The 71249-nt window shown below is 39.2% G+C and overlaps 6 protein-coding genes and 1 long non-coding RNA gene across 9 annotated transcripts in view; 4 read left to right on the forward strand and 3 right to left on the reverse strand.

Moving 5' to 3' along the window:
• Positions 1 to 4078: 4078 nt before the first annotated feature.
• On the forward strand, positions 4079 to 6192 carry LOC118209411. Its single transcript, XR_004761715.1, has 2 exons — positions 4079 to 4477; positions 5423 to 6192. It is a non-coding gene; the product is annotated as an uncharacterized LOC118209411 (long non-coding RNA).
• A 1203-nt stretch (positions 6193 to 7395) lies between these two features.
• Positions 7396 to 18119, forward strand: LOC118209398 (protein rapunzel-like). 3 transcript variants are annotated; one of them, XM_035384680.1, is made up of 3 exons: positions 7396 to 7681; positions 16318 to 16411; positions 16708 to 18119. In XM_035384680.1, the coding sequence occupies exon 3, from the start codon at positions 16749 to 16751 to the stop codon at positions 17919 to 17921; it is 1173 nt and encodes a 390-aa protein (XP_035240571.1). In that variant the 5' UTR covers positions 7396 to 7681; positions 16318 to 16411; positions 16708 to 16748; the 3' UTR covers positions 17922 to 18119. The 3 variants fall into 3 exon arrangements, with proteins under 3 accessions (XP_035240571.1, XP_035240563.1, XP_035240554.1); XM_035384672.1 differs by lacking the exons at positions 16318 to 16411; positions 16708 to 18119 and adding an exon at positions 9441 to 11350 and having other exon boundaries at positions 7491 to 7681; XM_035384663.1 differs by lacking the exons at positions 16318 to 16411; positions 16708 to 18119 and adding an exon at positions 9438 to 11350 and having other exon boundaries at positions 7493 to 7681.
• A 10866-nt stretch (positions 18120 to 28985) lies between these two features.
• On the reverse strand, positions 28986 to 36154 carry LOC118212356 (membrane-spanning 4-domains subfamily A member 8-like). The gene is made up of 7 exons (XM_035390146.1): positions 35999 to 36154; positions 33117 to 33330; positions 32513 to 32626; positions 32319 to 32375; positions 30955 to 31206; positions 30385 to 30504; positions 28986 to 29872 (listed from the first exon to the last, which is right to left on the reverse strand). The coding sequence occupies exons 2-7, from the start codon at positions 33288 to 33290 to the stop codon at positions 29807 to 29809; spliced, it is 783 nt and encodes a 260-aa protein (XP_035246037.1). The 5' UTR covers positions 33291 to 33330; positions 35999 to 36154; the 3' UTR covers positions 28986 to 29806.
• A 263-nt stretch (positions 36155 to 36417) lies between these two features.
• Positions 36418 to 38702, reverse strand: LOC118212346 (1-phosphatidylinositol phosphodiesterase-like). Its single transcript, XM_035390133.1, has 3 exons — positions 38596 to 38702; positions 38146 to 38202; positions 36418 to 37438 (listed from the first exon to the last, which is right to left on the reverse strand). The coding sequence occupies exons 2-3, from the start codon at positions 38178 to 38180 to the stop codon at positions 36568 to 36570; spliced, it is 906 nt and encodes a 301-aa protein (XP_035246024.1). The 5' UTR covers positions 38181 to 38202; positions 38596 to 38702; the 3' UTR covers positions 36418 to 36567.
• A 5523-nt stretch (positions 38703 to 44225) lies between these two features.
• Positions 44226 to 48217, forward strand: lamtor2 (late endosomal/lysosomal adaptor, MAPK and MTOR activator 2). The gene is made up of 4 exons (XM_035390861.1): positions 44226 to 44437; positions 44935 to 45097; positions 45733 to 45822; positions 47302 to 48217. The coding sequence occupies exons 1-4, from the start codon at positions 44370 to 44372 to the stop codon at positions 47356 to 47358; spliced, it is 378 nt and encodes a 125-aa protein (XP_035246752.1). The 5' UTR covers positions 44226 to 44369; the 3' UTR covers positions 47359 to 48217.
• Positions 48218 to 48316: 99 nt separating this feature from the next.
• On the forward strand, positions 48317 to 55161 carry LOC118212680 (ras-related protein Rab-25-like). The gene is made up of 5 exons (XM_035390847.1): positions 48317 to 49197; positions 52073 to 52268; positions 52739 to 52932; positions 53119 to 53199; positions 54257 to 55161. The coding sequence occupies exons 1-5, from the start codon at positions 49161 to 49163 to the stop codon at positions 54373 to 54375; spliced, it is 627 nt and encodes a 208-aa protein (XP_035246738.1). The 5' UTR covers positions 48317 to 49160; the 3' UTR covers positions 54376 to 55161.
• A 4921-nt stretch (positions 55162 to 60082) lies between these two features.
• mex3a (mex-3 RNA binding family member A) overlaps positions 60083 to 71249 on the reverse strand; it is a 14027-nt gene continuing 2860 nt past the window's right edge. Inside the window, exon 2 of the mRNA XM_035417763.1 lies at positions 60083 to 68620. Within this exon, the coding sequence (XP_035273654.1) occupies positions 67518 to 68620 (1103 nt within the window). The 3' untranslated portion in view covers positions 60083 to 67517. The remainder of the gene's footprint in view (positions 68621 to 71249) is intronic.

Here is a 71249-nt window from a genome sequence, read left to right on the forward strand (position 1 = left end):
CATTGCTGTCCTCAGGAGGGGAAGATTAATGCCTGGTCTTTCCCTTGGGGATCGATATTCCAGTTAAGCTTCACTGAACAATAAGGAAATTGAATGGTGTGGGTGGATCTGGGAAGGAACAGAAGCCAACTATGCAGCCAAGAGGCCATTATGGGGCCTTGGGAAGAGAAACTGGAGATGGCACCCTACCAGTGCTGATCTAATCAGTGACGGAGATGGCGGCTTCGGGGTGTCTGCTCTTATTAGCTGTTTATTCATCCTGTGCCAAGCTTCATGAAGTGGATTTGAAGGGCTGGAACAAAACTGAGTTGTCCTCCTTTAAAGGGTACAAAACTACCTGCCCCAGGAAAAGATATCAGCCAACATCAATATTTAATAAACAAATGACTGATTTCATGGAGGCCGGCATTAGAGTGCCCCTGGAGGCGTGCGATCAATCGCAGCGTGGCTCTGCCTGTCTGCTTCTGCCAATCAAGAGCCGAAAGTAATGCTATTATCTGTCGGTCCGAGTGGACCATCGACCAGTCTGCCCCTCTTTAAATGGGCTAATCTGATAAAAAGCATTAAAACATTTGTTCACTGACACAGGGGCAATCACATTTACCAAAGCCTTCTAGGTCACTTTTCAAAGTTATTCCCTAACATTTAGGGGAGACATTCATATGCACACTAGTTCAGTATCCTGAACAGTGACCTAGCTGCTGTGCCATACTGTTGTCTGAATTCTAATTATTTTAGGCATTGTAAATTGAACAAGTGCTATACTCTGCTATATCTATTCTAATGCATCCTGTGTCTTCCTGTTTCCCATCAAGCACTCAAGGCCATCTGTAGTATGTCTCTCTCCCTCTCTTCCTATGTCTCTCTCCCTGAGTGCACCTTCCCTACCAACCTAGTTACTCCCTTCCCACTCACTCAAAGATACACACATACCACATACTCCCTCCTTCTGCTTGATAGAGCAGTTCATAGACACGTCAGCATTTAGGTATTTTCCCCCCCAAATACACTCTCACCCCCCCCCCCCCCCATATTGCATTACATCAGTCTGTCAGAGAGGGGCTCATTCACGGGGTCCCTGTTTTCATCCAGTCTGTCAGTTCACATAACATTGCTGTTGGGGGGACTGACACTGAGTGCTTTGTTACTGATCATAGGAGGACTTTCTTCATCTCCCCTAATAATTAGGCACAAATATGATTCACACAGGACAGGATGTAGAACATAACATTGACGATGGAAAACGTTCATTAAAAAAGAAATTAAACATTCGGATGGATGCATGTTTGTAACTATATATGTGCCATAACAGCATTACCACAACAGTGCAGTTCCAGAATTTTCACATCGAAACCTCGAATTAATAACAGCAGCTGACCTCTGAGCTGTAGATGTGAACAGTTAGTGGTCATTTTCTGCTAGGGGCACAGGGACAGCAATGCTAACCCCCAACCCCCCTTCCTCAAGGAATGAGGAGTGAGCCTGAGAAACTGAAGGCGATGAATGTGACTTAAGAAACCCAGCACCACCATTCACCACTACTGAAACAGGAAGCAACAGCAATGATTCCATACTTAACCCCCCAATGAAACACACAGAGTAAGGCCTTTAGTCCCAAATGAATCATTTATTGCATCAGTCCTGTGGGAACAGGATTACAAAGCAGAAGTGGCCTAACTGCCGGAAAACAGGCTTTTAGAGGCAGGAGGCTTTTTACAAAAAACTATAAATAGTCTTAGAGTTTTCTCTTGTTGGTCTGTCCGCATATGCATTAGTGAATTAAAGTTGGAATCAATATATTGATCTGTGCTCTGATTCTCCATGAGATACTGGGTAATTGTATTCTCTCTCTGTTCTTCTTTCTGTGCCTTGTTTAATTTCAATGCTGCATTATTTTATTGATATTGATCTAAGAATAGGTCTAATTGCAAATGCAAATTCATATAATATTCAGACACATACAATTCAGGTAAAATAGAAAGTTATGATATTATATTTATTACTGATGCTCATGTCTGCAATAGAAATGAATAGTTATAATCAGAAGAATGTAATTAATCTTGTAATTAATATCTCTCTCTCTCTCTCTCTCTCTCTCACACACACACACACACACACACACTCACTCTGTCTCTCCACTCCCCTTCTCAAAAGGATCAGTTGTTTGTCAGTAAATGGACTTTCTGTGGGAGGCTGTGTCTGACTGGAAGAATGCATAGCCAATTGTGTTCGAACAGTGGGGCGTGTTAAATGACCATGTGAGGGCCAAGCTGGTGCCTTCGTGAAATACAAATGAGACTATATTCTAGTGTAACGGAGTGTGAAAGGTTTAAGTATGAAATTCTATTTTACTGATGAAGAGAGGTAGACTTTAATAGCAGCTTTATATATGTGATGAATAGCCTAATAAACAAAGAAATGTAATAATTTGTTCTCTCTCTCTCTCTCTCTCTCTCTCTCACACACACACACACACACACACTCTCACATACTCTTTCCCTCTCTCTCTAATATGATATATGTAGCTGGACATAAGGTATGATATAACAAGGCATACTCCGATACAGTGAATCAATTAACATTTAAGCATGTTTGCTTGTTTAAACCGAGGGCACAAAAACAGTCAAAGGTGACTTTGTTTGCGATCGATACCCAGCTCTGTACAAGCTGCCATGCCCTTATCTATTTCCTCTGATCTGCTCTGGAGACTATATTGATCCAATGAGAATGATAGATGGAGTCGAGTGAGTTGTCTGCATTCAGGTTGAGTTACGCCAGCATCTCTGAGGAGGGCAATGCCCCGATGTGCATACAGATCAGTACAGATCATAACTCTTCCGCTTTCTCTATCAAAGATCATAACTCAGTAAGAGCATCACTGTGAATAACAGTAGCCACGGACAGGGAAAACAGGCCTTATCTATTATGGGGCGACATAGCTCAGGAGGTAAGAGCGGTTGTCTGGCAGTCGGAGGGTTGCGGGTTCGAGCCCAGCCCTGGGTGTGTCTAAGTGTCCTTGAGCAAGACACCTAACCCCTAAATGCTCTGGTTAATGAGAGGCATCAATTATATAAATACAGTCCATTTATCATCTAAAGCCAGGTGATCAGGCTACTGTAAAAATTATGATAAAATATTTTTAGGATAGCATGTTTAATTTGGATTTAGCACATAAGACTGCTAGATCCAAAAAAAAGTGACCATTTTGGCTGTGAGTCATTGACATGATGGTAGCCTATTTGGCTTTTCAGGTTATCAATTCTTCATCATACCATTTAAAATGTGTGTATGTCAAATTAGTGCTGTAAATTTGTTTCATGTTTCTGGGGAACACATAACATACATTGTGAATGGCTTTTACAGGACAGATTCATGTTTGGTAGCACAAAACAAGCACCTTTCTTTAGAACCATTGAAAGTTGTTAAACATTTATTACAACGCAAATAACAAAGCGTACAATCATGCTGAAACTGAACTCCCGATGCCCCTTCCTTGCTAAGTGAACTCCTCGAACATTGGCATGAGCACCAGGCTGCATTTTTTCTAAGAGCTGTGCTCGCGCACACAACATACAACAATGTTGACAAAAATGGTGGTCAGCATTTCTGGCCAGAGCGTGTATCGTATTTCCTCTGATACCTCCCTCCACCAGCGGAAGCAGGGGAATTCTCATCTGTCAAGGACAGTCCCTTTCCTCTCCAGATAGATAAAGCGGAATGAGGAACGCCCCCTGTCTCTCACTGGGTCCTTATTACCCATGGCCTGGAAACACCTGCTGTGTGAGACCTGTGTTGTTCTGCCTCTAAAGAATGGCAGAGTGCTGGCAGCAGGACTTTGAAATCTAGGAGCGACATCCACAGGATTCCTGTTGCAAGCAGCAGGAAATGATGCTGTTGCCGCGGCGATGACAAAACATTATTTGCCCAGTTCCCATCCTTATCCACCCCAGGGGCAGACTCTGTGAATGGACCATGATAACCCTCCATCTGCCATTCTTCAACAGCATACAGAGCCCATGCCAAAACTCCACTCCAACACATAGCATATCGTTAGTATGAAGTGTTGACAGAGCTTTGATTTTCTTTTCTTTTTTTTTTGATTTTCTGACTTCCAAGGTATACCTCGCAATTATTAAACAAAACGTAGATGGAAGAATGTATTAATTATACTGTTATGCATACAACAACACAACTGGCATTCCGTCATACACTGATGCACCCAGTACTGGCACTCCTAAAGCTGAGTGTATGGTGTTCTGCAAGCTTTACAATGACACAACAGTGAGTTTACTGTTTGAAGCCTCTGGCAAGTTCTCACGTTTCTGCTTGGCTTATCATAATAACACTTTCGTTTCAGAGGCTCAGCCCATTCTGAGTAAAGCAGCCCAACCCACACTAGTTTTCCCATGGGAGAAACAGAAGGCTGGAGGAGGCAGCCGTTAACGCGTCCCTTCCCCCAAACGACATTCTACTTGTGGTAATATTTCCAGTGCTGCCATTTTAAAGAGACAATTGATATCATGCATATTCACACACATACGCACGCACACACACACCCACACATACACATGCATGCGCGCATGTACACACACAGAAACTGTCTGTCTGTGTACATACGCAATAACCTGCCATACATGTTATGTTTTAAAGGGCAACCATTTCCTGCTTTTAATTTCCAGAATCTCATTCAATTCACAGCACAATAAGGCTGAAATTGCCTCACATGAAATACACAAATACATCATGCTGTATACTGAGGTCAATTGAGAGGTAATATACTGCATACAAACATTAAGATATATATTATGCAGTCAACCTGTAATTAGTTATAAATACATTTTTAGGCCCCTTTAATCCTGCTGCAATGGTGTTTTCTCTGTCAGACATCTGGTTTTGTGGCCCAGGGTGGGCCTCTCCACCCTGCTGCTGACAACCACACCCAGTGTTGGTTACGCATTGAAAAGAGAGTCCCTCTGTGTGGAGGGTCACTATAGGATCAGTCCAACAATGCAGACAGTAGCATAAAAGATCAAGAGCAGTGTTCAAATACACTCTGCAAACACTAATGTGAACAGACCTAGGAGTAGGAGAAACAAGGAAGACTGTTAAGACGGGGTTGTATTAAGAGCCAATAGAAATAGCATCTCCTAAAAGGGGGCCACATTGTCTGCACTCACAAAACAGTAACAAGTTGTGTTCTTCTATTGTGGAAAGTCCCCAAGAAGGCCTGGAATCTGTAACCTTGAGGCTGTCAGCACAGGCCTTTAAGAGTGATTCATCCCCTTAAGACTTTTTTCTCCTGTTTTACACAATTTGGGACAGAAGACTATGGTTCCTGAATGGTGTAATTGCAGCCATGTGTCTGCCCAACTGTTAAAACTTTTCATTGTCTTGATTGAGTCATTTCTGCCTCCCTCCCCAGTTCAGAGAGTGTGAAACAATAGGAAGACGTCGCACTGTGGCCATCAAGACCTGGGTGAATAGCCCTGCTAAAGGGGTAACTCTCTGGGTCTTCTCTCAGAGCAAAGGTGACATCTTGTGGCAAGTGGACATCATGAGTAAAAAGTCAAGGTCAGACTAACATTACAGATATCTCATTAAAAAGAAGCAGAAGAGGCTGTTCTTTTGCCCAGTCCCGTCATCAAAGCCCCCCTCCCCCATTTGTTTTTTTTTTCTTGTCAAACTTCCCAATGATTGTGCGTGTTCCTTTTCTTGAAAAAGCTTTTTAAACAGCGCACAACTACTAAAGAACATATTCTTTATATATTCACATTTTCAAACAATCTACTGTGATGTACTACTGATATGCAGTTACAATATGCATAATTCTCCAGACATTGTTCATAAATAAAGCATGTTATTGAAAACTCTTGAAAGTTAAGTTAGAATTTAAAAAAAACAAACTACATCAGTGCCCTGTGTGTCACGTGATTTGATAATTGCAACAACAAAAAAAAAGATTTCCATTGCCTAATTATTCTTGTGGTGAACTACAATGTGAGGCATTGTTCTTTTGGTGTAACACCACCAGTATACACAGTATTCACATTGTCTGAATGCTTTGCAGATTTAAAGAATTAATGGCGGGAACAAAAGGATCAGAGCTGCTGCATTAAAAATCCCTTATTTTTTTTGTATATTTACCTAATTTATACTGAGGTTTGCAATAAATAAAGACGTTTTCAGAATGAATTTTTCTAGGGTTTTTCATTGAGTCTAGGGTGATATTTGACGCTCTTGAAAACGAGACTTTATTAAGGTGGTTGAACAGGAATATTCAGACAGTTATGGCAATTACTTCTCTAAACACAGACATAACAAATGGAGAGAGTGGAAAACAAAAAAAAAACTAAAAGAAAAAACACTGGCCTGTCTGGCATATCTTGTTCACCTGGTTGTTATTTTTTTGATAATACATTTTAATGAGTTACAGGATTGCTCCCTCAGTGCACAATCTGATTTTCACTATTGCTCCATGAAACTACCTACCTGCTACTAAGGGCATTAACATTTCAGTCCATCTCTTGGTCGAGTCATTGTAAATGAAATGTTTCTTGCTAGTCAGGGAACAAAAGATAACGTAGTGTGACCTGAATTTATGACCAATTTATGAACAAAGACAGAAACCAAAACTTTGGAACTCCACAATGTTGAGAAAATCCCTAATATCTTCAAGCTTCCTAGTAACTTACTTTTGTCACTGTGTGCACACCAGATGCCATTTGGATACTGTGAGATGTATTAGAGGCTTTGATTGTCACTAGTTTGCATAGTGCGAGATCTAACGGCACATAAAAAACGGTGGCACAGGCGTGCCAGCATGGCTGGCCACTGCATCGGGGCACAGGGGACGGCCGTGCCTCCATGCCACGCCTTTTTCGTTCTTCTCTGACCGTAACGGGCGCGGTGGGCATTCCCACGAATGGGCCACGCTGTGTCCTGTGAAGGCACGGATAAGTATTCCGGCCACAGCGTCATTCTAGAAACACTGGAGCCTTTCATTATTCGTCTGAGCTCACTGCGACAGGCTGGATCTCCAAGCTGTGCCTGCTCAAGGGCATTTTTCACCCCAATTTCTCAGTTTCCCTGAGAACGCCCCACCAAGTTCAAAGTGTCCACACAGTCTGAGACAAAGGATGAACATTCATTCCTCTCAGGATGCCGTGGCTGTCCTGTGCATAACATGTGCAATAACTTACATTCTGAGCATCTGTGAACTTAAAATATCAAGCTACACAGCAGATATTTTTATTTAGTGTTTTATTTATCTTAGTGCTGATAAAAGAACAGACCAGGATGTCAGAGTCATTATGTGTGACTCAAACGGCAAACTTCTTCAAAGCTGCTGTCCTTAGCAACTAAAAAAAAAAAAAAAAAAAAAAAAAAAACACTTTGTGGGCTATAACTGCTTGACTGCTTTTCTTGTCCCTCCATCTTATTTTTCACATTCTGTGTGTCACGTCCTTTAGGAGGAGTGTTTACAGGATGTTATCTGTCTCAGTGCCTGCCCCTTATCCCTCGGAGTGGGTTCTCCGGAATGCTCAGAGGGGATGGAGGAGCTCCAAGGGGGAGTGCCACGGGAACAAGTCTATATATACATCCCGACCCTGGGTGATTGCTGCTCAAAGACACAGCTGGTCTCTGGTTAGAAACAGGATTGCACCCCTCTGTTGAACTAGAGGTAAGTTCTCTTAATCCTGCTCTTAGAAAAAAAAAACTATTTTGTCCTTGTTTGTGGATTTAAAAAAAAAAGATTATTTTGCCTATGGAAGTGTTTCTTTTCCCCTGTTTAAAAGTTTTTTCTGTTCCATGCATGGCAGGAGACTAAAAATGGTTTGAAACTCAGAAGAGCAGTTGATTTTTGATGATGTGTTAAATAAAGAAGAGGCTTTGAAAGGGAACCCTGTGTACATATTTGTTTGGTTTACACAATACAGGTGAAACACAAGTGCACTTAGAGCTGTTAGAATGGTGTGGCTAAACCAATATTGAACGGTAGCTGAAGGTCTGTGGGAATATGGCTGAGTGGATTAAAAATAAAGGATGTGGTCTTGTGTTCTGGAGGATGTTTGCCATTCCAGTAAGGTGAAAAAGAGGGATCACAGGTTGGAATGCATGTGTCTTGAACAATTGCTCAGTTTGGTTTATATCACTTTTAAGCGTGGAGCAAGCTAACTATGCATTTTCTAGTAAACAGGGATTTTTTTCTTTAAATTTGAAACCTGAAGTCTAGAGTTCCAAGCTACCTAAATTTTTCCAAGTGAGGACTTGCAATAACAAAGCCAGAGTATTTTCTGGATATCAGGATCAATACTCTGTAAGTACTTTTCCCCTCTTTTTGCTTTTGTCTGGGTGTTGGAATAAAGTAATCAGTCTGGTTATTAATGCACATGTAATTCTTAATTATAGTGGAATTACATATTCTAATTCTGCATTGTGCAATTGAAGTGACTCAGACTGCCAGTAAACTGGTGACATTGCATATGGAAAAGAACATCTAAAACAAACCCCTAGCTTTGATGTGAGAGTGTTTGGTAAATTCAGGCTTGGGTCCAAAATATTGATTTGGATATGATTACTGTGTGACAACGATACGTTTCTCTTTTGAAGTTTACTGTATATTATTTTTTTTCTATATTTTTGTGCAACATCATATTACTTATTAGAGTAGAATGTTAGTGCAGGCAATCTGTTTCTGATTACAGAACAAGTGTAGTGGCAAAGGCTACAAGCTCTCTCAGTTCAGGGTGTGTCATTTTTTAGTGGATTTGGAATCTGGGGAGATGAGATATGTGAGTGAGATAATGCCCCTGTGCAGTGAAAAGACCTGCTGCCTTCACAAATGTTAATGTCTTTTTCATTTTCCCACCGTTGCCCATGTTGTGAACATCTGTGTTTGCTTAGGGTTTTTTGCTTTTGTCAGGATTTTATAAATTTCCCCCAAAAGTCCTGTATTTCATATTGCGTAATCATTCACGTCATACAGAAGAACATATGTTACTTTTGATGTATTTTTTTTAATAAAATGTCTTTTTTAAATACATTATGAAGCACTTTTATGTAAAAATATCTTTTAGAGTGACTCTATACCACCAAAATCCTGGTTGTGTCATGTTACTTGTCGCAGGGTGTGGCACAGCACTGGTTTGTTCCATACACCAGGAAGATTTCTCAATTTTTCTTGATGTTTATTCAATAGTTGTTGCTAAGATTATTAAATTTGTCCTATTAAACCTCCATTCTTTGTATTTCATCTTGTTGGATTGACTGAAATTCATACTGCTCCATCTTTGTATTGGCTATTGTGTAAGAAATATTGCAAAAAAAATGTGAAAAATGTAGACTTAATGGTTCTAAAAGTGAGCAGGGCAATAATCGTTTCAAAAAATGTTGCTCTTAAGTAAATCTCAAAATTATTCTTCCATTCTTTTTCACAGCAGGCACTCTTGAGCATTCTGAAGGGAAAGTGGTCGACACCCCGTGAGAGTGGGACAAAATGAACCGTGTAGAAGAATGGGTGCTGCAGAACAAGGACAAAATTGAGAAGGGGGTGGAGATAATGGGTCAAGGTTGTGAGGTGCTAGCTGCCACAGTGGGCCAACTCCACCCCATTTTAGAGGCTGTGTTTGTGGCCTCGGCAGAGCTCCTCAATAATCCAGAGGGCAAGGAGGCTAAGTACCTGACTGAGCAGTTTGAAAAAGTAAACCAGAAATTGGAGAGCATCCAGGATGAGGTTGATCGCATAGCATTGGAGATGCAGCGCACCTCCATGAACAAGCAGAACTTTGACCGTGAAGCACAGATGATCAGCCAGTATGAGAAGTTCCAGGAGTTTGTCAATGCCAAGCCCAAATTCAAGGATAAGAAGAAGGACAAGTTTCTCAGCCATTTTGAGAACACAGATGGAGACCTGAACCTGGATGCCCTGTACAACGCGGTCACTGGAGAAAACACCTGTGGGGACCCTATGCTAGAGACAGTGGTATCTACAGAGCAGAGGAGCCGTCGAGCTGTGGAAGAATTCTGTGCCCGACTGAAGAAGCTCTTTGTTGTGGGAATCATAGCAGTCATGGGCCACGCTGCCCTGAAAGACGGAAATGTTGGGGAAGACATGGCGAAGAAGTGGCAGTGGCGAATGGAGGATGTGGAGAAGCGCATGAAGGCAGCAGTGGATGACTGTACAGGGAATTTTGCTGTCCAGGCCAAGGAGGATATAGAACACCTCCTCCAAGAGAAGCAAGGAAGTATTGACCCAAACTTTACCCAGTCGCTTTTGGCCTTCCTCGTTAAGAAGTACGACTGGGTTTCCTGGTCTCTCCGGGTGTTTAGCCATGGGGGGCTGTTTTTCTGGAACTGGCTGGCTGGCAAGAAGTACCACGGCCGTGGTGGCGGTGGCAACTTTTTTGACCTCCTGACCAGGAACAACATCAGGGTCGTGATCTCTTTCAGTGCAGATCCCAAGCCCATCAATAAGAGTCATATCCAAGAGCAGATTGAGAGGCAAAAGCTTAAGGGAAACATGGTGTCTGTGGCTCAGACCCTCTGCAATGACCTACCAAATTGTGTGGTGCATGCGGTCAGTCGATACAAGGATGTAGTGGAGTCCAACAGCTTCCCTGAGGAGTGTTACTACTTCGGGAAACATAAAAGAGCATACCTATGCATCCACTCTGAATAGTCGTTTGATGTAGGATCCATAATCACAATAGTTATATAAATCCATGCAACCACAATGTTCCTTTTTTTTAAATCAGCATTTTAAGAAATGTCTGCCATTGCACATTAAAAGCTAGCCAGAAAACATAGCTGATAAGTGTGGACATTTTTTGACTGGATTTTACTGCTTGTCCTAGATTTTGTTAAGCACATTTTTACTGCAAGACTCATTCTGACCAGGATCCTTTTTTTTTTTTTTTTTTTTTCTTTTTTAATCAATATTCATAAAAATGGAACAGGTTTCTTATAAAAGACACTAAATTTAATTTTTTGCTGTTACAAGATGTTTGTGAACCTAAATGGTACTCCTGTAAACCAAAGAGAAAGTGAATCAACAATTGTTTTCTGTGTCTCTCAATGCTTTCAATTAAACTACAGATGTTTGGTATATCCATAATATAAATGGCATTTAAACATTTAGCATATATATATAAACATATATGAACCTGTCATGGCTCAAAATAGTGCTGGATTTTCAGAAGACAACCCTGCACATTGGAGTGTTGTAGAACCATTGCATGGAATATTTGTTTTATGTAGTTCAAGCTGGTTTAGTTTCACGTAGTATATCAACCTCTTTTTTAAATTTGTATATGCTGCCATTACCAACAATAAAGTCTCAATTTAAATATAACTGATTGTTTTTTTGTGGGAAATGTAAATATATATTTGAAAAAGCTTAACTATGGCATCTGTCTGAGTCATGCACTAAGCATAAATTATGATTTTGTTCCTAATACTCAAATGGTTGTGTTCTCGTTTGGCATATACAAAAAATCCAGGCAATAGGCCTAATGCAATAAGCTGTGAGTAAAAAGACTGCTTAAAATACAAGACATTCAGAATGAAAAGAAAAGCATCAATAAATATTTATTCCGTAATACAAACAATACAACAAATATGTGCTGTAAATAATCACAGCTAATTTTAGCTGTAGCTGATTCTTAGTGTAGCATAATTATTGATGAAAACATGACGTTAATTCAAAAAAATAAAACAGAAATTTACACACTATGGCCGTCATTTGGTAACATATTCTGGCACCTTTTAAGACACAATACATTTAATGTTCCCTAACTTAGCGATAACTTGCATAGCCTGACAGGCAGCTTTTTCAACAATTCCAACCTCAAAGTGCAAAGTGGGTGTGCCAGCTACTTCAACAGTAACCTGAACAACCCTGACAAAAAGGCGAACTGCACGCCAGGTTAGTTCAGTAAATTGTGTTTACAGCGCTTTTAAGGTGAGTTTATAACCCCATGTGGCTTTCATGAAATTATTTATTCAATTATTGTTTCCTTGGCTATATTACATTACAATCACTTAGCAGACGCTCTTAGAGCGACGAACAGTACAGTGGAGAACATCAGCGAGAAAGTGAAACTTTCCATTTCCAGATTATGAACGTGATTTGACATTGGATCAAAAGCTAGCCGTCTATCGTAGATAACTATAATACGTTTTTCACAGAAATGCATAGCATTTGTGCCAGAACTGCTGATTTTTAAATGTGTAGTCTTCGATTGTGTAGCCTCTTAGGCAGCAGAACAGTGCAAGCGCTTTTCCACTACACTACACTAAACTGAAAAGTAAGCTTTTGCGTTTACTACTTCCTCTAACATTGAAGCAGGCCTCTTTCAGGAAGTAGCGCAAGCAGTTGATAGGTGAAATCATATTGATGTTTTATATTTTGCACACATTCTATCCAAATATTTTCGAATTTTGTTCTTGCATTTAATAAAACAACGTGGAATTGTATAGAGACTGAAAAATCCCAGTTGGCTGCCACGGAATGGTCTTTAAAGTTCAGTGAACATTTACTTAAACAGATGTTTCAGCAGTGAAAAAGTAATTAAATTAGGTACTTTACCTCAGGACACAGCTTGGCGATTAATGTGCTTTCATTGCTTTGTGATTAGCAATAACGTCTGAATGGCCGAATCGATCATGACGGTACAATGTGATTTCCTCTTAAATGTGGCCACATAAATCGGAATGGAGTTTAACTGTGTGAAGTTCACTTTATACGGGCCAGTTTTTCTGTCAGGAAGCGAAGTTACCTGAAGTGTTCTTGTTTTTCTTGAGAAGGTGTTGTTTCAAGAAAACGGATGGCCTCGCCCTCGAAGTGTCAGGAATATCAAGTAGCAACAACTAACTATAAATACACACACCCGTATTGTCTTGGATTACATTATTGTGTTGACAGGAGAAAAGATATTCAGCCTACGACAGTATAAAATGTCATTTATTTTTCACAATTGTGAACAAGGAAGTTGAAGCCGTTGATTCGTAAAGAACACATGAGGCTAACAAAAATTCTATCAGCTTTGCTCCTTCTCCGGTAGATTTTTGTTCAGCAGTTAGATTTGAACTTGCAAACCCCAGAAGCCCAAAGCTGTAACCAGCACCCATTTTTCCTGTTCAGTACTTGTTTAAATGTTTTAGACAATATGGTATGATGTTTACTTATTCATTGACTCTTGTTGTGTATTGGGTCATTCTTTAAAATGAAAGCCCATGGAAAATCTTTTTACAATATGTGCAATAGCTATAATACATAGGACAATATGATATGCCATATAATACACATGACACAGGAAGAACCCAATGCAACCAACTTCAGAGAAACCAAATTGCCTTACTGCAGTGAAATGGTGACTATGATCTGCTGGTCTAAAATGCAAGTTTCTCTTGATTAAAAAAAGGAGTAAATCAGTAAGTCACATTGTTGCAGTAATAGAAAGTGTAAACATTTCAAAAATAAAAATAAGAGTTGCAGCTCCACGATATCCATTTGTAGATTGGCCCATCGCTGCGCTGAACATGTAAAACAGAAATGTTCAGTGGTTTCCCAGCACAGTCTGCCTGCATTAGTGGTGTGCTATATTACAATGTCTCAGTAGAACATTTGCTGAAGGCCAAACACCCTATTGGGAGGCCAGCTTATTGGAAGGCAGTAATAACTCAGATTGAGTGTAAGGGCGTGTGCATGTTTCCTAATCAAATGAGAAGAAAACCCTTTTCTAATGCCGGTCTTTTCATATCTCATTGATTGACTGTGCACTAAATAGAATGCATACTGTTGCTGGACATGTGTGGTAGCTTTCATTTTGACATCATACCATCTACAGTATTATTATGAAGACTGCCTCTATGCACTTTGATTGTGTGCACTTTGATGTATTTGGCTTGAAGCATGTTGCAGAAAGACTGAGCCATTTTGCCTTGGAATAGTTTTTCCTTCTTGTTGCCATATGTTATTCTATTACATCTAATTGCCATAACGTGGAGGTTTTTATTTTGGAATAGCTAGCATATTATTTTCATGTTCTTCAGGCACATTCTAGAGCTTTGCAAATTCTGGAAATGGATGTAATTATATTGTTTTATTCTAATTCAGGAGCAGTCCTTTATTTATAATACTGCTGTTAGAACACACCCACACCCCTGTGGACCACAATCTGACTTCCTCAGTATTGCTCCATGCTGTTGGTATTGCGAGAACGGATTCCTAAAACACGTATCACTCTACCTATAGTCACAGTGGAGACACCTGCACAGACCAAAAAAAAACAAAAAACGGATGAGAGCATAAGGGCTTGCAAATCAAATGAAGGTCTGCCCTGGTCTTCTGTCATTTAAAAAGCCCTTGGGAGCACGGAGCAGTGAAAGAAGCTGACAGAATAGTTTCCATTGTCTTGTTGCCATGGTTACCGGCTGGGTTTCTGTGGAAAATGTGTTCTTGTCCAGCTAGTTTTACTTCCTTTAATAAATCACAATCCCCTCCCATGGCGGCATAGGCTAGAGAGAGTGGGGCTGGCTAGCAGGAGTTTTGAGGTGTTTGGATGAGGTATGACGTCAGATGTGTGAGTTGGGTTTCACAGATCTGCAGGATTAGCAAGTGGTTTCTCATGACCAGTAGTAAGGGGTGCACCTGGCCCCTGTGATTAAAATTATACAATTTAGACTGTGTTAACTAACTTCAAACATCATAGGTGTATACTGTAAGTATCCAAACTATGTATTGTGTTGCTAAACTTCAATTGTAAGTGTGCTATGGTCAGATGAGACCAGAATTGAGCTTTTTAGCCGGGCACACCAGTGGGCTTGGTGTCAGAAGGAGGATGCTTATGTTGAAAATATTGTCATACCTACGGTGAAATATTGTGGTGGATCTTTGATGTTATAGAGTTGTTTTGCATCTGTGGGTCTTGGGGCTTCTTTTTAAAGTCATGTAGTCATGAACTTCAACAAGGACCAAGGAAAATGGGCCAATAACATAGTATCCCAACCAGGAAGATTAAATTTGACAGCACACATAGGTTGTTCTACAATAAATCTAATCCCAAGCAAACCTCATAATTAACAAAGAAATGTTTAATTGACTACCAAATTGTTCATCCCAGTCATCTGACTTGAATACAATAAAAAATGAGCTGTTTGAATTGAAGCTGGCAATCCACAAGTACAGGCCAAAATATCAAAACTTTTTGAAAGACTCTGTATGGAGAAATTGTCCAAGAACCCCCATACCAAATATGATCTCTCATCTCAAAAAACACAGTATAAAACCACTCAGTAGTGTTACCAGTAGTGAAAACAGGGGTAATAAACAAATCCAATGTGTTCTCTCTCAAAATGTTCCTAAGTGTATCTTCATTACTGCAGGAATGTCCACTCATTTATGTCTGTCCCGCACATGCCTGTTTTTTTGTTTTTTTTTCAAAATCTTTGAGCCACTGGAAATAGTTGGAGCAGTTATTTACACAATCAAATGAAATGGAGCTGAGCAGGACTAAGCCTCTTAAACATTTTATATGAAATTATATAAAAATGATCTCTTCAATTATGCCTTTGCTCTTGAACGTACTATTACTGGCTCAACGCCTGTCTGTAAAGTCGTTACCTACCTGTGTTTTCTCCCATGGTTGTGCCATGCTTCTCACCAAAATATTTATTGTTTAAATCAATTATGATATTTTCTTAAATAAGCTGCAGTAACTTTGACTTTCTCGACAGTTTTGCTTTTCTGTGTGTTGAATCTGAGGAACCATTTACAGTAGTAAGATTCTTTCCAAATTGCTGTTTCATTAACATACTGATTACCTTTATTGAGTGATTTGTGGATCAACAACAAAAAATAAAATAAAATTGGACTTTAACATTTATCAGATGTCCTTTCGCCAGTGGGCATGATTGTGATGTCCTATTCTTTGTAGGACTTTAGACTAGAGTATCAGTTACTAATGTGTTGTGTAATGTATCCATACATTGTGTTCATTATGCTCAATCATGCTGATAATTACAGTCAACTTAAAGTAATGACCTGCATCTTTTTATTCATCAACTAAGTTTTATTTAAAAAAATAGTTAATTTGTCAGTATCTTGGTCTTTTGCATAAAAATAGGACAATAATAACCTAGAAAAATGAAATTCAATTAATTTTCTCAGCAAGATTTTAGGCTTTATGACTTTTAACCATATATTCAACATACAGCTTTCTTGCATTGTTGATGCATTACTCATGTAGCATGTCAAATTACATCAATCCCATGGCTTTTCTTCAGCAGAATAGTTAACATTGCTTTCTCCTCCTACAGTATATCAGACTTTCTGTCCTGGTTCACTTGGTGAACTGGGACTTTGAGTAAGTGCAGACAGCCTACACCCTAGAAGTACCAGGCCTGTGTTACAGTAAGTAAATACTTGGACCTCAGTGATGTTCGTGGCTGCCTATTAAGAAGTGGTATTCTGTTTCCTGTTTTGTGCCATGCTTGATTTTCACATTTGTTTTGAAAATAAAAGCAAATACCTTTGGCTGAGTGTGATCTCATCTTAGCATAAGTCAAACAAGAAGGAAATCAAAACTGGAGTGTCATGAGAATACCAAATAATATACGATTTTAGATTTTTTACAAGGATTTTTGTTGGAATTATGACCATTTGTGGTAAAAAAGCAAAAAACTGTTCTTGTCTTCTTTCTTTTACAGAATTAATATCATTCAGATTGCTCCTGTGGTCCAAATCAAAGATGGCTAATCAACTACAGAGACTTGTATCTGAAAATAAGAGTGTGGTGGAATCTGTGATGGATGTATTTGAGCAAGGTGCAGAGGTTGTGGCCAGCATCGCTGGGGACCTTTTCCCTGTTTTTTCCATTGCAGCACCCATCGTGAGGCTGGCCCTGGGCAATGTGGAGAGCAAGGAGGCAACGTTCATGAAGGAGCAGTTTCAGAAGGTACGAGACCGCCTGGAGGTTGTCTCTGAGGAAGTCCAGCGCATCAACCAGGAAATTACGAAGAGTGTAAATGATGCCAGGTACTTCTCGGTGGAGGAGAATCTAACTAATCAGTTCCGCAAATACATGGACATCCTCAACGCCAAACCAAAGTTCAGAGAAGTCAAGAAGAAGCTCTTCTTGGAACACTTTGCCAAGACTGGAGGTGACAAGAACTTGCACACCCTGTACAATGCTGTGACAGGAGACAACTTCTCTGGGGAGTCAGTACTGGAGATCACTCTGAACTATGAAAAGAAGAGCCGTCGACCTATGGAGGACTTCTGTGCACGGCTGAAAAAACTCTTCTGTGTGGGTCTCATTGCTCTAATGGGATACACAGCCCTGAAAGAAGGTGGTGATGAAGATGAGCTGCTTCAGGAGTGGGGGGAGAAGATGAAGGCTGTCCAGTGGAAGATGAATGCTGTCATTGAAGACTGTATCAACAGCTTCCCCGAGCAGGCCAAAATAGATGCATACTGGGTGGTGAAGGACCAGGGGGAAAAGACCAAACAACAGCTAGCAGATGCTATACTGGAGACCCTAAAGAAGAAGTATGATTGGGTGCTGTGGTCTGTCAGAGTGTTCAGCTCCCCCGCTGGCTTGTTCAGAAGCAGAGGAGTATTCCAGTGCTCTACAGGAAAGAGCCGTTTCCAGGTGGAAGGATCAGATGAGAAACTGAATGTGATAGTGTCTTACAGCGCCTCCCCTGAACCTCTAGACAAAGCCCGGATCCAACAGCTGATCCAGGGGATGAAGAAGCTCACCGTGGTGACCGTGGCAGAGATGCTGTTTGACCAAATGCCTGTTTGTGTCGTCCATACAGTCAAGGCCTCGAAAGATCTGGCTTACTCCTGGAGCTTCTCGGATGAACTGCATTACTGGGACATTCACAAGAATTTCTATGTGTGTGTTCATTCAGCCTGAGGCTAGGTCTCAGGAGAAGAACACTGACTGGTAGATTTAACATGTAATGTAATAGTTTGTGTACTGTTTGGGAAAAGAGATGTAATTACATATTTTACAATATTTATAAAAAACTAGACAATTCCTGCAGAAATTGTGAAGTGTGGTTGCCGCCAATGCAAAATCGACTTTCTGCTGAACAGAGTGAACAGTGGTAGGTAGTTGCTATGATGTTTGAGGCAGTTGCTAGGGTGTTGCTAGGTGGTTCTATGGAGTTCTAGGTGGTTTCATAGAATTATAGGCGGTTGCTAGGGTGGTGCTAGGTGGTTGCTATGGAGTTTCAGGTGGTTGCTATGGAGCTCCAGGTGGTTGCTAGGGCATTGCTAGGTGGTTGCTAGGGTATTCTAAGTGGTTGCTAGGATGTTGCTAGGTGGTTGCTATGGAGTTCTAGGCGGTTGCTATGGTGTTGCTAGGCAGTTGTTATGGTGTTCCGGGTGGTTGCTAGGGTGTTGCTAGGTGGTTGCTATGGAGTTATAGCCGGTTGCTAGGTGTTGCTAGGCATTTGTTATGGAGTTATAGGCGGTTGCTAGGGTGTTGCTTGGGTATTCTAGGTGGTTGCTAGGATGTTGCTAGGTGGTTACTATGGAGTTATAGGCGGTTGCTAGGGTGTTGCTAGGCAGTTGTTATGGTGTTCCAGGTGTTTGCTAGGGTGTTGCTAGGTGGATGCTATGGAGTTCTAGGTGGTTACTATGGTGTTGCTAGGTGGTTGCTATGGAGTTATAGCCGGTTGCTAGGGTGTTGCTAGGCATTTGCTATGGTGTTCCAGGTGGTTGCTAGTGTGTTGTTAGGTGGTTGCTATGGAGTTCTAGACGGTTGCTAGGGTGTTCTAGGTGGTTGCTAGGGGGTTGCTATGGAGTTCTAGGCGGTTGCTAGGTCTTTACTGAGTCCAATGTGGCGACCAGTTGCTCTCTATGACAAACGGTTCAAAAGTTATGAAATATCAAACATCGGCCAATCAGGAAGGGGGGCGAGGCTGATCTACACCAATGGACAAAGGACTCTCTACCATGTCCAATGAGGCATTGCACAATTTGTGGGCAATTTTTCCCCATAGAGATGAATGGCAGAATGTTCAAACCTAGAGAGAGACCAGAGTACTGCTGCTAGAAGACAGGGCATTGTGACATCACAAGGGTGAGAAGACAGAGCATTGTGACATCACAAGGCTGAACATTCTGCCATTCATTCCCTATGGGGAAAAATTGCCCACAAAGTAATAGCACACCATTCCCGATTAAGCCGCTCGATTTGACATATTGCACGTATATGTGGTGCGAAAACTCTGGGAAGAGTAGCGGTCCAAAAAATGGGTGGAAAGAATAATAATAATAAAAAAAATAATATGTGCAATAATAATAGTGTGCTTGCCTAAGGCAACCACACTAATAATATATTTAACAATACAATCCATACACTACTACAGAAGATATAGAACTTATTGGAAGATAGATTTTTCTCCCACTGATAGCAATTGGTTGCTCATTCTTGTGAGATACATCATTTGGAGAAACTAATTCAGGTAAGCCAGTGAACCATGGCAAAATTTAGCCTACTATACACCTGCTGGGACAAATCTAATTGTGTTCACCTGTGCAATTCTGGCCATAGTTAGCTAATGTAATAACCAAGGCTTATGCTTTCACACTGGGGTTTAGCTTGTACTTCTGTGACAAGTAACTCACTCTGTCTGTCTGTCAACCCAATGAAGCTTTTTATATTTGAATGTAGTCTCTGAATTTGGCAAGAGGGAATATCCACTTTACTTAAAAAGCAGATGCATATCCACTCCAATAAAATGACTTTTATTGTTCAATGTAATCATACTTATATTTTAAATTCTAGCTGTTGTTTCAAAAAGGTTATTGTCAAAACTCAAATTGTGACTTTTTACTGAGCTTACTTCAAGTCACAATGGCAACTACATATTGTAACTAATTTTTTCTTTGTTTCTGGTTCATCATTTCCACTGGGAAAAAGTAATTTTGTCCATTTCCTCAAAGCTAGTCCTGGACCTATTCCATGGAATTTCATTGAAACAACCCCCACAAATGCAGAGCAGATCCACGAAGAACAAGTGTGGGCATGTTCAGACAAGTACAGCACAGTGGTGGCTGAGATACTGGTTCGCTTGTAAATGTTTTTCACAGATCCACAGTCCTACAGCTGAGACACAAAATCACTGCCCCCTTGCATATACTAGTGTCCAATGGGACATTTTCAGGCAGAATTTTCATTGATTGGCCTTGCATTACAGTTTTATTTGCCCCGGTGAGAAGATTTATAAACGACAGTAATTCCACATTCGGTTTATATGTGTTTGTCAGTGCATTTTATAATTGTAGCTTTACACATTTTGATGCACAGTACAATGTCCTGAAGTGCCTGATCTAAACTCTGGTGCAAGTTTACATGTTGGCTGTACATGTTATAGCTGATAGCGTCAATGTTGTATCCTGTATAAAAAGAACATACTTGAAAAGTTCTTTGCTTTACTCCCCTGTATGATTTACTTGATTATTAATCTATTTCACATTTATAATGTTAAAAAGGACTATTTGCTTTTATTTTGTTGGTAAGATTTCCTTTTATGCTGTAACTCTAAAACAGCTGAAATTTGATTACTTTCTTTTGTCACATTATGTCAAAACTCATATCACATTCTGTAAGACATATTGCCTCTAAACTGCTGTGCATTTGTTCTCTTACTAATAGGACAGTTTCAATAAATTAATTCTAAATTGGGGTTTATTTTCGGTTATTTTCTCTTCATTGATGTTTATTCTAGCATGGTTTGAGTTAAAAATAAAAAACAACAAAGCTGCCCCACTGAGTAATTTTCCATTGCTTACAAGCCTTACTCAATCATTAATAATGAGCAATTATAATATTTTTCCAGCTGTTGGCTATGAATTCATTTTACTACATTCCCTTTCAAGATGTGGGTGTTACACTTAAAATTATACGGTAATTTGCATGGGTGTATTGAGAATTTGTAACATTGTCTTGATTATGCAGCACAGCACACAGATATGCTGTTGGTCGGTATAGTATGTGTATCAAACTATTTTTAATCCTAAAATTAAGCATTGAAGAAGTATATTAAAAGGCACACCTTGTAGATACATGTTTGGTTCTGATTCAGGATCAGCTCTCAAGGAATGGGAATGGCCAAAGGTCTACTGTCTGCCTGAGTGGTATTCACCCGTTTCAGTGTGGAAGGGTACTTGTGTTTGTGGAAGTATATTGAAAGAGTTAGATAATATATTGAAGTTCTCGAGTAAAATTATGCTCAAATCTAAAAGTAAAGTACAATTCCTGTAAAAAGACGTAAGAATGTCAAAATGTTTGTTGTTTGTTTATCACTTGTTATCAAAAGCGTTTATCTCTCTTTTGACCCTATGCTCCCTTGAATGTTATCTCCCAGTTGAATTCCTGAAAACATGAATTCCTCATGCCCTCTTGACCTACAAGATCATATCATATAGGTATAAAATGTAGCTTATTTCAGGTTCCGACAGAAACAGTATGTATAAGGGACCACTACTCGGCCTGGATTGCCCTGGAGAGCAGCATCATCTGCAGACTTTCAAGCTACACAATAGTAGCCCAATCATTCAAGCAAGGATCTGAGTTAAAGAATTTAGCTTCACTGGCCGGTTTTCTGGAAATTTCTTTTTTATGCCTCTGGAGGCGAAAAGTTGAATATGCCTGATATAAATTATATAAAGGCAGAAGTTAGGTTAGCATTGTTTGTTTTAAACCTAGGAAGAGCTCACATGGTTCACAATATGGGCACACTTGAAAATGTAAAAACGGCAGCATACTGTAGTTTGGGGATGGTTGCACAGATCTTATCAAAAGGAGGCTATTGGCCATAAACTTTAAAGACTCATAATAGCACCATCTTGCTGATTATTTCCCTGGGAGCATTTGTTTTATTCTGAGGTGGAGCAGTGTTATGCAAACTTGTAACCTGGAAGTTTAATGTTTGATGTCCAGATTAAACATTACTGTTATATCCTCGAGCAAAGAAATTAATATGATGTGCTGCAATAAATGGCCAGCTGTATAAATAGCTGATACAGTGTCCAGCTGTAAAATGTCTGACCTGTGTATGTTACCCGCATGTGGGTTACAGTTGAGCAAAAATACAGAAGGACCTCAGAGATTGTTATAAAAATGCACCAGTTTTATGGCTGAATCCTTTACTGATTGGAATTTTATACTTTAAACCCACACTATACAAATTTAAATAGGCTACTCTCATTTTGTTTCTGTAGTTTAAGTTAACAACCAATGGCCCAATCAGTGGTTGCCGGTCTCTCATGACAACATTAATTACTTTTCTGCTTTGACTTTCCACTTTCCACATTGTCCTCTTTTGTGAACAATTTGATTGAATATTTTCCATGTGGTATTCTTTAGCAATAGCACTAAGACATTCCCCTGCGCCCAAATTAGATGGTAGAGTGTTTCAAGGTTTTCATGAAATGTGTGACTGATTTCTGTTGCATGCTCATTGATGATAAGAAGCGTAATAAGGCATAATTGCAAATACGGCCTCCAGTTTCATACCCGTTTGGTCGACCAAAAGTATGTGGACACATGGACTACCCTTTGCTGCTATAACAACCTCCACTCTTCTGGGAAGGCTTTTTACGAGAAGTTTGAGCATTGCTGCAGGGATTCACTTCCATTCAGCCAGAAGATAATTAGTAAGATTGGGCACTGATTGGGTAAATGGTAAATGGACTGCATTTATATAGCGCTTTTATCCAAAGCGCTTTACAATTGATGCCTCTCATTCGCCAGAGCAGTTAGGGGTTAGGTGTCTTGCTCAAGGAAACTTCGACACGCCCAGGGCGGGGTTTGAACCGGCAACCCTCCGACTGCCAGACAACCGGTCTTACCTGTTGGATGGGGTTGAGGTCAATGCTCTGTGCAGGCCAGTCAAGATCTTTCACACAGATCTCGACCAAAGAATTTCTATATGGACCTCAGCCCCCCCCACAACCACTTTGGGGCATTGTCATGTTGAAACAGGAAAGGGCCATTCCCAAACTTGCCACAAAGTTGGAAGCTCAGAATCATGTAGAATGTTATTGCATTAAGGTTTGCCTAAGGGACCTAGCCCAAACCATGAAAAAAAAGTCCCAGAGCCAAGGGAAGAGGTATCCATATAATTTTGGTCATATAGAGTATATCCCTGAAGTTCTCCTGTACTTTCAAATAGTCTTTAGTTCTGAGTCATGACAGATGTTGGAAACTGACCTGGGCTATACTTCTGCATAGCCATTGCTCAATGAACATTGGTATAATAATCAGGCCGGGCATTCCCTGCGGTTCAACAGTAGTTGTACTTTATTACCATCATTATTGTTTTTCCTAAATAATTAGATTCTGTGCATGCCATATAACCAGTAAGTTCTATAGAAAAGGACTACTCTAATTCTGTCATAACAAGCTTGTTCTAAAGATTTCCCAGGTCTCTAACCTACATACACTGTTGGAACCATGTAGAGGAGCTAATTTGGGTCAAGTGAAACTTTGATTAGTGTAATCAGGGGTAAGTGCTTGGTTGGAATGAAAGCTTGCAGACACTACGGCCCTTCAGAGGCAGCGGTAGTACATAATGTGGATAGAGAAAAACGGTAACATAGTCCAAAACCCGTGACACTTTGCGTAAAAGGCATGCTGTACAGTTTCTGGGGTAAAAATGTGAAATGTGTCCTGGCTATTTGAATATACACTGTGTGGACTGTAATTAACTGGAGCAGACATGGGCTGTGGTTTTACTATATTCGGCTCTGAACATTTAAATGACTGTAGTAAACACAAACTCTACCAGGCACAGTCTGACTGAAATACTGAAGTGCTTTTTCATTTTATATTGCATAAAACTTGTGTAATTTCATTTATAGTTGGCCTTGATGTGATTGGATGAGCTACTGAGTAAGTGTTTAGTCTTTCTCATGGAAACAAATCACATATGGGTGTGGTTTTTTGAGCTTTTGTGCAAATATATTGTGGAAAATGCTGCATCACTAGTAACAATTGAATAATATCTGGATACTACTTTAGCTCAAAATATGGAATGTAATTTCTTCTCATGAGTGTTAGTTTTAAAGCAAATTATATGAACATAATTTTGCTTTCACTAAATACCTACTGACAGTATGCCTATTAAGGATTTACTGTGGGAAGATGCAACAAACAACCAATAACCTATAAAACTCAAACTAGTTAAGATACATGTCCCATGAACAGTGTATGGCTCCCTTAATTAATGGCTCCAAGAGATGTAGATGTAGATGTAGATGCCTCCCTAGTAATTCAGATGTTGAGCATTTATGGCCACTAGTTGAGTGTGGGTACCCACTGGAAAGACTTCACCGATACTTACACTTCAAGGACAGTAGGACTCAGCATTGCTAAAGTTTACCTGATATTTATAATAAAGTTTAATGAAATTGCAGCATCACCATTCAGAACCCCCAGAACTGCCTCTCATAAAGCTGAGCCACTAAGATAGTCAGTTTGTCTTTATTCTGGGTCACTAGGAAGTAAATGGAGCCAAAGACAGATTCCACAAGGAAGACCTCCACACAGAGAGGCTCCGCACTGGAGCTCTTAGACTGTCGGTGCTCCACCTACCACTGGGGGAAAGCTTAAACATGCAACCCTAATGAATAGGCTATGAGATGCTTTTAATCAGACCAAAATGACTCTCCCATAAATATGATTTGGTCAGACAGTCCTGCATTGAGCCCAGCCCATCAGGTGACTTCAGGAACGCAGCAAAACATCCCGTGGCAATGGCACCATATGCACGGATGCAGACGAACACTGTGCAGTCCTTTATCACCTTCAGGTTAGGCCAGTGCATGGATTAATGCTGTCTCTATGGAACTGATTTTGCCCCAGAAAAAGGGCCAAGAAATGTTTATCAGATGATGTGCCTGTGCAATTTGCTTGGGTGGTCACGGGGCTTTTCCAGAACGATCCGAGCATGAGGTGATGCAGTGCCGGTCCCCTGAGACACATCCTGAGCTCAAAAGGCTGAATCTAGCTGGATTTTTTGTCTGTCTGAATGCCAAACTAGGTTTACACCTAGAGGAACCTGAAACAACCTCCATTGCACAATGAGAAAACCAGAAAAACCAGACTAAATTGTAACTTCAAAGAGCACATCAATCATTGTTAAAGGTATGTCAATTTTCTGGTGAAGTCATTAAACATACTAGTTCCATGGGATGTGCCGACCACAAACACCGGCCTGCTTTCTTGCGAAATAAGACAGAGAAACGATTCTGAAAAAAGGAAGGTCAAGAGACAGACAAGCCACCGCACACATCTACCAAACTGTCATTTCTAAAATTAATACTACTGAAAATGCAGATGTATCCTGTTTAACAGTTTCTAATGACAGCCTGTTGCTGGTTATGCTATAAAAAAGGAATTCTCTGTGTCTCAGAGCACTAGGTAAGAGTGTTGTCAGGATAAGCTTATGTTTGCAAACATTAAAGCTTGAAAAGAATATTGTGTGTAAGTCGCTTGACTCTTCTCACCGCCGGTGGATGTAGTTAGTACTTCCACCACATTGCTCTCTCATTACTTTCCTGCATATAAACCATGGGTTTTTGGTCCAATTACATAGCTTCCTTCAAAATTGTAACCTGAATGCAGGATGATAGACATGTATTTGAAGCATACCCTTTACTTTCAGTATGAGAATACTTTTTGTGCAATTTCTAAATGGTGTTTGAAGAGGAAAAATTCATATCAGTGTCCTCTTAGTTTTTTGGATTTCTTTAAAACATCAGCATTGACATACATTATAATTACAATGACAATTAAAAGAAATCTAACTTCTGTTTAAAATGCTATACTACAAAACACTGAGCTACTATGAAGCATTTTTCTGAATGTCTATTTAAGGCCTATTTAAAGCCAAGGATGACCATCACACTGCAAGAGAATGAATCATACATCACATGGCCGAGATAGATTTGCGAAGCTGAACTTTTTTTTTTTTTTTGAGTTGTCACACCAGTCTGCCATGAAAATAACTCTCAGTAAATCCCTCCTCATGTTTTCCTTAGTGGTGCTCCTACATTACTACCTCCATTTCACATACCAGTATCCTGAATGGCAAGAATCAACAGGATTATCTGGGGCCTCCATCTGACAAACATGCAATAGAAATGACTACACTGGACCATACTGGGTATGACAGTGGGTGTTGGTGTCCTTGGGATACATGTTGGGGCAAATCCTGCCTTATATAAAGCAAATACCAGTGTCATTGAACACCAGCCCTCTTGTTTATATTCTTGCACCGTCAGTGAATCACTCACGGGACAGCAAGGCCCTGTCAGTTGGATTCTTTCCTCCATCTGTTTCATTTCCATTTCCTTTCTGTCTTGCAGCAACAATGACTTTGGCGATAGGTCACTGCTTCTGATTACTGTGGCAATTTCCAACGTCTAAAGTGCCTCTGTCTTTCATATTATATCTCAGTTTTCATTTTTTTGAAGTTTTGTTTATGCCAGTTGTGTAATGACATTTTGATCAAGGAGGAGGCAGAAGAAATTGTTGTCACCAAAAGATCCACCCATGATTGCAACCTTCCATGTTATTGTCACATATAACCGCAAAGGAGAGCGAGATTAGAGACAAACAAAGAATAGCCACCCACTTGTCTTTGAGGTAAGCCCTTGAAATACATAGACATACCTGTGGCCAAAGCCAGATTCTCTCACAGTCTGTTTCAGAATAGAATGGAGACAAACGAATGATCATAATTTTCTCCCCAGTCAGTCTGAGCTGCCCAGCCACCTGCTACAGTTTTTAACACAACTGCGGTTATGATTGTGTAACTGACAGCAGGTGTATCTGTCTTTGTGTGTCATGGAAATGATCACATCCTACTCACTGATTACTCAGTGAATAGACCCACTATATGTGTGTTTTTCCAGGTAGCATGCACATTGTGTTTGATTCTTTGGAAAGCTTATTATTTCCTTGTAATATATTTTATTGCATACTTTTTAGTTAAACATTCATGAAAAGCATTTCATAGTCAGTCCTGGTTAAATGCTGTTGTTTGCATAGATTGAACTATAATGGCTTTACAATTATGTAGCTAAAGCTCATCTGATATTCTATATTTTCTAGTCCACAAGCCGTATACGTAATATTCCAACCTAAAGTATATTGTTCATATTTGTTTCTCAGCTTGAGTACTGAATTAAGTTTAAACTCTATTAGACTTCTTCATTGGAGTTTTATATTGTGCAAACTTTGGATTACCAGTATAAACCATGTGAATACACTTATGTTCTCTGGACAAAAGCATCTGCTGAAAGAATGTAACGTCATGTAAAACAATGACATAATGCCAGAGACTTGCACATCATGCATGCCACAGACACATTACAATTTCTAGGGTTTTAGGAGAACTTAATTTGTGAGACAGGGCATTTAGCTTGTACTCTTTTCAGTTTTTAGTGCATGTTATTGTAGGAACTTCTACATTTATGAAACTTCATATGAAGCTGATACTTGAAAATTGACATGCATATGAGTTATATTTACAATGCAAAAGAAGCTTATGTAACTCACCCATTACTCAGTGCTCAGATTCACGCAATTGCTTGCCAAAAGTAACAATAACTATCGTTTTTGTATGCAAAGGGAATGACCTGACTATTTAATTTTGTTTTGAGTGAAATATCAACTAAATTTCCGAGGCCACAGTTGTTAAAAAGCTTCCTATTATTTACCTTATTGACATACATTTCTATAGAAAGTTAATGACTGGGATCACCTTTGACATAAAGTGAATTCAGTGATTTCACATTTATTGAACAATTAAAAAAAATTTCACTGTTCATATATAACTGATATGTACATATGTTTATATGCAATGCATTTTGCGTTTACTTGTTTGTTCTGCCGTGAAGTATATGGTTTTAATCCAGCACACAACTGCAGGTCAATAAAAATCAGCACTGTATCTTTAAAGGATTGTAAGTGAAATTGTTTCACAAACGTAAGGACCATACTACAAACACATAATATAGTTTAATATAATGATATCAAATAATGGTTTGAAATTAACACAGTATAAAAAAAAAGATATATTTTGCATTAATAATTTGTGCGTATGTTTTGTTTGTGTGTGTGTGCTTGTGTTAATTAGGTGACTATCACAGTTGGTGTTATCTGGAATGCTGTTATGACTTTGGGGAGGGTTTGTTTACACATGTGTTTGGTCTAGCCTCATGTGACTTTACTTCCCACAGTTCTTTCGCCAATATTATAACAGCACTGGCTGGCATGGAAGGAGTGTATACTTATGGTGTGTTCTCAGTATATCAACTTGGGCACTGTTCATCAAGTAAAACTTAAATTCATTTTAGTTCACGTTAACTTTGAACTAACTTCAACCTTCCCATAAATTCACACATTTGAAATTAAAAAGCACAAAATATGCAATGAGATGTTGAAATGCGTTGGAATTTTCAAGTGGGATACAAAAGTTGTTTACTTATGCAATTTTACATTTTTTAGTAATGGCAACTAACTTAGTTATTCATCTGAGGTGACATGATGGTGACATCTTTTATCATTTTAGTTTGAAATATCAGTTCACTAGATTGAACCAAAAGGGATCAAGCACTACAATTATTACTATAGTTCTTTTATAATATCAGAAACATATTACAATGACATTTTAATATCTCTACTGTACCTGGTCCCACTGCCCCCTGCCTGTTAATTGGAATTGCAGGCAATGTATTTAATGCCAAACAAAACCAGCCAGTCTGACGTTACTGCACAGCCAATGCTGCCATCTGCTGTTTGACAAGTGCTAGTTTTTAAATCCTTCAGTGTAATTTCATCTGGTCAACTCTGAATAGGGGAATACATTTCACTCAACTTCCGATAAATTAAACAATTCAGGATATTGCATAGCATATTCAGATCATTATTATAGAACTGGCAGCAGAGTACACCAGATGAATGCTGGATTTTTATTTTTTTCCACAATTAATACATGAACCCATTCTTTCGGAATTGTATCAGTGATGTACTGTATGTACACACTGACAAGATCAGAGACAAGTGTTACTGTTTTATAGAAGATATCGGTTTAAAATCAGATTTATGACATGCAGTAGTCTGAGTGGCCAGCTGATGATTAGATTAGGTACTGTATATACTATTGAGATGCTGACACATGATTTGAGTTATTTTAAGGACTACACTGTAAAAAAGCAAACTGTTCTTTACAGGTAGTGTCAAACATTAGATAAGTCATTTTGACAACTGCTGTATTAAAACATTTGAAAATTTGCAAATAACACAGCAATTAACTCGGCAGTGCATTTCTTGAAACCTCATCCAAGTTTTTCTTCAGCCCTTCTTGGGCCCTTTAAAATTGGTATGAGAACATAAACTCCACTCTGACCTACCCATATGGCTTTTCTGGCCTACTGATTGTAGGATGTGCTTGTGATTTTCAGGTCATTGCACACAAGAGTTGACAGTTTGCATATAAAACTAGTATATAATATTCATAATCATGTTATAATATTAGAAAATGTATTAAAAAATGCTAGTATATCCAGTGAAATCAGTTTTAATGAATAAATGCATCATTTCCCACCACATAAAGGAATGGAAAATATAAACAAATATTTAAAAGAATAACCAACTTTTTATACGTTATATGAATTACACCATTATGACCTTATTTTGCATTCATCCCCTGGAAACATAGGAAAAGGAATAGGAATAGGAAATAGGAAAAGTGTCAGATATGTCCTGGTGGTTCTTTTCTAAACTGTGGGGGTGGTGGTGACCTCCTCCACAATAGGCTTGTAAAGTTCAGGGTCTGGTTCAGCCTACAAGACAAGGACAGATGTTAAATTCATCATAGGAAATGGTAAGCTCTCCAAAAGACAGTGATTGCCCACTTCAGTTACTAAATTAAAATAACTCTTACAGAGTAGCTAAAATGTACGTGTCCTCATGGAATGAAACACATCCATTTGCTAAAGAAAGGAAATGGGACACCCTTATATTTTACATATATTTTAGAGCAGACACATGCTTGGGGATTGGTCTTTGTGCAGGGCTGCCTTGCTTCAGTCGGTGATCTGAATTAATGGTTTTATTCCTGTGTTACACATCCAACATAATATCTAGCTAACAACCTTTTTAGTCTTACTCTGTGTAAGAGAGTCCGCCAAAGGTACTGTAAGAATGTAATGATGATGACAGCCTCTAGATCATGGATGTCAGGTTCACAGTGTTTGCTTGTTTTTGGATGTTTCAGCAGGACTTAAGTTTGAAGCCCTAGCTCTAAATAATATCAGCCAACCTTTCCCTATTGATTCTGTCCTAACATCCATACCTTTCCCTTGGTGCTGTTGTTGCACAAAGCCTTTATGCCCAGAACCGTGGTGGCAATAGAGACACAGAGCTGGAGGACAGCAAAGAGGATCAGCAGAACGTAAATTCCTCCCAGCATGACCTAGAGAGAGAAAGAGAGAGAGAGAGAGAGAGAGAGCGAGAGAGAGAGAGAGGGAGAGAGAGAGAGATAGAGAGAGAGAGAGAGAGAGAGAGAGAGAGAATAACCAAGGATAATTATCCAAGAGAGGAAACTATAACCCAGTCTTGGAGTATGGTTCCAATAATAGCTTTAATGATGCTCTGTCACTTCAGCAGGGAATACCCTACCTGTTGTTTGTTCTCTCTCTGCAGTCCACCAGCTGCACTGTTATTGTGCTTGAGCACTGTACAACACATTTTACAACACATGCAGATTGTGGGTGCCTGATCAATAAGAGTGGCTACTGTTTGAAATGGTATGGGATAACCAATATCAAGCAATAATGCTGGATAAATTCCCAAAAATGTAACATGTTACAATACAAGTAAGAGTATAACATTAAATAAACATAACTGGTGTTTGAACACCCACCGAAAGGATGTTGCCCATACTCTGGCACATTTCAAAGTTTGTCCTCCTCAACTGATCTTTTACTCTGAGTTCTTCAGGAGAAAGTGTGGGTCTTCCGTAGCCGTAGTAGCTCTCCCGTTGGTAAGGGCTCGTTTCATACAATCTGCACATCCGGTGTGCGCTCAGCCCCTGGGCCAGGCCAACTGAGCACAGCACGATTGCAGTCACTGCCAGGCAGGCACTAGCCATGTTCATAAAAGCTGTCAGGGACACCTGCAAGACAAATACAAAAGAGAGGTTGCATCTCTCTGTGGGACCTTCATAGACCCGTCCACTAGAGGAAGCTGTGATTAGCCAGCAGCTCTGAATTGCAAAATAAAAATAACATTTTCAGCACATATTACAAACGCAGTCATATGTAATTAAATGCCATTGGCATTTGTAATCCATTACCTGTGCCTTATGCCGATCTGAGTTGTTTTGCAGGCAGTAGTAAGAATGTCCACTTTAAGGATCAAAGCCGCATTTTTGGAATTACTGCCTTGCATAATATTGTATTATGAAATTAAAGATGATTGAAGTACTACAATATTAGTTGAAACAATGTTTAAAATAAATATCATAATAATTTGTACCCTTAATAATTATTTTAAAGAAAATACACCACACCAAAATGTTCATTCATGTTCTACTTTTTATGCTTTTCTGAATCCTAGAGAACTGTGGTCTCCCATGACTTCCTGTTTGCCTGGGGTATTAAAGGTAAGGTATGAGTTAACACAAACACAAAAATCCATAAACACTAAAATCTGTGTCATTCATTGCCATGGGGAAAAGCAGCACACTTTTAGGAGATAAGAATAAAGTGTTGCTGTCTTCGCAAGTCAGGAGATGGTTCCAAGTAAATGAAAAACCAAAGATGTCACCTTCCACTATCAGGTCTATAATGAAGATGTTTAAAACCAATGAAGAAGTGGTAAACCTGTGTGTCAGAGAATATAAGTGTGTCCCTCACAAACATTGAGGCAGATGGCTTGGGAAGCAAAGAAAATTTCAAGGGACTTGGAGATCTACACATCTTGGGGACACAAAGTCTCCAAATCTACCATAGCACCTCCATGCCAAAAGGTTTCCAGAAAACATCCTCTGTTAAACAAAAATAAGCATCAAGAGTTTGCTAAATTATATTAGAACATTGAAATTGGGTGTTTTGCAGCTAAATTGTAGCTCTGTGGCCATGCACATCAGTGGTTGGTTTAAACATCAGCGGTTAGTTTAAATGCTTGCGAACAAATCATTTCAGCTACTTTCTTTCAAAACAAAGAAAATATAAATGCTTAAGAGGGCAAAGAAAGAGATGGCAAATACAAAGGTTTACTACTCACCAAACAAGGACTTGGAAACCTCTCACCTAGTATACTCATCAGACCAGCAGCAATGAACTGTTGAGAAAAATGAAGCAATCGTCACAATGGTCTCAAACAAGTATTTCCATTTTCTAAATATCATTTTGAAATATAATAATAATGTGAAAGACACCACTGATAATGAGAGCCATGCTATATTTCTGACGACTCACCACTGCACCCAGCCAATAGGGAGCAGAAGTCCAGGACAGAACAGTATAATATTGTACACTCAGGAGGACTGCCCCAAGACCAATGTTGATCAGACCCACCATGATCTGCACCGTCTGCAAATGGATGAGGAGACACACAGCATTTTTCATAGCTCACAGGCTGTAGGCCGGAGAACACTGCTCACATGCACAGAACAAAGTTTACAGTCTGGCTGAATTTTAGCATTTAGCATTTAGAGTTTTTTGTTTCTGGGCAAGGTTATTTCTCCAAAGTAATCATAGAAAAGGAAAGTTTCAGCATTTTCATTTATACTTACACACAGCTCTTTGCTAATTATTTTAGCCTCTTCGGTACATTTTTTTCTTTTGATTGATATTTCAAACATATTTACGAGAACATTCTTGTTTTATCATTCCCAGGTTGATGATCTAGTCCCTGGGACTTTAACAGGGGGTCCTCGATCAAACTCTCCACCCTGGATCAGAAAAGTGTCGAAAATCCCTGATCAAGAGTACAACTAGCCACAGTAAATATATAGCAGAGGAATAGGGAGTCCTGTGGTATGTGAAAAAGGTGTTAGTGTAAGGGTGGTACTGTGCTCACCCCCAGTGAAGTCTGGGTGCCAGTCAGGAGCCTCCTCATCCCCTGAGACACGTAGCACCATGGGCTGCAGCATAGGGCAACCAGGAGCTGTATCCCCACAGGGACTGTGCGTCCAGCATCAGAGGGTATGGTCAAAACCGTCACTCCTTCACCCTTCGTAACTGACAATGCCATCCTGGTCTTGTTTTGTCAGACTGCTGGGAACTGCAGAGAGCTATGAGAGAAAGTCATTGTGTGTATGTCATCGGATACTCAGTTCAACAACACATTATAAATGGCTAGTTTCTAAACAAAGGTCGAGCTGGTAAGCAGAATCAATGAAAAAAGAAGAGAAATAAATTAATGGATGGTGTGAGCTTAGTCACACCAATTTTTAATATTGCTTAATAATTGCTTAATTGCATGATGCGGTACATCTCTATGAAGGCATCTGAATTTGTTGTTTTTCTCTACTTATTTAATCCGGTTTTTCTTTTAATTTGTCACCTGTCTGTACATATTGTGAAAATATACAGAAGATATTCAGCATTAACTGTTATAGAAGATATTAATATCTTTAAGTATAGTTTAAGATACCTGAAGCACTTTAATATTAACATTTTTCACCTTCCATGGCAATATGTCAGGGGTTGGCAACCCTGGTCCTGGAGTGGCAGTGATGTTTCTAGTTTTAATTCCAACCAAGCTTGATCTCAAGTGCCTGAGCGTAATATCCAGAGCCTAAATGGTCATCCAGCTGCCTACCTCCAGCACGTGGTCACTTGCTCTCATCAAGAGTAGTAATTAGTCTAATTATGCAAGTATAGGTTTGAATGGTGCAATAATCATGTACTTCTCTGACACTTCAGGACCGGGATTGTCTGCCTATGTAAAGTTAATGCAGTGTAATATTTGAGACTATATTATTAGTGCAGGCATTGCAAGTAATTTGAATAGTTTTGAACTTCTTTAAGAGAGGAAAGGAACAATTCTCCAGGGCTTTGTATTACAAATTGTGTAATAGCTATATTAATTGTAATTGTAATGGACAATTGTATTGTAACTGTAGCAATTATTTGCAAATAGTAGCAATACCGATACTTTGATCCAGTGTTAATCAAAAAGCTTACTGTGCATATAAGACGTTGCCTATTCAGACTGAACACATTTTACTGGGTTCATTCATGTATTGCTCTTTGCTCTTAAAATGGATCACTGGTGTCCCACTTCTCTGTTCTGCTCTGAAAAAGTGGTCCCCATTACACTTCTCTACTACAGGGATCTGCCCAATGCCAACACTGGCCAGCAGAATTCACTGCCTTTTCTTGCTATATGTATTATCTGATAAAAAACAAATTTTCAACGTACAAAAATGCCAAGTCGTTCCCATATACAAAGCACTGTCTGTAAGTCATGAATTCAAATCTAGGCATGCCATCAAGTACTGATATGAAAATGGCACCAAATTACATGAAACAATATTAGCTTACACAAATGAAACAAGCTGTATTCCAAAGCAACGGTACCCAATGTTCCTAAATTGTTTCTAGTAACTTAACTCAGTGTTTATTTGATAGGCCTCAATATGTCTAATTTATATCTGTATGTATGTATTAAATATTGTGTTTTTAAAACATTGTTTTGGAATTTATATAAGTAATAGAAGTATTAAGAGTCATAACAGTAGTAGTAGCAGCAGCAGTAGTAACAGTAGTATTAATAGTGGAAGTAGTAGTAGTAATAATAATAATAATTATCTTTATTTGTATACTTTTTATACAATTTGCTCAAAGTGTTTTCCAAATAGAAGAAGAAAGGAACAATTAACAATTAAGTAAAAGTAACAACAGACCAAAAGGAAACAGGATAATACAATAAAATTGGCATATAAAACATTATAAAGCAAATAAAATTATCAGAATCCATAACATTAAAACTAAAATGAGAGTCATATGAAATTAACTGCACTCTTGTATTGCCATGAATGTAATTTTGCTAACCCTAGGCATAAGGTATAAGGTATAATAAAAACCATGAAGTATTTCAGATTTTCATAGTGATATACTTTTTTTTGTAATACAGTATTTTGGTTCCTGTGTGTGACATACAGCTTGCTTCTTCTGCTGTTTGCTTTTGTAATTTCGGTTCTACTGTGCACAGATATTTTATTTGAGTTCCGCCTACTTCATTGTCTACATTTCAGAATCTTCAAACAACAACTATTTTAACAGGAAGTTAATGGGGGAGGTCCCCTTCTGCTCTGACAGGAAATTATATAAATCTGCAGGTGTGTCATAAGGTGTATGCCTGTACCAGGTAGATTTTTTGTAAATTATTATATAGTTTAATAGTGAAGTTATAATCTAAGTGCAAATTCGCAGATTTAAGCAGGGCAGCTCTGTTCGGGGACTATCTTGTCTCCTCCCCTACATGAATACATTCACCATACATGTGTAAACAATGTGAACCGTGGAAACACATGTAAATAGAGTAGATAATGTCTTTAACTGAACTAAACTAAAAGAAAAACTGCTCAGGATGTGAAGCTTCTGGTGGGGTGATTTCTTTGAAATATTCAAGGCCACATCCTCAATCAAAAGCTCTCTTCTTAATTAACAGCAAAACAATATGTGTGACACATGACAGAACATAGTCTATATATAATATACATATTTATATATTGTAACATTTTTCCACAGCATGAAAAATACCCCACAGACATTCTAGTACAAGAAACAAAATTCAGTTCTAGATTTGAAATAGTATATTGTATATGTGTTCACTTTGAAACTTGATTTAACACCCTTTTACTTTATCCAGACTTGCAGAACTCCAGTACACGTAAGGACAGGCCTCACAATTACTCAATAATGTCTTTGATTAACCTTATTTGATGAACTTACCTTCTCTTACTTGCTGAAGAAGGATTGATCTGAGAGCCTACTGCAGTGTCAGGATCTACCAACACTTTCTTTTTGTTTTCCGTGTAGCTCACGTCTGTTCTAATACACAACGAAAGTAGGCCTGGCTCCCTCTGCTTGTTTCCCAGCAGCCCCTCCCCTAGTGGAGTGTTTCCAATATTTTCTATTAACCCTTTCCTTAACTGAAGCATAATAGCACTGCATTTTATGCACATTCGGATCAGCTATTGACAAACCATAAAAATCCTCAGAGAGGAATCATGCTCTCATTAGGACTTCTAAAATGTATTATAGGAGGTATTTCTCCAGATTTCATTTCACACACAAGCAAGATCTTCATGTGGAAGTGAGGAATGCAGACAGGTTCTTTTCACTTCACTAGTGTAATAAATGCAAACATGAAGGAGCAGACCATCTTTATTTTTAAAGGGCACTCAATATAATATGAATAAGTAACATGTTACCAAGACATATTTTAATGGATGTATTATGTTTTTGGTAGTTATGTAGGGTATAATAATTCCTTTCTTGGGCTGTCTGTTTGGTAAAGCTCATTCGGGTTCCCCATCAGTTTCAGGTGGGTTCTCAACTTCTTCTGGGGAGGATTCAGGTGAGCCTTCTGATTTAGGGTTGAAATCTATGATTTTCTGGACGAGATCAATGCCTGGATAGTCCATGACAATCACCCCCAAACCTTTTGGTTTTTTAGCATGCAGCTGGTTGTCTATGTATTTATGGAGCATGGGATTAATTTTTACAGCTGCATTTTTTGATGATTTTCTGAGTCCAAAATATGCGCTTGTTTCAGTCACTACAATATGGTCACCTGCATTTTCTGCTGCCTTTAGATGATCATAAATCGCTTCCATGTACTTTCCTGAGTGCTTATCTTTAAACTCCTTCCCACCCACATGAAGGTCCACCGGGAGCCCTTTACTGAACTTGCTGCTCTGCACCAACACTATCTTACCCCTTACTTCTTTCATTTTGGGCACTTTTTTATCCTTCCACACATTGTCATTCCCTTGTATGAATTTTTCTATTTCCTTTTCAGCTTTGCCATTTTCTGGGGTCAATCTTATCAAAATTACTTCATGAGGGTGAGCAATCAAACGTTCTCTCATCTTTTCCATGACATCTGCAAATTTTCTACGTGTAAGAGAACCATCTTTGACAACTGAATTATCCAGGGAGATATCAAAGAATCGCACCCCTGCTGTAAACTGCTGTGTTACTGTCCATGCTTGGTGTTGATCAAGAGTATTCATTTTCATGCTTTGGCATGTGCCTGGAATGGTGACTGCTGAGATAAGTGTTTCATCATCTATACTTTTCATCCAGTTTACTTCATGACCATTTGGGAGATCAAGCTTTTCTAAATCATTGAAATAGGGATCCCCTTCACTGCCAGTGAAAAGTATTCTGAAAAAAGCAAATCAGAAACAAGAATGGTTACTTGAGTAGCACAGTAATCAAAACATCACCAAGGGCCAGTTTGTGGTTAGGACTGAGGGAGTCTCTTAGTTCTTCAAGATCCAATTAAATGTCTTGATATGCAGTAAAGAGTTAAATAAACTCTTACAGAGTACCGATCAGGTGTCTATTGAACTCATATGTACTCTGATATGAATGGCCAAGGAGAGCAAGCTTTCTTCATAGATGTTGGGACATTATGAAAAACCCTTGAAAAATGTCACTGCTTTTAGTTATCTGCACAATTATTTTATTTTATTTATTTATTTATTTATTTTTGCAGTTAATGAGTTTTGTGAAATAAACATTTTATGTGCATAATGTGTATACCATAAATAATTATGCACATATTTTCTGAATTTTGATATATAGGCGTGCTGGTATCCACGTCTCTGCTGTGTGTTCCCACAAAGTTGCAAGATTTTATTTAAGAGTAGTGGACCCGGGTAGAAATTGTCTTTTTAAATTTGTGGGGCTAAGGGGACAATACTACCACGTAATACAAGTTTGACAAAGAATTTCCCAAAAAAAAATGTAAAGGGGGAAAAGTCAGAATCTGGATTTAGTCATTCATATATGAGCTCAGATACAATGGATATCAAACATCCAGTGAGTCCCCAGGATAGGACTGAAAAAGGTTTTTTTTGGATACTTACACAAAGTACAGCAGAACACACAGGTGGAATTCCATTGTAATTCTTATCACAGCCAATCTGAAAAATTAAAGAGTTGGAAAACAGTAAAGCAGGGAGCTAAAACTTTGACAAAATTCCTTTGTCCCCAGAGTACATTTGCATTGTTTGGATTATCCTAGTAATCAAACGAAATGTAGACTAAATAATATTGTAATTTACAGGCCATGATAGAGAAAAATGTAAACAACTATAATGCATTTTCTCTATCTATATATATATTCCAGTCCACACCAAAATGAATTAATTTTCATTTAACAGCAATATCATTGGACATTTGAGTGGCAGAAACCATAGAGCTGAGCTACAAGGCATATTAAACATTTACTTTAGGTAATATGCATGCTGTAGTTATATTCCTATAAAAGTTAGCTATTTTATTTAACATTTTATAAGTATTTATAAACCTCCCACCTGGTTTCAGGTATTCCACCGTGGTCAAGCTGACAGACTGTTGATTCTGTGTCTTCTGCTGTTGCAGGTCTGATTCTCTCTGGATGAGGATTCACAGCTCATTTATATTGAGCTCACAGAATGGGTTGGGTTTGAGGACATCACCAATTACGGTGTTACCCCAGAACTGCATACAAGGCCAATACACTGACTAGTCCTCGCAGAGATGCACACCTGGGTCTGCATATATGCAAACCACGTATGTTATATGCACTGAAGAGGGAAAACAGTTTATAATGAATATGGCAGTTGACAATAACCTATGTTAGGCAGTTTCAATGATCCTGAATGGTAAACATTGCATTAACACAACAAAACAAGACAAATATGACTGTAAGCTTAGGGTTGTAACTAGGTAGGAGTTTCGTAGTTGACTTAGTTAATGCACTCGTGTCTTAATTTCTGCTTGTATTTTTGCATAAACTGCGTTGTTGCTGTTCTCGTTTGTGTTCATTTTAATCAGTTTAACCTACAGGGTCCAAGTTTAACTATACGGTTGTTCCCTGCACTTGGAACGGTACTTCTCTCTAGGGTTTTCGACACACTTGTTCCTGGTTATGTTTATACACTTTATTGTATGTCGCGCTGGATAAAAGCGTCTGCCAAATGCCTGTAATGTTATGTAATGAAAATAAAGACAGCTATTCTATAAGAGAAAAGACATACAACCGAACAAACTAACACAAAGAAAAGGAACACAAAGCGATGATCGATGCATGCAGAAATTACAAAGTGCTCGTACAAAAAGACTATGGTACCAGGACAACTGTCAAGCAGATACTCATCTGACGATGGTAGCAGGAGAACTGTTAAGCATATTCTCCCCAACTATGGTACCAGGAGAACTGTTAAGCAGATTATCCTTGAATGTTTCTTTGGACTTCCCTTAAATGCAATCCTGAGCAAGCCTTCCCTTTGTATGCCCAAATAAGGTCTGGACAGGAACACCCTCTACACCACCAAGAGACCCCCCCACACACACTACTCCCCCTCCCCTGTAGACACAGGGGAACCATTAAACATCTAGTGACATTAATAAGATTCTTTGTACGATAGAACGTGACCTTATGCTTTTATATGTCTCTTAGATACTTTTCTATGACGGCCCAAAGTGGTGGTCTTTCTATGATCAAAACACTTATGTAGGCAATACATACTTGGGATAAACCACCCTATACCAACTTATAACAGCTCAGTATCCCCTGCATTACAAATGATATTACTCACAGTCCACCACGTTTATCATATCATTCTCAGTTATTTACATGTGCAAACATATAATGCTTTTGTCAGTTCATAGCGTGGTAATAGTCAACCAGGTTCCGGACTGACCCAACAGTTCCTGTGGGTGATTTTATGATGTGAAAACAGACATTGTCATGGTCGTTCCTGCAGACCACAAGTGTTGGTGGGCCAAAAAGGTCGCGAGACTGTCCCACGGCAATTTTCAGATTGTGGGGCAATTGTCTTTTCAGCTGTGTTTACAGCCTTCTGATCTTTACGACTCCACCAAAATGCAGGAAAAGATCAAAATCCACAGACAGTCATTTTGTCAAATTTTAGCTTACAAGCCCTTGGCAGGTAAGCGCCTTTACATTTCACTATCCATTGCTAAGCTGCCTTTTCCCCAATGCACATGTAAGGGCTACACAGTACATAAAACAGAGAACACCACTGTTCACTATTCATTTTGCTCATATACTGCACTGGGAATCTGTCTCTGCATTCACTGGTTTGGAAAGGCTCAAGAACGTGTGGAGCACACCCACAAATGAAAAGAGGGATCGGGTATTGGCATATGCCACGGTGCCAGGCTAGACAACAGCCCGTGGCTCAATGCCACTGGTTTCCACTGCTCCTGGAGCAGCCTTGGCCACCAGCACTTCAGCCTTGGACTGAGTGGGGAAACAAGAGCCACAGTCTTAACAGAGCAAAGCAGAACAGCCATCTTGGTAGCTGTTCTGTATCAAGTAGTTTTGCTTTTATTGGAGGAATCCAAAATTAGTTTTTTGTTTTTATGAGAACACAGGGCACTTTGGTAGTCATTTTATAGAAGAAAGATATGTATTTTTTTCCACTGAACCTCTAGATGACATATACAATCCAAAAGTTTGGTGAAAGACTAGCTAGATTTGGTTGAAATGTGAAAGTTTTCTAGTCGGCTAGGACATAGCCAGGGTATATCAGGGTAATACATGAGTTGAATTAGTGAGCCACTAGTGAACTACCTGCAGAGTTCTTGTTTTAAAACGTGTGCACTTGTATGTCCATTTTGTGTGCATAACAAATGATTTTATTCGCTGATATGGCTACATAATATGTGCAGACATATTGTTTGTGGGCCTGGAACATTTGTGATGATGTAATTGGCAAGAAAAGGAAGAAGAAGAAAAAGAGGATGCAGAAGAAGATGTCACATGTACTCATGTGCCCACAAGAAGACTATTGAAGATGCCTTTAATTGTCAGATATTCAGTCAAATTCAAACCGACCAACTGATACTAATGAGGCCAACAGATAAGAAAACAGTTACTCTTTTACTTCAATGCACCTCTGTGCTTTTATTTTTATGGCTGAACTTTCCAAGGTGTGTTTGTGAAGAAAGAATACATTTGCATTTAACTGATTAAAGTTAATTGCTTTATGGCAGTTACTTTGCTCAGTACGGTAGAACCTTGTTCAGTATCATAGCGAGCTTTGTTATTTTAGTTTTGTGTGCCATGGTGTGGGTAATGTAGCATGCTGGGTGGGCATACACTATGTACACTATGCAATATGTACCTTCAGTCAGTGTTTCAAAACAATATGTCACGACCATACTACCCAACAATATGTCATTGTGTCATGCGACACAGATGTACACATTGCCTGATTTTTCTGGTGGCTGGACCGGTTGAAGTTGTGAGGATATTGGTAGGAATTTACAACATAGATTAATTAAAGCTCAGTGAACAAAGATAGCTGGCTTTAGGACTTTGGAATCTGCATTGCCTCATTAAGCATTCTACTGCCATCTACCAGGGTGAAAGAAATAGCAGTCATGCATACAGTGCTCCCTGTCTGCGGTTGCTAGTTACACATTAGAGAACTACCCACACAAGACATGATATGCTCTGTATAAATGACTGCAAGATAACATATATTAAGTGGACAAAGTAATTATACAGCATCATTGCAGCATATGTTTTCTGTAAAGTACTGTATTAACTTTGTTCATAAACTGCTTTCATAAGTCATTCATTGCTGTGGCACAGGAGCCTGCATAAAATGTGCCCAGCTGCTTCACCTTGATGCTGCATATTTTCAGCTGTCCAAATGATTGTTCCGGTGCACTCCCAGGAACGTGCTTGAGTTCATCCCCTCCACCTGCTCACCCTGGACTGTGACAAGTGTCAGTGGGTTCTTGCTCCATCGAAAGTCCACCATCATCTCCTTGGTCTTGCTGACGTTGAGCTGTAGGTGATTCTTGTCACACCATCTGACAAAGCACTTCACCGGACCTCTGTACTCCTCATTTTTGTCCCTACTGATGCATCCCACAATGAAGGAGTCATATGTCTTTTGGAGGTGACATGACCCAGAGTTGTACATGATGTGTAGAGGGTGAACGGGAATGGAGACAGTACAGTATCTGAGGTTAAGGTAAAACAACATTAAATGCAGTATTGTTTCATTAGGTTTATCATAATTAACTGTGGTGTATTGCTTAGAATACTCTGAGAATACTGTCTCATGTTTTATACAATATTGTAAATAATTTAAGTGAAATTATGCATTGGATAAATGTTTGCCTACTTTAACGGGACATGTCCCAGTTTTACATCATGTGGAAAACATGGATACGAGTCAAAATGTGTGAAAACATCTGTTCTGCTGTCAATTAAGGGTGGAAATACATTAAAGTAATAATCTCGAAGATTTTAATTAAAATAAATGTTTGTTAAGTTACTTTCTATCGCCGAATTAGGTAACACAATGGTGATTGAACCTATTATTATATTAATTTATATTATTATTATTATTATTATAATTTATGATTAAAGAACTGGGTGTCTGTGGCGACATTCTTGGGAAAAAATCACAAGCGGCGCATAGTTAGTGACGCGTTTTCCATCACCCATCAGTGGTTGGTCCGCCAGAGAGGGTAGACAGGGCTAACGCAACAGGCTCTCTCTTGATCTCACTTGTGTGTGAGGGGAATACTGTTTTTGCCGGTGTCTGCTAGCGTTTCAATAACAGAGGAAAGGGGGGGATTATGGAACACTAAAACGTTTTTGTGTAACATGAGAGGCCATATTATTTGTTGATGTAGATTTCGTATTACATCTGATGACAATGTAACTTTACTAAATTACTTAGCCTAGCTATTTGCACAGCTAACGCTAGCTACCGGACCATGTCAAGAAAGGCAATATTAGTTTAGACAAAGTTAGGCACACTAGCCATCTCTCATATCAAGTAACGTTGCGTTAGCTAGCTAGCTAGCTAATGTAATAAACACAATCTAATGCCAGCTAACGCTACCGACCGGTACCGACCTCGCAAAACGTCTCTCGAATGCAATGCTACCTTGTTGCAATGTAGCTAACTAAAGGTCAGTTCAGATCAATGATTCGTAACGAGACGGATGCAACTTGCACAGTTCCAAGACTTCTGATTGTAAACGTTCTAAAACTGCACTTGGCGATTTGACAAAGTGGGTCTTTTGAGACCCCAGGCAACGGCTTCAGACACTCTGCAACTAACCAGTTCACACTGCTGCAATTTTCTCTGCAACATTCTAAAACTGTTTCGTCTCGTTGCGAATCATTGATCTGAACTGGACTTAACGTTACTGTTATTTACATTGCCATCAAGTTCATCAATATACTGTAATGATCGGAATAAAGCCGTCTTTACACAGAGCATTAACCCCTGGGTATAGGTGGAGCAGAGCCGGGTCTGATTGCTGTGTAAAGATGTCAAGCCGGAGAAAACTAAATTCTTGTTCTGATTGCTAATTTAACATCCAGCTCAGTTTTATTCTCGAACAGTTTAGCTAGCAAAACCAGAAACACCAGGGGTAACATTTTGCAAGGCAGTTTCAAAAACATCACATAACAATCATTCACGAGACTGTTTATTGTGCACGAGATACATAATTGCACGAGCCACAGCGAATCCCGCAAATTCTTCTCTGCAGTGTAAAGATGTTCATACCGGGCAAAAGGTGGATAAAGAACGTCTGTGGAAATTGATCATCACTACTGCTACTGCATTTTAACCCAGCGCGGCAGTGTAAAGACAGCTTAAGTTGGCCTAATGTTAGACAATGAATGAGTATGTACATTACGTTACTTTTATAACAACCATTTTTTATTCAGTAAATAAGTGTTATAGTTGCCGTTGCCCAGGTGCCAACTGACTGACGTCACACAGGCGACACTGGTTGGATTCGGTTGGATTTATGGGAAGTGAGGTCCAAAAACACACCTGCAATTACCGCTTCTCGCCATTGGTACCGCCAAAGAGAACGAAACAGAAATCTTCGAGACTGTAACTTTAAGGCAGGAAACAGTTAAAGCGCAGGTACTGACTGTACTCTAATTCCCACAATGCTCTACATTTTCCGCAACAGGAAATGCATTTCAGAATCAGCTGACACTTTGATGCTTCACGAAAAAGACAGAATTCTTTCAACGTTGTGATAATACCCTTTATTTATAGTTTATTGAAAACCAATTAATAAATCAGTCATGTTGCGACCGAAAGCTTTGACTCAAGTTCTCAGCCAGGCGAACACAAGCGGAGTTCAGAGCACGCTGTAAGTAGAAAAGAATTCCTCGGTAGCTAGCTAACGGTAGCTGAAGTTAGCTCATTTCTGATCTTACCGCTGTTGTATTTGCTAGTTAGCAAACGCTGGGGTCGCGGTCCTGTGACATAACGAAATTAATAACTAAGTCAGGTAGTTACGGCATTTAACGGTCTGTCAGTCTATATATTAGTTTATGGGCTATGTTCAGATCTTTGTGTCTTTGGGAATGCGTGGCATAAGTTAGCTATATGAAACCCCAATTCTAATACTTGACAAGGAGCTGTCTGTCTCACGATCAACTCGGTGATCTTGACAGATCCTGTATCGGATCTGGAAAGATCCTGTATTGATGGACTGTATTTTCGAGTGCATGCTATCCTACATCATTGTGTGTCTGGTTTGGAGGCCCTAAAAATTATGATGAGACGTCTTAACGATGATGTGTATCCCGAGTATGGCTTTTAATAGGCAGGGTAACGTTGCATATTTTTTTCCCTATGCTACAGGTTGTTAAATAACGAAGGTTCTCTCCTGGCCTACTCTGGTTATGGGGACACAGATGCTCGCGTCACAGCCGCAATCGCTAGTAATATATGGGCGGCCTATGACAAGAATGGACATCAAGCCTTCAATGAGGACAAACTCAAGTTTATCCTGATGGATTGTATGGTGAGACAAAGAATGGTGCTTCGATTTAATTGCATGCCGCAAGGGCGTACAGAACCGCAATGCTTGTCGTTACTTTCAGTCTAGTGCAACTCTCGTCTCCTTGAAGACTGGCATTCTTCAAACTCTAAATGACGGCCTGTAAGCTGTGCAATAAGGGCAGAAGAGTAACGCGACAGTATAAGCCTTGGAACGCATCTCAGCCTATAACAAAAACTAAGTGTAGTCAAAAGGAAGTGATGTGTGTAGGCTCACCCGAGTAATTTTATCAGTAGCCTATATGTCATACTGTTTATTCTTTTTCACTTTTATGTTCTGTCTCATTTGATATTTTGCCTGTTTTATGGCCTTGTACGTTGTTTTTAACCTATTTTTTAAATCTTTTACTTTATTTTGTGTTACAAGTATATTTGTATCATATGCTACTTTAACACAATGACTATTAAACACTATAGAAATATTCTTCAACTTAATATTATACTATATTTCTTCAGTAAATACCCAGCTGTGTAAAGAAATCCTGTGAAAATGTAGACGTTCAGTAGTAAAGTTAAAAAAATCAAGAGGAGTCATGTTTTGACTTTAAGAGCTGTAAGTTGTGCAATATGAATTTCTTTGCACCCTTGTTTTTATTACAGGAGGGCCGAGTGGCAATCACGCGTGTTGCTAACCTGCTGCTGTGCATGTATGCAAAGGAGACAGTGGGCTTTGGTATGCTGAAAGCCAAGGTGGGCAGTAATTATATGAATAGTATTAATTATAAAACTGGATTGATTAATGTTGCTGTCTGTAAATGTTTTAAAGCATATATATTTGAATACCAAACTGTCAGAGATAGTGTTTGTTATAACTGTCTTCTGCTACTGGAAAATTACGCTTTTTTGTTTAATGAATTTGCACTTATTAAACTGTCAGGTAAAGCTTTATATTCTGAACCAACACAATCAGCGTCAAACTAACGTTTGGAATGCTGGTATTATGTAAATAGGAGGGGGTGTGTAGCTGCATTCTTGTAAGGCAAATTTACTGCTTACACAACAACAGTCTTCAGCTGTCATTCATTAGCCTAGCAAAATTGTTTTGCTAAAATGTCAGATCATTTTTATCGATTGATTGATTTATTTAAGAGGAACAGTGCACAACGGTCAACATATCAGTGTTCACATCAATACATAGAGTCATCTAATCACATAAATAATTGCTCTGATTAAGTAATTGCGTGCCAGATGTTGGCTTCAAATCCAGAAACATAAATTGTAGTTTGATCTCTTGGATGCTGCTGTAAGGCCCACAGTGGCTTTGTGAAATTTGCACTTAAATACTTGAGATTGGAGTCTATTCATATACTGTACCAGTAATACCCCAGTCCTTGCACAAAGAAAGAGGCCTCTTATAGTGAAGTCTTAGATTGAATCGAGCTTGCAACAAGTACACAATGCTGTGGAGACATTACAAAAGGTAACATTCAGATTAACCTAAATCAGAATTTTATTTTCCTGATCTCAATTAAAAAATTATTCCTAGTTCTGGTGGTGGCTGTTTCATGTTATGGAATGCTAAGCATTTAATACTGGGACATAATGAACATTTGCAATTGATAGTTGCAACCAACCACAAAACTGCAACTCTGGCACGCTGTAATTGTTTAGAAAGAATAAAGTGAATGTCCTTGAATGACCCAAGTTCAGACTTGAATACAGTTTGTACCAAGACTTGAAGGCTGCATTTCATTACTGGTCCCCAGTACACACATTTTGTATAGACCTATCAAAAAACCCCAGTATTGAGCACTGCTATAGTGGGGGCTGAATTCCTGAATAATGGGGTTTTAGTTTTTTTTTTTTTTTTTTTCTTTCAGGAATTCTGGATATTCTCTAACATATTAGCGTTGAATTACATACATAGAATTTTGAACAAAAAATGGTAATATATTAACCATTTAATAGAACAAGGATTACCTTTTGCTTTCTTGTATGGTAAATGTCAAAATGTGTCCATACAGTTTTACTTACCTTTTGAAAGCGAATCTTATTTTTTCTAGTGAAAACTCCAAACTGTTTGTGAAGGAAGGAATAAAATTAAAAAAGCAAATGTTTGCTTTTAAAGGGTCAAAGTTAAAGTCAAAAAGTCAGAGTTAAGGACAGATATGTATTGCATCCTGAAGGCTGAAGCGTTTCTGAGAGTGATACTCTGTTTTGTTTTTCCAGGCTGAAGCCCTTGTACAGTACTTGGAGGAACCCCTAACACAAGTGGCTGCTTCATAGTAGAAGGTCTTTTTCTGCAGCATTGACAGTGGGATTTTCTCGCTGAATATGGTAGAGAAAATCAAGTTGGAGCAGTTTCATGGACTATTAAACACTCTTCCCAAGGGACTGACTGTCTTGGTGTTTTTAAGCCACTCCTGGAGCATTTTCTACTGAATATGACTTACAACTTTGACCGTGCGCTGGATATGTCCTGTTGTGCTCATGTGTTAAATGCTCTAATCCTCAGAGAAGATCAGAAATTGAGGAACATCGCAACTTCAGGCTTTTATCATGCAGATTGCTGGAAAATGCGAAACCCTTAAAGCTTTTCTTAGTTCCTGTAATATCAGTGTCTTTGCTTTTCATTTTATTTGCTTCTTGATCTGGCCGCTAATGAATGCTACGTTTTTTCTGTTGAGATTCTATTAACCCAGCAGTAAAGAATCTACTAATCTAATTGGTGCTGGAACAAGAGGAAAACTATGAACTCCCCCCTCTTGCTAATTATAAACCTGCTTGGCTGACTATTGATGGCTGTACATTTGAAGGCAGGTGTGGGCAATTAAATTTCTCAAAGGGTGAAGTCCTTCTGGCTTCAGAGTTATTGTCAGTCTGAATAACAGCCTCAATGAAACAATGAGGAAAGAAGGGAAAACCAGCCAAACCTGCAGACATCCTGGTTTTGCCCATCCTTTATTCGGAGACAGAAATGCTGACTGACAGCAGTACCCCCCTTTTCATTTGTACAGTTTAAGTAGAGCTCACAGCTTACTGTAGGATCATCATACCAGCTGTGAACATTAACTTTGAAATTAAGTGTGAATGTAATGCTGTTATATTTAGAGTTCTGCAATTAAAACATTTTCTTGGTAACAAACCATTTGCTCACTAGACTCTTGCATTTGCTCTGGTATTGCCACTGAAATTTTGGAAGGTAACCATTTTTTTTTTCATACAACTAACATAGGCTGCTGTAGGTTGTGGGGGGAAAAAAGTAAACTGCATTCCCTTCTTTTTAAACACACAGTTAAAGTATACTTTAAAATGCCATCCTGGCACTCATTAAAAATTGTATGACTTTTATATCTGAAGCAACATGGAGCCAGCAGGAGGAATATTGTTAAAATTCAGTAGTACAGGGTGTTTAACTGAAGTTGGCTTGTGACACCTACCGAATCCTAAAGACAATATTTACTCAAGGAAAAGGGAACTAGCTCTGTGAGATACTGCTACTGCAGTGTCATCGTGGAAATAAACTGAGGTGACCTCTATTGAGTTAAGGATTGAAACTACAGGGGTATTGTCAGAATGACGTTTTAATATTTGGTTTTGCATAAGAGTTACTTGTCTGGGGAAGAGCATGATCTAGGATGGCACTCAACCGCTGTGTAAGAAAAGGGGAGGGTTCGTTACACAGAGATGGATGCCATTGGATCTGGCAGGAGCAAGGAAGTTGAGAGCGGAGGAGCATTTCCTCTGACTGTGCTGCACCTGTAAACCTGTAGTTTTACCTGTTCAACCTGCCTCTGCCTCGCTCTGAGACACACCCCTCAACCTGCATCTCTTTTGTCAGCTGAACTGCCTGACTTAACAGTAGGGCTAGCTCATATACAAGCGCTTGCTCCCAGAAAGTGAGGACACTGAGCTAGCTTTTAGCTAAGTTTCACTCGACTGGTCTGTAGTGTTAGTGAGGTCTGGAGATTTTGGGAAGGCCAAAGTGATTTGTGGTATTCTGTTGTTTCTTTGGGTTGAATCCAGCCTGAGAGGCTGTTCTCAGACTTTTGACTGACGGCTGACAAGAACCATTGAATGGGCTCAACATGCCATTAGAAGACACTTATAACTTTGTCTTTAAAGGTGAGTAGATTTAAAACTTATCGCAAGTAGACATATATGTTTGGTTTTGAGTCCTGATACATACATGCTTGTAGGGTTCTTAAAACTGCCTTTTGGTGTGTTTGCCCCACAATTGAACCCCAAAATCAGTGCTTTGGGTATGCTGTTCTTTTACATTGCTTCTGTTATCAGATTACATGTCAAGGATTATTTGTGTGTACTGATAGCTGTAGGCATCTGATATCCAGTAGTGTCACCAACCCTCCCTCTAAGACTTGATGATGTCAATGACAAGAAACTTGTTTATGAACATAAGATTAAGGAATTAATGCCGACAAATGTAAAGCAGAGCTTCCCATTTCTGTGTGATGTTTTTCCTTATCAACTAAAATATTCACAACACATTTCATTGTTCTGTTACACAAAGTGTCAGGTGTGTCACCCAGCCACATGTTTGTTTTTCTGGATTGATAGTGCTTACAGGTGATCAGGAGGAAAATATTGGAAGCCAAATGTCTAATTGTTTTTGCATGTCACAGTCTGCCGTGCATTGTATCTAGCCAGGTTAATGGATTTACTTGGATGCGTCACAGGTGCGTTTCTGCCATTCCCATTCGGTCATATGGAAATGAGGCCAAGCTACAAGTCAGTGCAACGAATAAATAATACGCTACAGCGATTTCTTAAAAGAACAGGAATGCTCAGCTAAATTTGCCCCAAGGATAAAGGTGGGGTTAACTTGTTTGTCTTTAACTGTTCATGTACACACTGTACTGTATATCTTTCATTTGTTCTCTATAATTGTAGCATGAGTTGGTTTGGGAACTTTAGTCAGGTCTGCTAGAAAGCGTTACACCAATTTACTTCCAGTTGCTCCAAAATATGTTGGCATCTATATTCCACACAGCACCACAGAAGATTAATAGCACAGCAACCTCATGTACTGTATGTCTATCATATATAAATCAAATTAACAATATCACAAAGAGCAGATTTAAAGAAGAGTACACTATTGGGTCTTGAAATAAGCTTGATGCAAGACACATTCTCAAGACAAATCTATGAGCTTTTATATGATACAGCATGCTGCATAACCCTTATCATGTTTACGATGGAGATCCTTACATTAACCATGGGAAACTACATTATTATGTCTAATATTTTTCAGTACAAAAGTTGCTTCATTTGGTGGCTCATTTGCTCTGTGAATACATGCTATTGACTGCTCCATATACACAATATCCTAAATCTTAGAATCCACTGTTAATGTGATAATGAACATTTCAGTTTCCAATGGATGGAAGGCTATCAATTTTTAGAATCTGTCTAGTAAAGTCTAGTAAAGTTTTTAATCTAAATAAAGCCCAAAATGCAATATAGACATCAAATTGAGTGAATGATACACCCACATGCATTAAAAAGCCAATCAAATTTCTTCCTTTACCTTTTCAACCTCATAAATGATACAGGGGGGCTTTAACACAATCTGTTTGTAAAATGATGATGTGGGATTTTTAAATGTGAATTGGAACACAGCATCATTTCAGTGATATATTTCATATCCTGAGTCAACTTGAACTTAGAGGAATTTGTGGTTTGAATCGATGTGTACAACAATTTTGACATAGAATTTAAGGCAACAGCACTGGTTTTAGCATAGTTCCTGCAGGGAATGCCATCAGGATGAAACTGATAGATGGTCACACCATTTCCGGTGCACAGGACCAAATTGTCATGTTGTGTAAGTTGTGTGTTATACATGCTCGCATAGATTTCCTAGAAATAGAAATGGCCATACTGTTCAGAGCGCAGAGTCAGCAATGCCTTTCTGGTGTGCCACTGGATGAGACTGGAGGTCAGGATTCTGTTTGGTCATAGATATGTTGTAGAAACCAGAAGGTGTGGTTTCTTTACAATTCTTTTATACCTACTGCCTCCACCCACCTTCCCATCCTGTTTGCCATAGTCATTGTCTCTTAGAACCAGTAATTAATGACTTGAAATCTTTAACATGACCAAAGTTGCCTGTCCATAGCAGGACATAATGAGGTTTCTGTTTAATTTCCTTCCTTCAGAATGTAGTAGAAATTATACTTCTCTTATTCCTTATAACATTAACAAATCTTTATGCCCTTAACATTAACAAATCTTTATGCTATTTATGTTATTGTATGAATGATTGAAAATCAGCCCATTCCAATGATAGGCCCCAGCATTGAAAAAAACATTTCACCACGCATCATTACCCATTTTGTACCATCTCAAACTAATAATCTATATACTTTGAAGAGGAATTTTAATGTATGTTATCATCATTTTAAATGATGCTTCAAATGAAATGTCCATTTTGAAAAACTTCAAAAATAACAATGACAGAGAAATATCTTTTTTTTTCTTGTGGTGATCTATAATGAACATGCATGCTAATGCTACGGATTTTCATCCATTTCAAGATGATAGCAGGATATAGAACAACAAGACATCAAAAATAAAACAGTCAGAATAGCTTGATGAAGATGAGCAAGTATTTTACAATATTGTCTCATAACCATGACTGAGAAATGTTTGTATAAATCCATTACTTTATTGTGAGATTTTGAACAATTTAAGCAAGTTAAGCATCACGACGTTGATGGTCCCAATTTCAGCTATGTCATTTCAATGTCTTCACCATTATGAGTCACTGGCTCAGTTTTCACCCTATTTGAGGACATATCTTTCACTATGTGAGCCATTTTCCTTCCAACTTATCCCTCGTGTAACTGTTATGACACAGTCATTCTCATAAACCACTGGACTAAGTTGTGAATCCAAAATCACTTAAAGTCCACACCAGCTATCCATGGACACAATTTCAGCTATTTTACATTGGTTCCTCTCATCTCTCATCTTTTAGTGGTCCTGATTGGAGAATCTGGGGTGGGCAAGAGCAACCTGCTGTCTCGCTTCACCAAGAATGAGTTCAACCACGACAGCCGCACTACCATCGGCGTGGAGTTCAGCACGCGCACGGTGCAGCTGGATTCCGCCACAATCAAGGCCCAGATCTGGGACACCGCCGGGCTGGAGCGGTACCGGGCCATCACCTCAGCGTAAGTGCCTCTATTTACGGTCAAATTCAATGCTGCTTTCATTTAGTGTCTTATATGCTGATTCTGATGGGGACGACATGTTACCTTCTTCTGTGGCCAGTAACATAAACAGACATACAAGCCCTAGCATCTTTATCATGTCTCCATTTATCATTATGTGTATTGCAAACAGCATGAAAAAAATAACGCACAAGCCTATCACGTTGTGTGGCAGAGTAAGTGTGAAGAAGGGTAGCGTTGGCACCCACGGCACCAGACACCAGAGAGTCATAGGTTCAATTCCAGAGAATACTGCTCAGTAATATTACTCAAAATATGTTTCAGCCACTTGCATCTACTTTTCAGGTTTTATTTGAACTTTGAGGATGTCTCATTTGCTAAGAGGATGGTGCATGAGTGCAAGAGTACTGTTCCTCTAATGACTCTATGCCCTCATTTAAATTGTAATGTCTCTTGATATCTACCTCCAGGTATTACAGAGGTGCAGTGGGTGCACTGCTGGTCTACGACATTGCCAAGCAGCTAACATATGAGAGCGTGGAGGGCTGGCTGAAGGAGCTCTACGACCATGCGGACCCCAACATTGTTGTCATGTTAGTGGGCAACAAGAGCGACCTGACATCACTGCGATCTGTGCCTGTAACAGAGGCGAAGGAATTTGCAGGTGCCCTTCTGTGACTTACAGTGCCATATGTGTGATTCATCCCTGATGACAAGCATGTACATCATATGTATATTTGTATAGAAAAATATGCATGTGTGTGAAGTATACTATATGTAAAATGTATATGATTGTGGCTAGTGAACATTGTGAGATGTCATCCATCAGATTCTCCCTTTTCCAATACAGAGAAGAAGAGTTTGTTATTCATGGAGACCTCAGCTTTGGAATCCACAAACGTTGAGGCTGCTTTCAATAGCGTCCTTGCAGGTAATCTGCCATTTTTAAAATTCATTTCCCATCCCTTTTGTTTTTATTATGTTTTCCAGTTTTATTGATTTACACATTGTTTTTCACTTCTTAATCATATAATATCCTCAGTTTTTCCTTAGAGAAATGCCACTGTGACATAGTACTGGCTGTGCCAAAAGAATATATGCATCTCTATATGATTATCTTTTATTGATAATACTTTTAAGGCTAATTATGTGTGATGGATTCTTTCCTTTTTACTGAGATTATTGCCATCAATTTGCCCCAGTTCCAGGTTAGCTTGTTCCTGTGGAGTACAGTGGCAGGACCCTCTACCCCTCATCCTGCAATAAAAAGCACAAAGACAACTTGATAATACGTAATAGAACTTGACAGTACATAATTAGGCACAAAGCATGCTTTCCTCCTATTCAATTTAGGTAATGTCACGCGTTTGTTTGTTAGTACAGACTGCGCTCAGCTTTAAGTTGATGGTGTTCACATCCATATTGCATGATCTGTGTAGGAATTACAGCCCTTATTTTATATATATATATATATATATATATATATATTGTTCCCCGATTTTAGGGGCAAAAGTAATTGGATAAATGTGCTCAATCTGAAATAAATAGTTATATTTAGTACTTGATTGCAAATCCTTTGCATTCAATGTCTGGCTGACATCTGCAACCCTTGGGCATCACAGATGCTAGGTATCTTCCTTGGTGATGCTCTGCCTGGCTAGTACTGCATCCATCTTCATGCACATTTTAGCAAACTCTAACCTGGCCATTTTGTTCTTGAGGTTTTCCAGTGGTTTATATCTTGCAGTGAACCGACTGATGTTATGCTGGTGCATAGTCTTCTCTTTATGGTAGTCTTTGACATATCTGTGCCTACATCCTGGAGAGTGCTCTTGATCTGATTGACTGTTGAAAACGTGTATTCATCTCCCATCCACTACAGTAGTCTTCCGTGGTCTACCAGGTAGTTTGCTGTTGCTAAGCTCTCACTGCAATTCCAGTGTTGCTGTACTAACTCTTATTGCCTTATTATTGATCTGTTTACCCAGAGATCCACAAGAGGGTGAGCGGCAAACAGGTAACGCGTGGGTCCTTCAGCGCTGGGGCCCTGTCCCCCCAGGCTCCCGTGCCTCGAGTAAACCAGGAGGAGAAAAGGGCCTGCTGCTGAAGCCTCTGAAGGACAATTCAGAGGGTGGGCTTAGAGAAGGGGATGCTGGGACACAGTACCCCCATTTTTATTGTGTTCATTAAAGGGACCAGGCTGTGTAATATTTGTGCAAAATGAGGGTGTGACACTTGCCAAGAAATGTTCTGTTCTGAGAGATAACAGAATGGGGAAATGTGTGGACTGCGAGGATTGTTGATTTTGATTTTGATTAGTTAAAATGTATAGTGACCCAACAGACAAAAAACTGTCCTTGTTGTTCAATTGAAAAATTGTACATATGTTTTTGTAAGTAGGAAACGGAATTTTTCTTTTTTTATTTTTTTTTGGAAAAAATTTTTTTAAAGCCAAAATATTTCATTCATAAATAGAAGAATATTGCCAAATATTGGCTAACTGATGAGAGAAATCCAGATCTTTGTATTGTTTATACTCATATGATTCTTTGAAATTTCCATATATGAAGAGGGTTGTTATATGTAATTATAAAGATATATCAAATGCGAAATCAAAGTATGTTTTTTTACATTGTATTACTGTACATCCCGCTACATAATTTCTATTTTAACTTCTCATTCACCATGAAGTGTACATGACATTTACTTTAAGTGATATTTCACTGCTGTTGATGATAATTATGATAATTATGATTATTTATCATTATGTACAAGAAAAACATTTGTTGAAATTTCATTTTCCTCCAAGGAGCTGACATATTCGAGCTATGAAACCTCTCTGTGGTGTTCAACTATTCATACTGGAAATTTGATTAAATAAAATTGGTAGGTTGTAAAACACTGATTCATAATGTTTATTCAACATTTTAGGATGTAGCTAGCTGGGTAAGCTATGTGTGTACAGATGAGAAAAACAGTAGACATTAGATTCTTATTACAGATGAGAATCTGAGGATACTGTAGGTGCCACACTGTCTGCTCTGAGCTGAGTTGAAACCACAGTGTAAATTGACCCCAAGCACTATCTGGAAGGGGCTACTTCATTCAAACTCCTGAGAATTTAGAGGGGTTTACATCATTCATGGGCACAATCATAATTTTTTCTCTCACATAGAATTCATTGCTTATACAAGATTTAAAACCTTTCATTTTGTGTCTTTTAACTGCTGTCAGTAGCACACACCTGTACTTGGAATCATACTCATCTTTTTCATATAGAACTGAAATACTTATTTCAATTAACATTTATCTATATTTTCTTTCGATGTATGGGCCTGTAACCTGAACTAGCCATATCCAACACTTACATTTTGTAGTGAATGAATACATTAGAATTTCCCATCGACTGCATCTGTTTTCCCCCTTTCCCTCTAATGTGAATGTGGAATAGCATTCCCCCCTCCCCCTGCCATATTGCAGCCTTAAAGCTTGCACAATGACTGTCTTCTGCTCTGTTTCTTAGCTAACGGCACATCTGAAACACAGACATGTATGGTCAAACTGGAAAGCCTTACATTTTGTGTGTGCACGTGCAGGTAGTGTCTGACAAACTAAAAGGCACCCATCAAACGTGTGAAATGAAATTATAAGTTCAGGCCTGTGCCTGTGGCAATCGATAAACTATCAAACCATCCACCATCACTGTTTTATCATATAGAGTGAGAGGTACACTTTGTGTCCATTTATGTTTTCACAGCAGCAAAGCTTTCATTTACAGACAAGCAAGCCTTTCTTTTCCCCAAGCGTATTTGGCTGAGCTGACCAGAGGCTAAGTGCTTTGTCTCTTCTGCAGTCGCTTTTGCATGACGCCTTGCATCAGTGTGTCCACAGATGTCTGCAAAGAGGCAGTCATTCAGTCTCAGTTTACAAGCAGACAGCCATTTTGTTTCCAAATGCTTGGAGCGCCAGCAGCCAAGTGTTAGTGATTACTGTTAAGTGGGCTGCATCTGGTAAAAAGAAGGCTACTAATATATGATACAAAAGCCAGGTACAAAAGAACTCTTCTCAGTCATTGACATTCCCTTATATCATTAGTCTTTCACAGTATGCACCCAAATGATTTTTTTCATCCCCTTACCAGTTACTTGTAGCATATAATTAGTAAGCACCCTTTAGCTATATGAAATCTTATTTTACATATTGTCCATGTACATCCATGGCTACTGCCCTAAATCAAATCACTTTAGTTATTTGTTGACGAGAACAGCCTAGTCACTTGTCCATTCCCTTAACAACTTTGTTACACTTCTATCTTGTATAAAGTCTCATATATATATATATATATATATATATATATATGTATATATATATATATATATTTTTTTTTTTTTTTGTTTTTTTTGGACCTGTGTAACTCAAGGCAATCACTTTATCAATGACTCTACAACAGCATTTTCCCCTTCTCCTTCCTTTCAAACAATACAGAATATGTTTTGCTGGCATGTTTTATCATCAAGGACAAAAAAGGGGAAATAAAGTGCTAGACCAATGGGAGTACAGAACCACATAGTCATATCTTCATTATGCCAGGCCAAATGCAAAAGTGCACACTACACCACAAGGGGGCAATGTCAACTGAAAAGGTGTGTGTGGTCACAGGCGGCTGGTTGTCAGAAACCTTAGTATGCCCTTCATTGTACATTAAAATTATATGGGTTAATTTGAAAATATACACTAAAACTGAAATACCATTTTTAAAAATCTAGAAAGGGATTTATTACTTGAAACCACTGCACAAGAGGTTTCGCAGAAACTATGGAGATTAATCAAACATTTTGACTTGCATATTGGTATGCTTTATGCTGACAGAAATGTAAAAAAAAATAACCTTCAGTAAGACCAAAATAATTGTGCTAAAGAGTGATTTGCAGTTATAACTGTGGCTAATCTTTATACAAACTGGAATTTCAAAAGTGTATGCTGAATGCATTACATAGTACACAGTCTCAGTTTATTAGCATATCATCAGAATTTTTATTTTTGTCTATATTTCCCAACTGTCTTTTTATTCATTCAGGAGTTTTGATGTTATTTTTTAAAAATAATTCAGGAATCTGAACGGTTGGCCCTGTAGTGCTTGTTTTGATTGGCGCAGACAGTTTTTGTTTGCAATGAAGGATATTGTAGATACTTACGGATGTTTCTGATGACCTGCTGGCTTTGCAATGGCTGGCATAGGGGCACTGGCGAATGTGTGGTTTAAAGCAAGAAAATGTACTTAATATAACTCCAAAGCTACTTGAACAGTGATATTATTCCTCCAAAAGTTATGTATGTGTATATTACCCGATTATATTCTTTAAAAATTAGTCTATTTTCAGTTGAAACTATTTGTCGCAGCACATGCAACCTGGCACTGCTGGCACAAATATAAAAATTGATATTTATGTTTTTAATTGTGAATAAACACTATAAAATAAATAAAATTTAAACCATGAATGACCCTACACCAGCCATTGTTAGGCTGGCCGGTGTTCAGGAACTTCTGTAAATTCCTAAAACATCCTTCATCACAAACAAAAATATTTGGGCAAAAATATATTTATACTGTAAAACTGATACAATGAATAACAAACTCCAGTAAGTGAACTATCCTTTTAAGTCTAGTTGGTAATTTTGCTAACACATTTTATATGTAACCACTAGATGGCGGCATATTTATTTTCTTTGAGATGGAGTTCAAATTCCTCTTTGAACTTCCTCATGCTGACAACACCAATTCTGCGCCAACCCAAAGCCCCCCTTTTTAAGAAAAAAATGGAACTGATTTATAATTCAAGTTATCATTCAAATATGTATCATTCAATATGTCTTCTGCTACTACCATAGTGACCTGTGCTTGCAGTTTATTTTATTATTTATTTATCTTTTTCATATTGATTTGATAACTGACACGATATATAACACTAACTCTGATGCTGGAGGCCATCCGGTCTTTCCCAATGACTGACAAAGTGTGCAATGATTTTACTCAGGGGATGTGCTGGTACACTCTTAAGAAGAGCCTTGGCCACTTGGATCTACTTGCTGAGGATCACTAATGTAATAAAGGAGGCTGTTTCACTCTCATTATCCTACATTATTTATTTGTTTATCAGACACTCCTATCCATGATGACTTGCAAAGCTTATATCTTACATATTAAATATTTCACCCAATGTTCTAAACTCTTTGCACAAGGCCACAATGGCAGTGGTCAGGATTTGAACCTATGACCTTATTAGTCAGTCGATGTGGACACCTGACATCCATCTCATCCAAAATGAAGGGCATTAATATGGAGTTGGTCCACCCTATAACAACCTCCACTCTTCTGGGAAGGCTTTATACTAGATGTTGGAGCATTGCTGCAGTGACTTGCTTCCATTCAGCCAGAAAGGAATTAGTGAGGTTGGGCACTGATTAGGCTCACAGTTTTTCCAATTGGTCCCAAAAGTCCTGGATGGGGTTGGCGTCAGGGCTCTGTGCAGGCCAGTTGAGTTCACAGAAGCACAGAATCATCTAGCACAGAATCACAGAAGCACAGAATCATCTAGAATAAAGTTTCCCTCATTTAAAATTTTATTCCAGAAAGCCACTGATATAAATTTTAAAACTTAATGGAGAACAGAACGCTGTTTTCGTACTTTCTTTGATTTTATTAGAAACATTTACATTACATTTTAAACCATCTTAAAAAAGAAACAAACTAATAGTACAGCATCAATATATTTAAAAGAAAAAACTCACAGAGTACATGTGCTATGGAAATCAATCGGCAATGTTACATGCCTCGTAGACATGAAAACACTGTGACATGGTTCAAAGGAGACATACATGATGGCCAGCCATGTTTTGGACATGCCAAAGCCCTCTTACTCGTCACAGAGAAATCAGAAAATGGCACCAGTGGTTGCTGGCCCATAACTAATGCACTAAGACCACTATGAGATCAGTATGTAACATTTCTACAAGTGCTGGAAGATTCTGAGAGCTACCAAAGACAGACCGTCAAACTGCAAAAACCCTTCATGAATACAACATTGCCTGGCTAAAGAGGCAGCTTCAGTCCCAGAAAATCTCACCTTTCCTTTTGTGAAACTAATTTCACACAAATTTTGTTACTTTACCATACTGTGTTTGTACACTCAATTTGGAACTTTGACTCTGCATGCTTTGAAAAAAAATGAGTTTGATCGAAAAGGTGAGGGTAGACATCACCAAGCCGATATTTTTCATCTTCGTTCTCAGAGGAAATCTTTTAAAGTGTACCCATCGCCCCTCACAAAATTAGACTGTCTGAGACTCACTGAGTGACTGGAACGGCCTCCTCGCTGCCATTTGTTACTTTCTAAATAAACCACGCCTCCTACTCCATTGCCAATGGGCTGGCCGCTATGGAAATCTACATTGAAGAACAGCCAGCTGACACCTGTGTGTAAATTGCTTGTTTGAGACCTTTTTGTTGTCTCTTCACAGGGCCCAGAGCTGCTCTCCAGTCTAGGTGACGACACAAGAAACATGCAAAATTGTACAGTTATGTTATGAATATGCTTGCGTGAGACTACCATACATCTACTACATATTGCATCTATATATATCCAAAAGCTTCTGGGAAATGCTGTAGCAGAACTGTGTGTATTTCCATTCCAAATGTAGTCCTGATGACACATAACAACTGAATAAAGGAAACAATCAAGGCTTAATTTCATTTGTGTGTGCATGTGTGCATGCTCCCCCTCCCAGAAACACACATATTGCTTGATGGTTTTGGGTTTTTTTTTTTAATTAATCACATGTAGTAGATATATATGTGTGAGCATGGATCTGTGTATATGAATAATATGTGTGCGTTTCCCTCTAACCCACTGATACTTATTCTGGGTACTGAAATAAGAGCAAATGCTGTGTTTTGATTAGAGCAAAAAAAAAAAAAAAACAGGACATAAAATGGACTGGAATGTTCACCAAAGTCAAATTGGCACCCTTTTCATATAAAGTTTCAATAATATCCTTTTACAATAAAGAAACATAATGCAATCTATTTTTGGTTCACTGAAAGACTAATTGTTAAAGGTTTTTTTAATGACTTATTTATCTATTTAAGCTAGATTGCTCTAGAGCATTGTTTCAGTTAAATCTGACAGGAATCCTTTGTTTGTTCACCATTTTAACTTAAACCAAGAAATGTACTGAGAGGAGCACAGGACACAAAGCACAAACGGCACACTCTGGGATAATATAAAAGGCCGCCAAGTCTGATAAATGTATCACTTTTTCATCAAAATTCTGCACTGATTGCAATGTCTGTTAGAATATTGTGTTGCTGACGTTAAATTATAAACCATGGGGGAGACATGTAACCCCTCAATCCTGTAACATTGAAGTGTGAGCTATTTCTTTAACCTTGATAAATAAAACTTTTTGATTTTTTTTTTATAATTTTACTAGAAACCAGCTTCATGCGTTTACAAATATATTAACTTTTTTGTATTTGTTATTAAAAAACAAAATGTTGAGGTTACTCATAAATATGTTTACTTCTTTTTAAAATTTTCATAAATAACATTGATACTGACTTTTCCCCCATCTTCATATGAAATAATGACCCATGCTAGCAAAATAGAATATAAGAAACTGTAGAAAGACTTTGTCTCTTCAGCTGCTTCCTGAAAATGTTAAGCGGAAGCACCCAAACTTTTTCTGCAGTGAAACCTCACATACTACCGTGTCAACCACAACAAAAACAAAATATGAAAAAATGGAATAACTTGTCTAACAGAAACGGAAAATGGAGGGCATTGCTGGGGTAGATGTTTTTACATCCAAATGTGCATCTTGCAAACCTTATCTGGAAGGTGAAATGGATTTGAATAACTACTCTGCTTTACTTCAGTCATCATTTACAGTCACTCTTAAATCACAGATTAGGGGTACTTGATTGTATTGAAACATATTCTGATGAGCACGCCGTTTGGGTTCACTTATCAGTTAAGAGAATGAAGTGTAGTTTGGGAACAGAACAGTCTGGTTGATTGTGAAGGACACTATCAAATGGAAGAAGAAAACAGCAATGATGGTGACTTTGTAGGGAGGAGTATTAGCTCATTCAAACAGAGAAAGAAGAATACTTGCGCTTCATAGCACAGGTTGAAATATCTCATCTTTGAAAAGGGATGCAGCCTTGAGTGGGTTCATTGGGTAAATCAATTTATTAAGAATACCATCACAAGTAAATAAATGTTAATATAGTTCCCCTGAAAAGACATGGAGCAAACTGAATCAATCGTCCTCCAGTTTTCTGTTTCGTTAAATTTCCCAGTTAATTACTCAGTACCTTGTGTGACAACATTGTACTACTTCAGAGCAGCCTGTTAAATGATCTTTATGAAATTCACATGACTAATATTGAATAATCGAAATTTGTGGAGAAGAAAACAATGGTATTACGGTGAAATATTAATATTTTACCATAACGGGTTGAGGATAAAGCCTAGCCCTTACAGTAAGTACCAATTTTAAATGGAATATAACACAATCATGAAGATAAAATTCCCCAACATTAATTTAGTGTATAGGTGCCATGAAATATATCAACATATCTTTTTGTCACAACCAGTGACAAGTCCCACTATAAATGTTTGGATAATTTCTCTTGAATTAAAATATTAAATACTAATTATGAATTCATCATCTTTAATCTATATTTGGCCTCTTTGGGAGATAATAGTGATGCTGCAGGTATATACTATTTTCTGTTGCCTTTCAGAAAAGGTGCTGGGTAGAAAAAAAGACAAAAAGTAATATGCCATTATGGGAGAGATTCTATTTATAAAAGCACCACAGACAAGAATATCTGACTGGAGCTGAAAAACTTCTGAAATCGAGAAATCAGAACATAACTGGATTTTCTGGTCTTAGCCACCTCCCTTTGAGCCTAACATTTTATGAAAGATAATTCCATTATTAGACTTAGGTAAAGGTAAAGGTATTAGGTAAAGTACATATGTAGAAATCTTAAACTTAAGATTTAATAATTACTACAAGTCAAAATGATTTATCCTTTTTAGTTTTTATTTTAACAGTTTACTCTTTGGCTACCATCATTCACATTTAATATTCTAGTATTTCCAACCAAGGATAAGGAGGACTTCATATATAAGTTATAGCAATAGTATAAAGAATGGTTAAGTACTCATAAGTCATCTACACAAAATATTTTTGAGCTGAAACACTGAGATATATTTTCATAATATGCTTATGGTTACTATAATTTCAGATAAATCTTTAAGCCTAAATTTGAGTAAATACAGCATAATAAATGTTTAATAAATGCTACTTTAAAAAAAAAGAAAGTGTTACGTTTGGCTCAATACTTTAACCAGGCATCGATATCCTCTGGTCGCTGGAGTAAGGGAAAGGCTGTCAGCAAATGAAAGAGCGAGGAAGCCCTCTGTAATCATCAATCACATTGCATTCACCTTGCTCTGGTCTTGTCCTGTTTGCGTTTTGTACAAACTTTAACATCTACCAAGGGAAACAAGAAATTCCTCAATTGCTATCATTTAATTGTTCCATTTAACAGTGCAATTCTGATCTGTGATCACAGTTGTGTAATATATTAACTTTAAAGGGACGTTTGTTCACTAAAAAGTCTCCCTATAAAGATTTAAAAGGCTCTTCACTGTTTAAAAACTGCCAAAGAGGAGTAGCAGCCCAGTGCAATAAGTGGGAAGGGATCTTAAAGTAACACACTTTAGTTCATTACCTCACTGTCAAGCAAGTGGAAACGACACTTGCTTGAAGGTGTGGTTAAGATAATCTCTTAAAATACATTTGGAAAACACTTCGTGTTTCGAACAATAATACATGGAAAACAGCTAACTGTCAGGTTCCACCAGTCAAGCCATTCCTGCTACATCATAACCTCTGCCACTGCTGCACATTTATGATGTCTTAACATTAGGGTAGAGTAGTGGAAAAAATATATACTTTAAAATGGCAACGTATGCAAAAGAGAAAGAACACATACATTCTAAAGATAACAGGTTTTCCATTTTACAGTTGTGCACTATTAAGATATTGACTAAAAATTGATGAGTCGAAAATTGATGAATGAAATAATGGTTTTCTAAACCACAGTGAATATGAAAAGAAAACTGACCAGACTTCAGCAACAATGCCTGTTATGTTTCACGGTTTTGGCGTAAGTATATGATGTGTTGAGTCACATGCGGTGCAGCAACTGTTCAACTGCAAATGTATAAGGTCCTGGATGGTCCTCATATGTTTCAGAACTACATTTATAGGATGGTTCAAGCAAGCTGTGTAACAAATATTTGAACCCATAGAAGTCTTGGTCTACATGCTCTGGGATTTAAAAGTAAAAATTTAAGTGCTTACTGAAATTACATTTGATTACATTTCTAGGTACAATTTTAATTATTGCTTTTTTTTTAAATACACACAGAAAGAACCTGATTGCATTTATTACATGGGATTTTTTTGCATTTTAGAAAAATATTGTTTTTTATACATTTCATTTTGTGAACGTGGATAATTAAAACTGAAATGTTAAAAGACCACAATACATACTAAAGAATTTAGCAGTCTGCTTAGTCAATATAACCTACAATTCTGTTCTGGCCGATTTTAAAAATTGAACTATTGTTTCAGCATGGACTAAACTGTTCCTCTAAAACTTAAACACGTGCATGTGTGTATATGCATTTAAAGAACACTTAAAACAAAGGAACTTCTGCTGAAGCGTCAATTATCAAAATAATGTCAAATAAATATTTAAATAAATTGATTCATTCAATTAATTTTAAATAAAATCATAGCCGTAGCTGTTTAATCTATAGATTCACATCTACAGACTGACTATACATACATACGAACATTCTTTAATTTTTACCATTGGGGTGGGTGGGTGGACAGAGCTGAAAAGGAGACAGTTAAAACCACACCTGTGTGTTGGTATAAAAAAGGGAGCTAATTTTCAATTGGTAAAAACAAAAATCTACCTAACAATATAGCTTTATATATGGGTTTACCAATTGTAAACATATATGCTGTACTACAAAGCACCAGCATAGGCCCTAAAAATCCCCTAGCTTTGAGACAATCATGTAATGTTACTGGCTGGTGTAGCCCCTCCCACTGTATACCTCATCTAGTGCAAATTCCCCAAAGTCAATTTTATTTGGTTAAATGAAGAGCCTTATCAGAAGACCAAACATATGATAAGGTATCAATATATTGAAATATGTAAACAGGATCTACAGTCACAACAAGTGGTCAGTTTGGTTTCAGTGAGATATAAATAGATATAAATTCATATATATGTGAATTTCCAATGTAATAAGGTGCTTTTTTAAGTAAATTTGCATGGTCTCAGGTTTAGTCAGCTCGAGTCACACCCACCCCAAATTTATTAAGACATTCTTGTTCATATGCGTGAAATATTCTGTTTCTTACGGGCCATTCATCCAAAGCACTACATGCCTTGGCAATAACCTGCAATGATGAACTTACACCAATGTTACTACTGTCATAACCTACATTAAGGTTTGAATTCATAGTACAATTTCAGACATGAACGGAAAATATTTTTATAGTATCAAAATGCCTGATAATTCTGTCCAAAACAAAAATTTTTTTTGCTTTGTTTATAACTAAACACATTTAATACAAAAAAGAATAATATCATTTATTTTGCTTGTAAGACCTTCATAGGTAGCCCATCCTACAGATATAAATAAGTGTACGTTTCATCTTTGACTGAGCCTGTTCTGGGAGTTTCTGTGGATGACCGCAAGACAACTTTCACACATCAAGCTGGGCGTCTATTCAATCTAATCCTGAAACGATTTACCCTTAATGTTCTTTTTGGCCATTTATTTAAACAAGCCTTTTGCTTTTCTTTGTCTCTTTCCTGCACAATTGTTGACTTCCGGAGCCATTTTGTTTTTCCTTCTTATTAACATTAAGCTTTATGAAGAAAAAAGCACTGAAAAAACCCCTATTCATCACTAAAATTATTTTAACCGAAGCACAATGCTCACTGCAGATAGACAGCACACTTCGGTCTCCTCCCCTTGGCAAGTGTATTTAAGTCCCTGTCCACTCTCAAAAACAGCCTTGTGCATGTTCTTTTCTTCTCCAGAGCAGCCATTCCCAAAAAATATGCCCCTTTTTTCACCCCAACGGTTTTAATTCTCCCCCCCCCCCCCCTTTCTTAAACGCCCCATCTGGGCACGAGGCGAGCAGAGAGTGTGTAATTTGATTCAGGCTGAGTGGTGGCTAAATGGGGCGTCTCCAAGGTTCCCCTGTCAATTAGAATCGTCTGATTTCATCCCGCAGCCTGGGGCCGGCCTGCCATTGGCCGCAGGTCTTTACATCCCACCGGCCGTTTCTGAGGGGGCAGCTGCAGGAGGCCGGCATTCAGGCCAGCTCAATGGAAACTTCGATCCACACTCTCTCTCTCTCTCTCTCTCTCTCTCTCAGGCTTACCCCCAAGTTAGGCGAGAGTCAGTACTCAAAATATCACACTTACTATTCATCTCTAGCCTTATCAGGTCTTAAAATCTCTCTTTAAAGATGAATTCAAAACAAGAGCAAATTTACAGTACAATTTACATACTGATGCTGGTAAAACTGACATTTTTCAATCCAGTATTTAAGACACGGTTCTATTTATTCTTTATTTAACAGGACACAATTCCCAAAATATTGGGTTTAATGGATATTAACAAACAAATGTTCCAGACATTTGATTTTCTTTATGCTAGATAATCAGCACCAGCACGGCTTTTAATTTGAAACCTCTGCACTCAAAGCCTCTGTGTATCTCAGGACAAAGGAGTTCCCCGTTCCCCATTGGGAATAGCCCTGTGCAGCAGTGTAGGGAGGGGTTCTACCCGCCCAGCTGCACCCAGACTGGCCTTCTGTGCGTGAGATGTGGGGATTGGGGGGGGGACTTGGGGGGGTTCGCCCCACTGAGGAATACGCTTGTGGCCATGGGCGGGCCCGCCTCCCCATCCGCTCCAAGGCGACGGGTCCCCCACAGTCTGCACCTGGCCTGTCATTTCACTCATTCTCAAAAGGGGGGGGGGGACTATGGCCCGAACCCTCACTCCACCTGAACAATATGCTAAAAGACCCAGTGGGTTGGCTGCTCTGACAGAAAAAAAGAATTTCAAAAAGAGGGAAGAGAACTCCAGTTTAGGGTGACATCTCCAGTCCACACTGAGACACCTGCTCTGACAGTACGGGCCCGGACCTCAGAGACCTTAGAGACCTTAAAGGGACAGCGCTCGCTGCCGTTTGAGCGCAGGTGTAAGGACTGGGTGAGGAGCACACGCTCCTGAACTATTTATTCTGGGTAGAAACGCTCATTTTTACGCACCATAATTAAGTAGAACACCCCAAATTCAAACCTACACAACCATTCTAGTGAGACTTCTTCACGTCGTACAGTACAGTTTACACACACGTTCTCCATAAATCTGAGCTCTTGAGACGACTGAACAATTAAGCTAATCGGTATTAAAAAGGTTCAGAGAGGACTTGGTAATGGGAAATCACTCTGGAAGGGTGCCAAAGCTACTGGCCTTTACCTCCTGAATGCCTGCATAACACAGGTAAAAACCACACGATTAATATTTTATGGTTCTCCAGCACTTGCCAGTAAAGTTTTCTACATACAACTTAGCATTCACTTTACCTAATTCAGTGGAGAACTGCCTCTATTCTTTCAGTATTTTTTTCCTGCACAGACAAAATTTACTAAGCAGATCTGCACATTTTCTAAAGGAAACCAGTTGACAAAACCAGCCGGGTCTTGTTCATCCTTCCTAATAAAATCCATTCCTGATTACTTAAAAATCATAACGAAAATAAATGTTCACATTATTTCTCCTTGCTATAACGCCCCTTACCGTATACCGTAATCATAAAACAGTAGCAGGAAAACAAAAAGCTAAGCACTATATTTTCAATAAACAAACCTTTTATAAAATATATAAAAAGAAAAAATGAAAAAATATTTGATACTTTTTATTAAATCAAGCAGCGCTCTAAAATATCTGCTTGTTCATTTTTTTTGTTTTTGTTTATATCTTCTGGAAAATAAATCATAAAATAATCATAGAAAAAATATTTGATAAAAAAAATGAGGATAAAAAGCATAACAAAGGCGGGCGGGCTTTAGGAGAATATTCGGATGGCCTGCGTGACCAGCGTGTGGCAGACGGGGCACTCAGGGTGGCTCAGCTCACATATTCGGATGGCGCACTCCATGCAGAAGAGGTTGTGGCCGCAGGGCACCAGGGCGGCGGTCACTTTGCTCTCAAAGCAGGTCATGCAGTCCCGCGCGGCGGCCGGCGGGGAGTCCGCCACGGGCAGCCGGCCAGGAAAGGCGGCGCTGGCGGAGATGGGCTCGCTGTGCGCGCGGCGGGCCTGCGAGTGGGGCGAGGGGGCGGAGCCGGGCGCGCCGCAGGGCTCGCCCAGGCCAGGGGACAGTCTGCTGAGGGGCAGCGGCAGCCCGCCGAAGCTCTTGGAGCGCTGCTGCGCGTAGAAGGCCACCTGTTTGGGGTAGTCGGGGTCCCCCCAGCACTGGGTCCCCTCGGACCCGAAGTAAGAGCAGGGCTTCTCGCCGGCGTTGGGGAAGTCGCCCTTGCCGTAGATGGCCCCGCCCCCTCCCCCTCCGTCGCCGCCCCCCACCACGCCGTCCGGGAAGTTCTGGCGGTAGCTGCTGGTGAGCGGCTTGCGGGGGCCAGCCTGTAGCCCCCACACCTGCTGCAGCCGGCTCTCCAGGCCCCCGCCGTTCCCCACCTCGGGCCCCAGGCAGTCGTTCTCGTTGTTGAGGTCGTGGAGGCCGCCCGTGCGGAAGGCGATGTGGGCCTCGATCTCCTCGCGGGCGCGCTCGGCGTTGCCTGGCGACCCGGTGATCTCGAAGACGGGGTCGCGGTCGCGGCTGGGCGTGACGATGTAGGTGCAGGTCTGCTGCTGGATGCGCTTGATGGTGGAGCCCTTGGGCCCCACCACCAGCCCCACCACCCGGTAGGGCACCCGCACCTGGATGGTGGTCTGGCCCGGCAGCGGGGCGGGGGCGGAGCCGCTGAAGGACACGCCCAGCTTGTTCCGCGAGGCGCGCAGCATGGAGAAGTGCTCGGCCGCCGAGATGATCTCCCGCCGCGCCAGCGCCACGTCCTCCTTCCGCCCGGTGATCAGAAAGACCGGCTCCTCGCCGCGCACCGGGGTCTTGATGTAGGTGTTGGTCTTGGCCCGAAGCGCTTTGATCTTGCACCCTACAGATGAAAAGAGAGGTACAAAAAAAGGAGAGGTTTTGAATGAAGGTGAAGAAACCCGCAGTTTAAATTTCGGCACTTGAGCGGGATTCTGTCCGAAAAAGAAGCTTTTCTAATACACCCACAGAACACTTCACCCACTAGTGAAGTGGTGTCATTGTATTTTTTCCAGCATATTACACCCTGTCAATAAATACACTTGTGCCGTCAAATACACAAGTGTTTTGTAACAATGCCGGTGCTATTCCACAGCACAAAGGCTCAGAGCCACATCCAGAGATATTTAAACAGCTTGCTATATGAGAGATATGCCTTTTTCCATTGCTCCACATGTGAAACATTCAAATAACACAACCCTGATCGCTACCCCAGGCAAGATACAAAACTCCCAATTCTTTCTGTGTAAATAATAACTCACTACAAAGAGATATGCATTCGTGCATACTTTCAGGCAGAAAAATGAATAATGACAGGGAATTATCTGTATTTTATGCAGGGTTTCCTTCATGAATATTAATGAGAGGCCAACTGTGGATTTTTCTACATTTTTGTCACCAAGTATATGATTACTGACCAGCGTAATTGATTTGTGATCTTATGGTTTAATGTTTGCATAATCAAATATTCTGTATCGTTATTTCGTATGAAGCTCAAGACCTGAACTCCACTTTTTCATATTCACAATGGAGACAGAAAGGACAACGGCTGAAATTGGCCATAACTGGTATCAAAGGAACCCTGATAATATGAATCTTAATTTAAAAAGACAAGCACTTCAGAGATGGACGCCGATAAGGACAGCCGCTAAAAGAAAATTCTGCTTCTTCCTCACAAGCCTTTTCCCCAGATTCTGAACCTAGCATTGCGTGATGGCTACCTACTCCCATCTCGACATGACCACCCATCAAAGCAGATAAAGCCATTTTTTAAATTCATACTAATTGAGTGTATGTTTTTTTAAATAAAAATGTTCAAACCTGGAAATACTGTATATAATAAACAACATTTCCACGTTACACTGTTTGTTTGTTTAATTAACGTTGGACCGCGAAGGCCAGGAAAACGAACGTGACATTAACGCATTCAGAAATTTACGTGAATAGCGTGAAAGAGTCTGGACACCATTCTCTCCATCTGCTACTCAATCTAATCCAATTATTTTCATCCCCATTTCAGTCCACTCTTTATGTGAAAAAGAAAAGAAAATCAAAAAAGAAATGTGTACGGGCGACAGGGGCTAACAAAATGACCAACCATTATTCAAATAATTTATTGTATATTTATCGTATTGTTTCCTCCCAGGTTAGCCCATGTAGCTGTAATGGTGCTGTAATAGGCAAAAAAATTTGGTGATATCAAGTTATATGAATATGTGAAGTGTGTGACAGTTTTAGTCTAATATTGACACCATCTGCTTCGTTTAGCTCGGCTTGTCAGACAAGAAACAAAAGGCAATGTTTTAACGGCACGCGGTGTCATACACACCAATTTACACAAACCCCATTAAAAAATATTTTATACAAAAAAAAAAAAAAAAAACACATTTCTTCTTGAAGGCAGCATCACTGATGGGGAACCCCTGTATTCTGAGCGCTTTGATCATCAGTGTAACAATATGTCACATTAGAACAGAACTTGCTATGGGACAGAGGCGTCCTGGGGCGGGGATGAAAAAGATCCAGTATCATTTCATTTTTAAGCCAATCAAAGCAAGAACACTAAATATTACCACTCAGCGAAGCGAGTCTAATTGCGGACCCATAGGATGCGAGAGGCCAGCAGGTGTGGTCCACCACACGTCCCATTTAGGCCTAGGTCTGGACAGCCAGCCAGATTCTATCGATGGGGACCCTGTGAGGATTATCCCTGTTGCAGAGGCCACTTCGCATGACACATCACAGCTTGCGTCCCTGGTGGACCGCCGCACACCGTGACATCAGAGGCAAACATGCTGGATTAGGCATCTGTCAGCGAGAGCTCCTTCCCCAGCACTGAGCCAATGCTTCCCCTCACTGCTGAGAGCCATTCATAAGCACAGGGCAGAACCACAGCAAAGGAGTAGGTGTTAGCACTGCAAAGCATTGTGGGATTTCCTCCATCAGTTAACTCGACAAATGTGGACAACACCCCTCTAACTACATCTATAATCATATATTTAATGAGCAGCGTTATGTGGCAAAGATATTAAAGGAATCTTTTAACAGGCTTTGAATATTCATTTTTACTATCGCTACAAAAATTTCTAAATGACTGTATTCACTCCAAATTTGTATCACCCTTTTACTCATTGACACGAGAGCAATGCTGGTTAAAGACAAACCCAACGGCTTGGAAACACCGCACTCACTCACACACAAGTACATCCCTACGGTTTCTTATAGTCTGCTTATTCAATGAACACCTTAAATAAGGCCAGTGTCTACTGAAGGCAATAATAAATTGATCAAATTCCAATTAAACATAACAATCATCACAATAAATCAACATCTTCCCATCAAGAGAAAGTTTGTTTACACAATGTAGTCTAAAACTGTGTGAGCTGCTGATTTTTTTAAGTACAAATGTTTAGCAAATGCTGTTGTTTTCAGGAGACCTGGTGCATATCAATGAAGGCAATATGAGGTATCAC

This window comes from Anguilla anguilla, chromosome 1, assembly GCF_013347855.1.
Source record: "Anguilla anguilla isolate fAngAng1 chromosome 1, fAngAng1.pri, whole genome shotgun sequence".
Lineage (NCBI taxonomy): Eukaryota > Metazoa > Chordata > Actinopteri > Anguilliformes > Anguillidae > Anguilla > Anguilla anguilla.

What these genes read in the sequence shown, in the direction of transcription:
- LOC118209398 (XM_035384672.1), top strand. Translation starts at nt 9,497, where the DNA reads ATGAACCGTGTAGAAGAATGGGTGCTGCAGAACAAGGACAAAATTGAG.
- LOC118212356 (XM_035390146.1), bottom strand. Translation starts at nt 33,290, where the DNA reads ATGGCATTGTCAGTTACGAAGGGTGAAGGAGTGACGGTTTTGACCATA. An exon ending in GGTTTCCAAGTCCTTGTTTG is followed by an intron (nt 31,207 to 32,318) that starts GTGAGTAGTAAA and finishes TTTGTCTTGCAG; the next exon opens with GTGTCCCTGACAGCTTTTAT. An exon ending in GTATGGGCAACATCCTTTCG is followed by an intron (nt 30,505 to 30,954) that starts GTGGGTGTTCAA and finishes TTCTCTCTCTAG; the next exon opens with GTCATGCTGGGAGGAATTTA.
- LOC118212346 (XM_035390133.1), bottom strand. Translation starts at nt 38,180, where the DNA reads ATGGAATTCCACCTGTGTGTTCTGCTGTACTTTGT. An exon ending in TGTGTTCTGCTGTACTTTGT is followed by an intron (nt 37,439 to 38,145) that starts GTAAGTATCCAA and finishes TGCTTTTTTCAG; the next exon opens with AATACTTTTCACTGGCAGTG.
- lamtor2 (XM_035390861.1), top strand. Translation starts at nt 44,370, where the DNA reads ATGTTGCGACCGAAAGCTTTGACTCAAGTTCTCAGCCAGGCGAACACA. An exon ending in AGCGGAGTTCAGAGCACGCT is followed by an intron (nt 44,438 to 44,934) that starts GTAAGTAGAAAA and finishes CCTATGCTACAG; the next exon opens with GTTGTTAAATAACGAAGGTT. An exon ending in TTATCCTGATGGATTGTATG is followed by an intron (nt 45,098 to 45,732) that starts GTGAGACAAAGA and finishes TTTTTATTACAG; the next exon opens with GAGGGCCGAGTGGCAATCAC.
- LOC118212680 (XM_035390847.1), top strand. Translation starts at nt 49,161, where the DNA reads ATGCCATTAGAAGACACTTATAACTTTGTCTTTAAAG. An exon ending in TACCGGGCCATCACCTCAGC is followed by an intron (nt 52,269 to 52,738) that starts GTAAGTGCCTCT and finishes ATCTACCTCCAG; the next exon opens with GTATTACAGAGGTGCAGTGG. An exon ending in AGAGGCGAAGGAATTTGCAG is followed by an intron (nt 52,933 to 53,118) that starts GTGCCCTTCTGT and finishes TTTCCAATACAG; the next exon opens with AGAAGAAGAGTTTGTTATTC.